Consider the following 72,089-nt stretch of genomic DNA (forward strand, 5'->3'; position numbering starts at 1 on the left):
ATAGTAAACCAAATCTTGCATTCCTAGAATAAATCCCATGATGCATTATCCTTTATATATATATTTATTTATTAAATTTACTAAAATTTTGTTTAGAATTTTTGCATGTATGTTCGTGAGGGATATTGGTCTGCAGGTTTGTTGTAATATCCCGATCTGGTTTTTGTATCAAGATAATTCTGACCTCAAAGAAAGAGTTGGGAAGTACTCCCTCCCTTTAATTTTCTGGAAGAGTTTGTGAGGAATTGGTATTATTTCTTTATGAAATATTTGGTAGAATTCATCAGTAAAGCTATCTGGGCCTGGAGTTTTCTTCTTGGGAACGTTGTTAGCTACAAATTTAAGTTACTAGATATGGGGCTATTCAGATTATCCATTTCTTCATGAGTAAGCTTTGGTAGTTTGTGTCTCTCAAGAAATTTGATGACTTCATCTAAGCTGTCAAAATTGTTGATATAAAGTTGTTTATTATATTCCCTTATTGTTTTAATATCTGAGCTATCTGTAATGAAGTAACTTCTCTGATTTCTGATGTTGGTGATTTGTGTCTCCTTTTTTTTTCTTTCCTGATCAGCCTGGCTAGAGGTTTAGCAATTTTTATAGTCTTCTTAAAGAAACAGCTTTTAATTTTATTTAGTTTCTCTGTTTTCTATTTCTTAGATTTCCACTATGATCTTTTTTATTTCTTTTCATCTAATTACTTTGTATTTAATTTGCTTCACATTTTCCAATTTCTTAAGGTCAAAGCTGAGGTCATTGTTTTAGTCCTTTCATTTTTATCTAATATAGGCATTTAGTGTGATAATTTCCCCCATAAGTATTTCTCAAGTGTTATCCACAAATTTTGATATATATATATATTTTTTAACCTTGCAGTACAAAATACTTTCTAAATTCCCTTTTGATTTCTTCTTTCATTCAAGGGATATTTAGAAGGGTGTTATTTAGTTTTCAAGTATTTGGAGATTTTATAAATATTATTGTTATTTTTATTTAAATAATCAATTTAACAAGATATAAAAACATGAAAAAAACATAGTTAGCCAGGTAATTATCATTTTCAATGCTCTGTCTTCCTTTGTGCAGATGCAGTTTTCCATCTAGTATCACTTTCCTTCTGCTTGAAGGCCGTTCTTTAACATTTTATGCAGTGTGGGTCTAGTGTTGATGAATTCTCTCACTTTTTGCATGTGTAAAGATGTGTTCATTTCACCTTCATTTTTAAAATATATTTTTGCTTGGTATAGAATTCTACAGTGATAGTTTTTTGTTTTTTTTTTTAATGTAAAGCAAATTAAATACATTGCTTTATATATTTTGCTCCTGTTTTCTGCCTTGCATTGTTTTTCACGGGAAATTTGCTGTCCTTCTTATCTTTTGTCTTCTTCTCATAATGTGTCTTTTTTTCTCCTATTGCTTTTAAAATGTTCTCTTTATCACTGATTTTAAGAAATTGGATTATGATATGGTAGGGTGTAGTTTTCTTTGTTTCTTGTGCTTCAAGTCATTGAGTTTCTTAGGTTTATACAGTAAAACTTATGAAAGCTGGAACCTGTGTAAGGTGGAAACCTGTCAGAGAAGGAAACTGCAAATATTTTCCACTAAGACAAGCGATAAAAACTGGTAAAACTTTTATCTGGCTATGCTGTCAAAGGCAGAAAACTTGCGTAGACCTGGAAAAACAAGGCAGTGTGCTGAGTTCTGGATCTCACAGGTTTCACTGTAATTTTCATCAAATTTGAAAATTTTCCATCATTATTTCCTCTTAAATATGTATTTTTTTTTGGTCCTCCTCCCTCCTTTCCTTCAGGGGCTCCATTTACATATATATTAGGTTGTTTGAAACTGTTCTACAGCTTAGTGATGATCTATTTGTTTATTGATTGATTGATGGATTTTCTGTCATTGTTTCATTTTCAATACTTTCTATTGCTGTCTTCAAATTCACTAATCTGTTCTTTAATGTTTAATCTGCAGTTAATCCATCCAGTACATTTTATCTCACATATTTTAGTTTTATCTCTGGTTTTAGTGGAAAATATTTGAAGTTTTCCTTCTCTGACAGGTTTCCACCTTACACAGGTTCCAGCTTTTGCAGGTTTTACAGTAAAAACCCAAGAAACTCAATGACTTGAAGCACAATAAACAAAGAAAACTACACTACTGATTTGTATTTTCTATATCTTCCACAGCACTCCTTACGTTTTTGAACACATATAATACAGTTCTGATAACTATTTTAATGTTCTTCTCTCCCAATTATAACTTCTGTATTAGTTCTGAATCAGTTTCCATTGATTGATTTTTTTTTCCCCTTCTCATTATGGGTTCTATTTTTCTGCTTCATTACATGCCTAGTAATATTTTTTATTACAAGTGATATGTACTAAAAGTTATTCCTTTTTTTAAATCTGAAATTCAAATTTAATGAGGTATCCTGTATTTTATCTGGCCACCCTACATCCTAAGAACTGTAGCCCCGTTGGCATCTCCAGACTCGTCATATCTTTGTCTCCTCAACTAAGAGAATCTTCCAAGTTCTGCCTGAGTTCTCCCTCATTGTGCTGCAACCTGGACATTCTCTCTAGGCAATAAGCTTGTGCAAGTGTAGGGCTTATCTTTGTTTTCTGTCTCTCAGGGATCACTGTCCTTTGTTGTCTGATGTTCATTATCTTGAAGCTCCTCCCTCCCTTTTTTCCATACATTTTGTCCATTTTTTGTTGTTTGTTTCACAAAGCAGGTTAAATCTGGCCACTGTTACTCAATCTTGGTTGGAAGTAGAAGTCCTCCATGAAGTTATTGTTTTTATGCAGGGACTAGAACATGGTGCTAATGGGGAACAAGACTGTGTGTTCAATCCCTTCACAGGAGAGATAATTTTTTTTTGACTTTGTTTCACAGTTTCATGCAATCAGCTACCTAGAAAAAAAGAGTTTTGTAGGTCAGAGGGAGTGTCTGGTGAGTATGAGGATGACTCACCACTGTTTGGAAATTGATCAGAAGTTATATTGCATTACCTGTCAGAGCTTGGACCAAAAGATAGGCTTGATTGAGGGTCAGGGCTTGGAGGCATGAATGGGTTATAAGTTTGGAGGCAAGGCCAGGAAGAAAAATCTGATAGAGTCAGGGTGGTGAAACTGGGATCATAGAGGGACTTCCAAACCTGAAAACTAAACCTGTTGCCATTGAGTCAATTCCTACTCATAGCAACCCTATAGGACACAGTAGAACTGCCCCATAGCTTTTCCAAGGAGCACCTGGTAGATTCAAACTGCCGATCTCTTGGTTAACAGCCATAGTTCTTAACTACTATGCCACCAGGTTTTCCATAGAGGGTCTTAGAAAGATTTAAATCTTCTTCCCTGTCCAATAATCAGTGATATTGCTGCAGAAATAAAAATAAAAGCATTCTCTCTCTTTTCTCTTTGGTTTCTCTTGCTCCAGCCGTATGCCGCTATCCTCTGGGCATGTCAGGAGGCCACATTCCAGATGAGGACATCACAGCTTCCAGTCAGTGGTCAGAGTCCACAGCTGCCAAATATGGAAGGTGAGGATGACTACCGCAAGAAATCTGGAGTTCTTGATTGGACAGATTTCCTGGACACAGAGCCCTGACTCAAGGGGCTGGGGAAGAGGGGCGGTACTTGGCAGTAGCAGGTGAGAACAGGGGGAAGCCATCAAGTGGGCCTAATCAGCTCTGTAGGTTTTCAGAGAGAGAATTCAGGGTTTGGCAGCATGTGCTGGGCTGGCGACCCCATCCTAAACACAGAGGTCCTAGAGCCACACCACCCACAAGAAATGGGTTCATTGATATGCAGTGAATTTGTTTTACCTGGCCTCTCACTGTGAGCTGCTGCAGGAGGTGGACCAGAGTGGCAGAGATGGGAAGGTGCAGGTTATAGAGGCCACTGGGAGTTAGGAGATCTGGTCCTCTTCAGTGGGTGACTGTGACACATTGCTCACAGTACAAAGCATCAAGGGCTTAACCAGTCAGTCATTGAGGCTCCCAACAAGTTCCTCCCATCTCTCAAGGATATGTCACACAGGCTATCCTTACCCATAAACAAAGTGGGGTGAGCTCCTTGTGGTATAATTTCAGGGGTTCTCTACAGCAATAAACTCTCTACTCAAAAACTGCTCTGCTGGTTGGGACCTATTTTTCTCCTGGAATCCAATTCTTTTGAAGTAAAGTATTGATTTTGGTTAAAATAAGAAGTAACCTTGGTAATGAAAGCAACCTTGGTGAATATTCTCCATAATTCATATTGTAGTCTGTGAAAGAGTAGAGTGAAGGTTGATGGAGTTGGTAAGGGAGTAACTATGACAGGGAGGCTTCTGGGAGAAGAGAAGGGAGCATTCCAGGGAAGAAGCTTTCCAGAATAAACCTTATTCTGATTTCACAATTTTGCTCAGTGGTAGCTCAGCCTGGAGGGAACACAATGAAACCAGATTATTTGCTACTCCCCTGACTCCCCTCATCCTCATGTTGGGTTTCCAGAGCTTTTTGCTAGGCTTCTGTCGTGGATTGAATTATGTCCCCCAAAAAATGTGTGTATCAGTTTGGCTGGGCCATGATTCCTGGTATTGTGTGATTTTGCAATATGTTGTAAATCCTGCCTCTATGATGTTAATGAGGGAGGGTGGGTGGCAGTTGTGTTAGTAAGTCAGGACTCAGTCTACAGGATTGGATTGTGTCCTGGGGCAATCTCTTGAGGTATAAAAGAGACAAGTGAGCAGAGAGACAGGAGGACCTCATACCATCAAGAAAGTAGTGCCAGGAGCAGAGCGTGTCCTTTGGACTGGGGTCCCTCCGCAGAGAAGCTCCTAGTCCGGGGAACACTGATGAGAAGAAGGCCGACAGAGAAAGAAAGCCTTCCCCTGGAGCTGATGCCCTGAATTTGGACTTTTAGCCTACTTTACTGTGAAGAAATAAATTTCTCTTTGTTAAAGCCATCCACTTGTGGTATTTCTGTTGTAGCAGCACTAGATGACTAAGACAGCTTCCATGCCCATCCTGCTGGTAAAAATTCTACCAAATAGCAGAGCCCACAATGGAGATCCTACTATCCCTCCTCCTCACTCCCAGTGGCTCCATAACGTGGCATCTAAGAAAGGAGTGGCTAGCCTTGTCAAGCTGAGGCTGGAAGTAGGAGGGCAGGGGTGGTGGTAAAATGACTTGGTTAGGGCACGGAAGGTAAAAAGGGTTTCGTTTCCTTTGAGGCCTCTATGGAAATCAGGGTGGGAAATGAAGGCTACATGTGATCTCAAAGCCTCTAGCTCCCTGGTAATGGCTGTCTCTGGGTTTCATGGTGCCCTGGGGAGAGGGAATCGACTACAGGTGGGTACTGTGGTGGGAAAACCCAAAGAGTCAGTCTGGACTGGACTCCCAGTCTGCTGTCTCTCCTTAGGACACGGCAGCTGTGGACTGGTAAACAACTTTGTGATTTCATGGCCCCTCCTCCTCTCCCCAACCCTTGCCCCTGAAGGCTGGACTCAGAAGAAGGGGACGGAGCCTGGTGCCCAGAGATTCCAGTGGAACCTGATGACCTGAAGGAGTTTCTGCAGATTGACTTGCACACCCTGCACTTTATCACTCTGGTAGGAACCCAGGGGCGTCACGCAGGAGGCCATGGCATTGAGTTTGCCCCCATGTACAAGATCAATTACAGTCGGGATGGCACTCGCTGGATCTCTTGGCGGAACCGGCATGGGAAGCAGGTAGGAAGTAGAGACATGCAGACCTATATTCTAAGTTAGGCTAGGAGAGGAACTGCACAGGTTGTCTGTGTGGAAATGTGTGCCTCCAGGCCTGCCATCTCCTTGTAAATGTATGACCCAGGGTGAGGGAACATGTAGAGATGGCACAGAGAGGAACATCACATCTGCTGTGAAAGCTGAGTGGAAGCATTCTGCTCCTGGAATTAAAAGGAGAGGGTTCACTAAATTGTACACTTAAAAATGGTTAAAATGGCAATTTTATGTTACATATATTTGACCACAATAAAATTTTTTGAAAAAAAAATTAAATTAAAAAAAAAAGGAGAGGGGCCATCAAAAGGGTGATGACTCTGGGGGTGAAGAAAAGTCAGCACAGTTTCATAGCATCTCCTCACTCTTTCTTCTGTCTCTCCTCAGGTGCTGGATGGAAATAGTAACCCCTATGACATTTTCCTAAAGGACTTAGAGCCACCCATTGTGGCCAGATTTGTCCGCTTCATCCCAGCCACTGATCACTCCATGAATGTGTGCATGAGAGTGGAACTTTATGGCTGTGTTTGGCTAGGTAGGTGTCTAACAGAAGGAGATGATAGACTTCTTTAAAAACTCCAGCCTCTGGGAAACAAATGCAATCAAATCAGAAGGGATGGCTTCAGGAATCCCTACAGGGCAGTGATTCCCTCTTGGGTAAAGAAAGAAGCACTGTGTAGCCTCCCAGGGCTTGGTGCCCCACACTTGGAATAATGCATTCAGAATCACTCTGCTGACTTGTGCTGAGGAGTGGTCCTCAGTAGTGCTTGTTGTATGCCTGGATTGAGTCCTAGGTGGACATACTGTACCAACTTGCACCCTTGAAGCCTCAGGTAGCTTCCTGAGGTAGTCAGTCTGAGCCACAGGTACATCTCCTTCCCAAAGGCACTGACGCAGTTGTGTTTCCTTTGGCAGATGGCTTGGTGTCTTACAATGCTCCAGCTGGGCAGCAGTTTGTACTCCCTGGAGGCTCCATCATTTATCTGAATGATTCTGTCTATGATGGAGCCGTTGGGTACAGGTAAATTCTAGGATTCTTTGATTATCAGAGTTGGGAAAGGGCCTCTAGGAGAGAATAATACTTTTTCATGGCTTGGGATCAATGGTTGATCTATCAGCCAACTAGTATTTATTTAGTCCCCATACTAGGCATTGTGGGAGAATTTAGATAAAGTAAAATATATGGTCTTCACTCCCAAGGAACTTAGAGACTAGTTTAGGAAGATAGGGTAATCACACAGAAAACAATTTTCACAAAGTAAGACTAAACTTTATGGTAGCCATATTTATTGAACCTCAAAACAGGACATATGGCTTCATGCAAATATTGGCCTGATTCTGAGAACAATGGACCAGAAGAATTGAAGTAATGAGAATAATTAATAACGGACAGGTCAACAAATTCAGGAGGAGTGGATCTATAAATACAAATGCTTTAGAAGTTGTGCAAAGAAGGAAACTAGTAAGGCTTATAATAGACAAGGAAAATTTCTAGGATGAGATGAGAATTGAGCAGAGGAAGTATTGCTAGGTAAAGGGGATTAGTGGAAAGGAAGCAGAGCTGAGGACATGAGTGACCGAACTATAGTGGAAGCTGGAGCTGGAAACAGCAGAAAGGACCAGTGAATAGGCCTGAACTAGACCAATGGAAGGCCATAGTGGAGAAGTTACGATCAGATACAGTAGCAATTTAAGGCTAGTTAAGAGGTGGTCCCATCCATTCCACTTCACTCCAAGCCATACTATTCTTCTTGTAGCCTACTCCATTACTTTTCTTTCTTAGATTGGTCTTTATCTGCAAAGATTAAGCTAGGAGAGAAGTCAGATGATAGGGAAGTCTAGACCAGATAATAAAGATTCCTAGTGGCTGAGAGAGGGAGAGATTTGTGGGCCTGAGAAAGGGGAGTGAGGAATTACAGCATTTCCATTGGCTTAGGTATAGACAACAGAACACTGCCACCTACAACGCCATCCCCTAAGTGAAGACTTCTATTTCTAGTCACTTTCTTTCCATCTACTTAGTCACTGTTATTCTGCATTTGCTTAAACTGTCTTGGTATCATTTCACTCAGCCACACCTCAACCAACACATAGTCAAGGCAATGGAGAAACTGGAGAGCAATTGAATTTGGCTTAGTTTAGTAAACCTGTGCTAATCACCTGTTATTACGTGCAAAGAATTTAGCTAGGCATAGCAGGTATTCAAAGATAAAGAAGTCATTAATTCTACCTTTAGGAGCTTATAGTTGGGAATGGGTGAAAAACAGAATACAAATTACTATGATACGAGCAAGAGATGTACTATCAGTTCTCCGGAGTTCAAAGGAGAAGGTAAACTATAGTAGGAAAGCACAGCATTGGAAGTGAGAAGACCTAGATTCATGTAACCTATGAATTACAAAATTTCTATGATAATAATTATTACTTCTGATTTCTATGAGACACAAGTAATAAAAATCTGTAAGAAAAGCATTTTGTAAAGGTAAAATATTAAACACATGTGAGTTATTATCTGATCAAAGGACCACTGAAGGCATGATGAAATCTGTCTGAAATGGGCCCAAAGAATGGGTAGAATTTTCACAAATAGAAAATCTTGGAATGGCATTGTAGGCTGAGGGAATAGTATCAGGAAAAAATAATCAAGATTATAAAGTTTAGGGGAATGTCCAGGAAATAGCAACAGTTCAGTTAACCATGGACCATGTTTATGTAGCAAAGTAGTAGATGAGAAGTCTAACAAGGCTGACTATGTCATATTTTGGAGTAACTTGAATGTCAGGGGCAAGAGTTTTCTTCTTTTTCTCCTCTACTGCTGTCCCTTCTTCCTCCTCCTCTTCTTTCTTCTTCTTCTTCTTATCATCCTCCTCATAAGTCATTGAAGATTTTTTTAAGCTTGGGAATGACTTGATTGAAGCTATGCTTTCAGCAGATAATCAAGCAGCATGGAAAGATTAGACTTGGACGGAGAGAGGAGGTAATGAGGGACATTACTTCACTCCAAATCCTGTCAGATGGAAATAATTATGGACCAGGGCCAATGGCGGCTGTGGATATGAGAACGAGAAGAGACATTCATTTAGGGGACATTTGCAATCTGATTCGATGTAGGGGACAAGATAGTAGTATGAGAAAAAGTTAGATAATGCATGCCAATCTAGGTGACTAAAGCAATGGGGATGTCATTTAGTCATTGAATAAACATATGTAGAGTGCCTACTATGCATGAGAGGAACCCTGGTGGCACAATGGTTAAGCGCTCTGCTGCTAACCCAAAGGTTGGTGGTTTGAATCCACCCAGCGGCTTCTCAGGAGAAAGACCTAATGATCAGCTTCCGTAAACATTACAGCCTAGAAAACCCCATGGGGCATGTTCTGCTTGACAGCACCCAACAACAACAACAACTATGCATGAGGTATTTTCAGTGAGTATGTAGAGAGCCCTGGTGGCTAAGTGGTTAAGAGCTTGGCTGCCAACCAAAAAGGTCAGTGGTTCTAATCCACCAGCTGCTCCTTAGAAACTCTATGGGACAGTCCTACTCTGTCCTGTAGGGTCGACAGGAGTCGGAATTGACTCGATGGCAACGCATTTGGATTCTCTGGTTTATGATAGAGAAGAAGGAACCCGGGTGGCGCAGTGATTAAAGTGCTTGGCTGCTAACCAAAAGGTCGGTGATTCGAACTTACCAGCTTCTCTGTGGGAGAAAGATGTGGCAGCCCGCTTCCATAAAGATTTACAGCCCTGGAAACCCTATGGGGCAGTTCTACTCTGTCCTATAGTATTGCTATGAGTCAGAATCGACTTGACAGCAATGGAATTGGATTGGATTGATGATTGAGAAGCATAATTGAAAGAAACGGGAAACTTTAGCTGACAAACCTAGTTTAACAGGGCATGATGATGGATTTAGTTTAGGATATATAAGCATAGCACAGCCAAATGGAGAGATAAGGCAAGTAGCTTTGAACATGGCTCTGGATCCCAGAGGAAATATCAAAATTAATTATAGAGATTTAGGCATAATCAGCTTCCACTTAATAATTGAGATAACAAGGTATCAGGCTGGGCTATAGCTGACTGATGTGATCCAAGCTACCTAGTTCAGGGTCTCAGTAGATGACTAGTTATAGTAGGAAAAGTTACTTTTTTCATTTAAAAAATTACAAGAGTAATATATACTTAAAATAATTTCAAACATTCTAAAGTGTATAAAATAAACAGGGAAAGTTTTTTTCCTTATTTCTTCTGCACTTGATTTAATTTTGACCAAGGAGAAACTGAATAAGCATTCCTTTTAATTTGTGTTGCTTTTTCATTAAGACTTTTGTGGGAATTTATTTTTCTGAGGACAAAATGGGAAATAATATTTATTGCAAGTAAACTTATGTTCTCCTAGCCTTCTGATCTGTAGAGAGAAGAAAAACATGGCAAAACCTTAGAAGGGAAATCCAAGCTCTGTTCACTGTAGATAAGGCCAGTCAAACTTTATAATTTGCCAAGCACTTTTCAATGAATAAATATATTTAAAAATGTATGTAAGGCTGGCATAATCACCCAATTTTTTTTTTTTTTTTTTTTTTTTTGCATTTCACAAATATTACATATCATTAGTTCTGGCTGTAAATAAACCTCAAGGGTTGCATGGTTTGTCTCTGAGTGTGAATATCTCAATCTCTTCGTTTGGGAGACTTCTGAGATATAGAACTTGAGGAGAGAAGAATTCCACATGATGGGTTCTTGCTCTATCCCTCCAATAAAAGAAGGAAAGAGGCCTCTTTATGTCCTTCAAGTAGTCAAATTAATGTAAGTACACCTACATCCCATTCAACAGTCAGGGTTCCAGCAAACTCGACCATTCAAAGCAGAGCCTCATACTTAGAAGTGGAAACGGCTGCTAAGCTAGAAAAACAAAAGTAAATCCAATACCTGAGACTCTCGTGAAACCCATGTATTTTACTCTATCAGTCTAGCAGTCTACAAATTTAATTTTAAAATTAAATATAAATTAGTATTTAATGTTGGCAAAGATTATATATTATATATGAAAGATTATATATAATATATACATATATGTTTATATATGTTAGATAGATAGATAGATATTCCCTTTAGTTTGATATCATATTGGGTAGGAGATGTGGGGTAGAGATGGCGTGATTGATTTCTCTGAAGCTGGTTAAATGACCAATGATAACATACAGTCAAAAGAGACTGAGAAAAATACCTCATATGCTCTGGGATCATTTATTTAGTGATGGGGCAAGTGCAGCTATATACTGTAGTGTTCATTCCATACATTCATTCATTCACTTGTTAATGCATTGATTTATAAAATACATTATATAAAAACTTCATTATATTCAGTATATAAGAATAGTCAAGGATACAATAGATAACGGAAAGCTTTTTTTATAACATAATAAAAAAATGTGTTTTTTTTTTTTTTTTTTGCTAGTAAAGGGGTAAGCATCAAATATTTTGTAAAATTCATTTATGTGAAATTCCTAGTTCTCCACTGATACAGGATAAATGAGTCAATACTATAAAATACATCTTATTTTTCATAATCCTTCAACCTCCAAGATCAGCTCTTACAACACTGGGGTGAGGAATCTGGGCAAAAGCTCTTCCATTAATGTGTGATTAACTCCAGATTCCCCTCTCCCTTTTCCTTCTCCTTCTCCTCTCCTGGCCCGAGCAGCATGACTGAAGGGCTGGGCCAGCTGACAGATGGGGTGTCTGGCCTGGATGACTTCACCCAGACCCATGAATACCATGTGTGGCCTGGCTACGACTACGTGGGCTGGCGGAACGAGAGCGCCACCAATGGCTACATCGAGATCATGTTTGAATTTGACCGCATCAGGAATTTCACTACCATGAAGGTCAGTGGACTCAGGTGCGGTGGAATTTCTTCAAGGAGGCCAAAACCAGTGGTAGAGAAAAGACTGGCTAGAAAGAACCCTGGGCTAACACTGGCAGACCAGGATTCAAATCCATATTCTGCTACTCACTACCTCGATGCATTGTACAAGTCAATTATCTCTCTGGGCTTATTTTTTCATTTGTTGACAAGAGGGTTAGACTAGGTTATTGGTTCTCAATTTGTTATCGTTGTTGTTGTTATTCCAACACCAGAGTTGACTTATGCATTAGACATAGTAGGCACAGTGCCTGGGGCCCACAATACTTCCGAGGCCAATAAAATATTTCTTTTCTTTGAAAATCAGAAGAAAATTGACTTTCAGTATCAAAGAACATATTCATTTTTTTACCAATACAGTAGTAAATAGGATTTTTTATTTTATTTTTTTATAGAGGAAGGGGCCCATAAAGGCAAAGATGCCGAGGGTCCACCAAAGTCATAATATGGCCCTGCCCAACACACCAAGGAATGTGATACACTGGTGGCACATTGCAGCTCTGATTCTCAATGGAGGAAGAGGGAGGCTTTGTGTTTTTAACCACTCTTCGTTAATGAAGGAGCCCTGGTGGCGCAAATGTTAAACACTCGGCTGCTAACAGAAAGGTTGGTGGTTCAAATCCACCCAGAAGCTCTGTGAGAGAAAGACCTAGTAATCTGCTCATGTAACGATTACAGCCTAGAAAACGCTATGGGGCAGGTCCACTCTGTCACACGGGATCACTATGAGTCGAAAATCAACTAGACTGCACTTAACACCACCACCAGCTCCGCTAGTGGTTTGGGTCCTCACCCCTCCCTCGCTGAGAAATCATCAAATTCCAAACTTGCGTTCCCAGCGCTCTTTGTTTCTTACCTATTGTAGCAACGCATTTGTTGTCACTTACCTCAGTACGTATCTGACTCTCTTATTAGACCTCAAGCTTCTCCAAGGTAGTGACGCTGCTTTATGATCTCTGTACTGGTGCTTAGTATAAGCTGGCTGAATAAATGTTTGTGAATGAGCAAATGATACCCTTTACTGGCTGCTCTAACCATTTATAGTTTGAAATATCTCTGCCACCTTGGGTAGAAGGAGGAGGAGGTATGACGGACAAGAGTAGGACATTGGCATATAGTGCTTTCCTCACTGTAAACAGCAACTTGAAGCAGAGACTGGGGCCAGGCAGGAGGAAGTGGTGTTACTCTCCGCTTGGTCAGCATCTGGACTCTGGACCTCAGTCCCACGGTCTCAGTCTGACATCTTTATGGCATCTGGGTGACTCTTTTTGCCCAGTCACAGGAGTTGGTTACCCACTAAGTGAAATTTAAGCCTGCTATAAGGCCTAAAATGTAAATTTTAGTTCTGTTTGTTTGTTTTTGATTAAATACTCTCTCTCAAAAGCCTGTTTTAAAATTCAAGTATTTTACCTAGGAGAGAGTAAAACATTTAGAAAGTAATGTTTAATGCAATAGTAGAAATTATTTTACCAATTTATTATCACAGATCAGTTAAGAAAGAGTGATGGATGTTGTTGAGTGGTTGGATGGAAGCAGAAGTCTTGGAAAGGTCCAAAGACTGGGCGGATGCTGGAACATGGTAAAGACAGAGAAGAGCTGGGGAGGGTCTTAAGGCCTGATTTCCCTTTCCTCATGGAAGAACCACGCCTTGATGTAAGGGTTGAGGACGTCTCTATTAATAAAGTGGTGGATTTCCCGGTACCTAGATCAAATGATTGTTTTCCTTTTACCTTATCCAATCCCAAGTATGTTTCAGAGAGAAAGACATGGAAGGGAAGAAATATCTATGCATAAAGTGACCAGACTGAATGTCAAACCTGATTTCTAAGCTTGAAGGAAACTAGGGACCTACGGGTAGAGAGAAATGTCCTTTTGCTGGATGTAACCAAGAGACTCTAGGAGCTTACGTGGTTGGCATTTAACTTTTACTGCTTTATGAAGGAGCATGAGGGGACTTCATATATAAGCCTCAAGAGAGAGAGAGTAGGCAAGTGAATCTGACCGCATACACAGGTCCCTGTTTATCTGTTCTTTCTCCCCATTAATAGTTGCGAGCAGAATATTAATGGCCAGCAAACTGGTAGTGCTACCTCTATTTATGCTCCATCCTCAGCTTCAATATTTGCATTCTAAATTCATCCATCCTTCTATCTATCTCCCTTTTAAACAATTTACGAACAGGATTTAGAGCATAAATAGCTGTATGCTAGGTTCTGCAGGTACACAGATGAATAAGATATAGTCCCTACCTTGGGACAAATTGCAGTTCAGTGGGGCGGGCACCATTTACTTGCAAAAGGAGATATGCATGATGATATGGGGAACTAGAAGAAGAAAACCCTTCTTCTAGTTATCACTGAGTTCCTATTAAGTCAAAATTTGTCGTTCTTTACACAAGCCTACGAGTCAAGATGAAAATGTATGTCTGTTGTGTAATTCCCTGAGGTTAACGTGATAATATTTCCTAACTGGATTAATAGCTGTTAGTTAAATGAACAAACACTTAAGATGAGAACAGAAGGATCAACACATGCCTCATTTATTGTTCCAGAACAGTCTCCTTTGGCAGTTATAAAAGCCAGGTGTGCACAATTTTTTGTAATATATTTTTCTTCAGCAATTTTCCCGGCATGGGGGGGGTGAATGAGCTTTCAGAGAATATTTATTTGTATTGCTGAATAATGTCTATGTCCATAGGTACCTATGAGTATTATATATCAATTCACAAATATATACTATTGGGAGAATTTCTAGTTTCACGAATATTATATTTTAAACTCCCCATAAAGTTATAATATTTATTCAATAGACTTTGGTTTGCCTGAGTCCCCAGCAATCCCCAGCAGCTCCTGTTTAACCCATTTATCACCGGTCAAAATTATTCAAAGCATGTTTTGCAATGAGAAGGTGCCAGAAACTTTTAAGGAATGGACTCATGTCCATTGCCAAAAAGGTCTCCAGCATATCTTAATTTTTAATGAAACAAATAAAAAGTAAAAGATGTATTCCAGAGATTAACTTTTGCCTCCTAGGCAAATCACTGCTGATTTTTTCCTAATAAATAGTTAAACTGTAACATGAAAATAAACATATTTTAAAAATGTATTGTATTCGTTCAATAAATATGTAAGTCCACATGGGAATGAAATCCTATACTATTTATTTGCATTCCAGAAGAATTCCCAAAACATCTGTGGGAAAGATTATTACCTTCCCCACAGGCCACTTACCCAACACTTTGCAGATTTTAAAACATCTGAAAAATCTATTAAAGCTGTAGATGGTATTTCTTTGATTTTTTTTTAAGTCTTGTTCCATTGACTTGTGTTCAGTAAACTGGAACAGTTAATTCATCCCAAGGAAGGTATTAACACATGTTTTTGTCATTAAAACATTTAGGCGAAAATTCGAATGGAAAAGTTAAGGCGATTTGCTCCACTCCTGTGTGGCATGATCTGTGAAACAGCACTGGACTAAGAGTCTAGGGTTCTGGACCCAGTCCTGCTGTTGACTGACCTTGAGCAAGTCATAACTTCTCTGAGCCCCAGTTTCTTCACTAGTAAGGAGAGGGTTGGACCAGATGATTTTAAAGGTCTCCACTAGCTCTAATATTCTATGAATCCTATTTTTTTAGATTATCTCTGGCCTGTTTCTCTAGTCATTACATTTCTATAACCCTGCTGTTTTCTTCGTCAGCTGAAAATAAATTCTGAATGCCAGTTCCATATCAGCTCTCCAGAAACCAGAGGAGGGTATTGAAGGCAGTCAAAGGGTTAACAATTCAAGGGCCTAAGCAAAACTTTAAAAACAAGAAATGTATTCCTGGAATGACAATACTGCTTTTCCAGTCTCTGAAGTCTTTACATTCAGGGAATGTTGTTGTTGTGTGCCAGGGACCAACAAAGCTGTGTCTTTCACATAGGTCTGAACCAGGGTAAGTGTTACTAAGCTACCTTGAGGGACTTTGAATATTCCACTTGTTGAGGCTTGTTGAACACAGCAAGGTGCTACAGAGAAAAACAATTATGGAATCTTTGTTCCTGATGACGCTGAAAAGCCATACGCATATCCTGGTGAAGTAGCCGTGGCAGCAAGCTAGCAAGCTAGGGGACATCAGCTAACCTCTAGCAGACCTTCTTTTCTCATCTCATGAAATGTCTATGAGGAAGATTTGATGCCCTCATCAGATGGCTTTATCTAAGCTGAACTTAACTGAGGGAAACGGTTAAGGGCTGTGCCACCGGATAAAAAATGCTAAGACATGGCATTTGAAATGAGATTTCTAAAAAGAAAGCTGAAATTGTGTTGGCTAACCCAGGTTTGATTCCCGGCCCATGCACCTCATGCACAGCCACCACTCGTCTGTCAATGGAGGCTTGCGTGATGTTATGATGCTGAACAGGTTTCAGCAGAGCTGCCAGACTAAGATGGGCTAGGAAGAAAGACCTGGTGATCTACTTCTGAAAATCAGCCAATGAAAACCCTATGGACCACAATGGGTTTGTGAAAACCCTATGGATCACCCTGTGGATCACCATGGGGATGATGCAGAACTGGGGAGGGTTTTGTTCCATTGTGCGTGGGGTCACCATGAGTCAGGACCAACTCCACAGTGGCTAACAACAATAATATTATTTCAGGTTTCTCACCTAACCTTGTTGAAAAGGAATGGACTGGCATTGGAATGTACTTAGAAGGAAGTACTATGGTGATCTTCCTCTTAGTTCAAGATAGCTCAATTCCAATCAGACAACAAGTGTGGTTGAAAGGATTATATACTCAAGACTGTTAAGAGTAAGGGATGACCTAAGAGGATGCTGATCCAGTCCTCATTTAACAGATGGGGAAACTGCGGTCCTACAACTTGAAGTGAGGTGGCCAGGGGCACACAGTTGCATGGAGGTCAGTGGGGTTGCAACTCAAGTTTATAAGGCTTGAACAACACATCACTGCCACTGTAAAGTCCTTAGAAGGGAAAATCCAGAAGATTGCAGAGCACCAACTATTCACTAAGGAAGGTGCACAGAGAAATGTGCAGGGTTGGGATCTTACTAGGTAAGCTAGCATTGTGTCCCCATGCCACCTGGAAGTATTAACCTGTCACTAACATACCTCTTTCTCTGCCAGGTCCACTGCAACAATATGTTTGCTAAAGGTGTGAAGATCTTTAAGGAAGTACAGTGTTACTTCCGCTCTGAAGCCAGTGAGTGGGAACCTAATGCTGTCTCCTTCCCCCTTGTCCTGGATGACGTCAACCCCAGTGCTCGATTCGTCACGGTGCCCCTGCACCACCGCATGGCCAGTGCCATCAAGTGCCAGTACCATTTTGCTGACACCTGGCTGATGTTCAGTGAGATCACCTTCCAATCAGGTAGAGAGCATGGTGTCCTTTTGGGAAGTGGGAGCAGGGTGATGGAGGAGGAAGGCACATGTCCAGAGCTTCTCACTGGCAGATCTCCAAGAGGAGTAAGGTTGAACAGGTGGCTTCCAATTGTTGGGTAGAGGAAACCCTTTGGGTGACTAGTTTTAATTGTGGGAAAATGGAAGTTGGTAGAATATTTACCTGGTTCTTCTTTCTCACATATTGTTCCAGAAGAGATGTGAGATAAAGGATTAAGAAAGAGACAGTACAATGTGTTAAAAACTTTATATAAGTTAAGGCAGTTAATAGGAAGTACACCTAAGTGCTAATAAAATATTTAAATGAAAACCTGCAAAGATACACATCCATCCATCAATAAGTTTTTTTTTTTTTTTAATAATATTTTATGGAGTTTTTGGTGAAACTTTACACAGCAAGTTTGGTTCCCATTTGACTATTTCTATACAAATTGTTCAGTAACATTAGTTACATTTATCACAATGTGTCAACATTCCCTTTAATTGTGTTCTGTATGTTCCATTTCCAGTACCCTAGTTTCCCTGCCCCCTTATCTTCTCATCTTTGTTTTTGAGTAATTGTTGACTTTTTGGTCTCATATAGATGGTTTTTAAGTAGAGCACCAATGTTATGGGTAATATCCTTTATTTTGTGTGCCACTCTGCTATTTCACGAAAAGGTGATCTCAAGGGGTAAGCTTGGTTCTGGGTTTAAAGAGTATCTCAGGGTGATAGTCTCAGGGAGTCCTCTGTTTTCTACTGTTACTGTTTGTCTGGCTGTTTTTTTTTTTTTTTAACCAAGAATTTGAGTTCTGTTTCCCATGTTTCTCCCAATCTATCTGGGACCATCTATTGTGACCCTGGTAGAACAGTCAGTGGCGGTAGCCGGGCACCATCTAGTTCTTCCAGTCTCAGGGTAGATGAGGTAGTGGCTTGTGTAGACTTGTTTCTTCTATGAGCTTTTGGTTACCTTCTTACTGTTTTGCTCCTCGTGGGTAGAGACCAGTAGTCATACCTTAGATGGCTACTTGCAAGCTTCTAAGGCCCCAGACACTACTCACTTCCCTAGGATGTAGATCATGATTTTTGTGAACTATATTATGTCACAGTGTCACAGTGGCTGCAACAATGGCTCAAGCATAGCAACAATGTGACGATGGTGCAGGACTGGGCAGTGTTTCGTTCTGTTGTACATAGGGTCACTATGGTTCGGAACCAACTTGATGGCACCTAACAACAACAACGTTATGCCAATTGACTGAGTTGTCCTATAAGACTGTGGTCGTAAGCTTTCAAACCCAGAAAACCATTCTTGGAAGGTGTTTGGTTATGTCTGAGGAGTATCCGTATGTGTGTCTTCAATGAATATATGAGCCTACACCCACATATTTTTATTTACATATACCTATAAATGCCTCTATCTGTTCTCACCTATGTATACACTTATACATACTCATATTCCAATATGCCTATACCTATCCATATGTGCTTAAACACTTGTATTTACTTTGGTTGTGTGTGTTCACTACACTCACATTTGGTGTTACTTTCCCTATCATCAAAAGTAACAAATCTAAAGTTTGCTTTCCCTTTCCCTCCTCCTCTCCTTGGTAACTACCAATGAACAGTGGTCTCTGTCTATATATCTATTCTTGTCTGCTTATGAAAGAGGGATCATACAACATTTGTCCTTATGCTTGACTTATTTCACTTAGCACCGTGCCCTCCAGGTCCACTCATGTTATATGTTCATGGGCTCACCATTGTTCTTTATGGTTGCAGTATTCCCTTGTATGCATGTATTACAGTTTGCTTATCCATTCATCTGTTGATGGGCACTTCCGTTGTTTCCATTTACTTGCCATTGTGAATAAAGCAGCAATGAACATAGGTGTGCATATGCCTTTTCTGTCATTATTTTTAGGTCTCTAGGGTATATACCTAGGAGTGAGATTGCTGGATCATAGGGTAGTTCTATATCTGATTTTTGAGAAAGCACCATACCGTTTTCTTTAGTGGTTGTATCATTCTATAGTCCTACCAGCAATGGATAAGGGTTCCAATCTCCCCACATCCTTGCCAACATTTGTTGTTATCTGGTTTTTTTCTTTTCACTGCCATTTTAGCTAGGGTAAGATGGTATCTAATTGTAGTTTTGATTTGCATCTCTTTAATGGCTAGTGATTGAGAACATCTTTCCATATGTTTGCTGACTGCTTTGATGTCTTCTTCGGTAAAGGTTCTGTTTGTGTCCTTTTTGCATTTTGTGATTGGGATGTTTGTCTTTCTGTTGTTGAATTGTTGCAGTTTTCTATATATTTTAGAGATTAGACCTTTATCAGAGAAGTTGTTTCTGAAGATTCTTCCCGGTCTCTAGGGCCTCTATTTTGATGAGCATAGGTTTTTAATTTTTTTGAGGTCCTATTTATCTATTTTGTCTTCTATTCATGCATTTGGTATGTTTGTTATCCTGTTTTTACCCCCCACATGATTATGTCCCATAGTTTTCTCCCTGAATTTTATGGTTTTATGTTTCACATTTAGGTCTTTGATCCATTTTGAGTTAGTTTTTATGTACAATGTGAGGTATGGCTCCTGTTTCATTTTTCTGCAGGTGGCTATCGAGCTTTGCCAGCACCATTTATTAAAAGACTGTTTCTGCCCCACTGAATGGATTTTGACCCCTTGTTGAAAAACAGTTGCCCACAGATGGCTGAGTTTAATTCTGAGTTCTCAATTCTATTCCACTGATCTATGTCTCTATCATTGAACCAATAACAGGTTGTTTTGATTACAGTGGCTGTATAGTATGTTTTGATATAGGGGACTGTGAGGCCTCCTGCTTTGTTATTTTTCTTCAATATTGCTTTAGCTATTCAGGGTTTCTTTCCTTTCCATATGAAACTGGTCATTAGTTTTTCCATTTCAGTAAAGAATGTTGTTGGGATTAGTATGGAATTGCATTGAATCTGTAGGTCACAGTAGGTTGTATTGACATTTTCACTATAGTAGGCCTTCTTATCCATGAGCACGGGATGTCTTTCCATTTTTATATGTCTCTTGTAGCAGTGTTTTTTAATTCTCTTTGTATAAGTCTTTTATGTCCCTGGTTAGGTTAATTTCTAGGTATTTTATCAATTTGGGGGCTATTGTAAATGGTATTTTTTTCTTGATTTCTTTTTTGGAGTACTGTTCGTTAGTGTAGAGGAACCCAGCTGATTTTTGTGTGTTGATCTTATATCCTGCAACACTACCAAACTCTATTAGTTTTAGCAGTTTTCTTGTAGACTCTTTAGGGTCTTCTATGTATAGGATCAAGTCATCTGCAAATATAGCTGTACTTCTTCCTTTCTGATCTGGATACATTTTATTTCTCTTTCTTGTCTTACTTCTTTAACTAGGACTTCCAGTACAATGTTGAATAAGAGTAGTGATAATGGGCATCCTAGTCTTGTTCCTGTTCTCAAAGGGAAGGCTCTCAGCCTTTCTCCATTGAGTACAATGTTGGCTGTTGGTTTTGCATGTATGCTCCTAATTATGTTGAGAAATTTCCCTTCTATTCCTATTTTGCTGAGAGTTTTTAACAGGAAAAGGTGTTGAATTTTATCAAATGCCTTTTCTGCATCAATTGATACGATCATATAGTTCTTTTCCTTTGTTTTATTTATGTGGTGGATTATAGTGATTGACTTTCTAATGTTGATCCACTTTGTATGAATCCCACTTGATCATGGTGTATGATTTTTTCTTTTTTTCTTTTTGATATGTTGCTGTAGTCTATTGGCTAGAATTTTGGAAAATTTTTGCATCTGTGTTTATAAAACATATTGGTCTGTAATTTTCTTTTTTGTTGTGTCTTTGCCTGATTTAGGTATCAGGGTTATGTTGGCTTCACAGAGTTTGGTAGTGTTCCTTCTTTTGTTTTTAAAGAGATTGAGTAGGACTGGTGTCAACTCTTTTCTGAATGTTTGGTAGAATTCTCAAGTGCAGCCATCTAGCCCTGGGTTTTGTTGTTGTTGTTGGCAGTTTTTTGATGACAACTTCAATCTCTTCTTTTGTAATAGGCCTGTTTAAATTTTCTACCTCTGTTTGTGTTAGTTTAGGTAGGTAGTGTGTATCTAGGAATTTGCCCATTTTATCTAGGTTTTCAAATATGTTGCAGTACAATTTTTCAGAATAATCTGTTATGATCTTCCTTATCTCTGTTGGATCAGTTGTCACCAATTTCATTTCTTAATTTGGTTATTTGCCTCTTCTGGTTTTTTTCTTTCATCAATCTAGGCAGTGGTTTGTCTATTGTATTGATCCTTTCAAAGAACCCAACTTCTGGTTTTGTTAATTCTTTCTATTGTTTTTCTATTTTGTTTATTTCTGGCTTGATTTTTATTATTTCCTTTTTTCTGGTAGCTTTGCTTTCTTCTTCTATTTGTTCAAGTCATCAGTTTAAGTTAATGATTTTGGATCTTTCTATTTTTTAATGTAGGTATTTATTGCTATGAATTTCCCTCTGAGTTCTGGCTTTTGCTGTGTCCCAAAGGTTTTTATATGTTGTGTTTCATTTTTGTTTGATTCTAAGAATTTTTTAATTTCACTTTTGATTTCTCCTATGACCCAATAGTTTTTTAATAGTAGATTATTTCGCTTCCGTGTATTTTTTTTTTTTTTGTTATTTTTCCTGCTGTTGATTTCTCGCTTCACACTGTTATGGTCAGAGAAGATGCTTTGTATGATTTCAATCTTTTTAAATTTGTTGAGATTTGTTTTATGTCCTAGCATATGGTCTATTCTGGAAAATGATCCATGTGAGCTAGAGAAGAATGTGTATTGTTCTGATGCTGGGTGGAGGGTTCTGTATATGTCCGTTAGGTCCAATTGGCTTATGGTTTAAGTTCTCAATGTCCTTAGTGATCTTCTTTTTACATGTTCTGTCTATAATTGAAAGTGGTGTGTTGAAGTCCCCTACTATTATTGTGGAGTTGTCTGTTTCTCCTTTCATGTAAGTCAGTATTTGTTTCATGTATTTTGGAGCATTTCTGTTAGGTGCATAGATATTTATAATTGTTATGTCTTCTTGCTAGATTAACCCTTTATTATTATGTAATGTCCTTCTTTGGAAACCCTGGTGGTATAGTGGTTAAGTGCTATGCCCTCTAACCAAAAGGTTGGCAGTGCAAATCCACGAGGTGCTCCTTGGAAACTCTATGGGGCAGTTCTACTCTGTCCTATAGGGTTGCTGTGAGTTGGAATCAACTCAATGGCAATGGAAACGTCCTTCTTTATCTCTTGTAATAGATTTTGATTTAAAGTCTATTTTCTCTGATATCAATATGGCCTCCCCTGCTCTTTTTTGTTTACTAGTTGCATGGAATATTTTTCTCCATCCTTTTACTTTCAGTCTGTTTGTGTCCTTATGTCTAAGGTGTGTTTCTTGTAGACAGCAAAAGGACAGATCATGGATTTTTAAAAAATCCATTCTGCCACTCTCTGACTTTGGCATGGGGTATTTAGACCATTTACATTTAAGGTTATTACTGAAAATGAAGTGTCTACCTCACTCATTTAGCTATTTGTTTTTTGAGTGTTTTGTATCTTGTTTTTTTTATTCTGATTTTTCTGTTTTTGTTTATATTTGACTGTTTTCTTGTGATGAGCCATTCTGCTTTCATCCTCTTTTCTTATGAATGTTTTTCTTGGTGATTTCTTAGTTACACAACTTACATTATGCAATTTACAATTGCAACACTGTTTAACATATGAACAACAGTTAACTTACAACCTTAACATAATATATCTATTCCTGATATGATCCTCCCTCCCCCATTTCTGTTGGTGTGTCTCCATTAACATCAATATACAACCTATATTCAAAAAGTTCACTTTGTACTTCACAAACTTGATGTTGTATTGTTTGTGGGATTTAATTATTGAGTTTATTCCCTAAAAATATCATACACTTGGTCTTTATGATTGCACAAGTTGTTGCATTTTTTTGAGATCTAATTTTTTAAAGGTTTTTTTTTTCCTTTGTATAGATTTGAGTATTTATTTAATGCTCTTGCCTTTCTATTTGGAGTACTCCCTTGAGTAATACTTTCAAAGCTGGTCTGATAGTGGCAAATTCCCAGAGCTTCTGTTTGTTTGGGAATGTCTCGGTTACCCCCTCATTTTTGAAAGACAGCTTTGCTGGCAAAGAATTCTTGGTTGGCAGTTGTTTTCATTCAGTATTTTATATATGTCCCTCCATTATCTCTGGCCTCTAGAGTTTCTGGGAGAAATCCACATGGATTCTTATGAAAGACCCTTGCTATGCTATATTGCATTTTTCTCTTGCTGCTTTCGAAATTCTTTCCTTGTCTTTGGTTTTCAAGAATTTTATTAGAATATGTCACGGAGTTTATCTTTTTGTGTTTCTTCTGATTGGGGTTTGGGTAGCTTCCTGTATTTGCAGGCTTGATTCTCTGTTCAGGTCTGGGAAATTCTGATTATCTCTTGGAAAATTGTTTCTAATACCTTTATTGTTGTTATGGTGCTCTGGGATTCCAATAATTCTAATGTTAGATTTCTTAATTGCATCTTATATTTCCATTTGGTTTTGTTTGTGTTTCTTTTTCTTTTTTCTCTTGAGACTTGATAAGTTCAATAATTTTGTCTTCTAGTTCATTTATTCTATCTTCTGTTTGATTCTATTGTTGAGTGTTTCTCTTGCTTTTTCTAATTCACTTGCTTTATTCTTCAGTTCCAGTGGTTCGCTTTATTTTTATGCTTTCAATTTCCTTGTTGAGTCTCTCATTTTGTTCCTCCTGTTTGTTTCCTGATCTCTGCTAGTTTGTTTTCTGTGTGTTCTTCACTTTCTCTAAATATATTTAGTACCATAGTCTGAAATTTTTCAATTCATTCCATTAGTCTGGCCTCCAAAGAAGATATTTCCTCTTTTTCATGTTTTGCTTTTGCTTGGTCCTTCTTCTCTTGTGATTTTGTGTGTTTTACCATGTTTTGTTGAACTTGGTCCATTTTGTTATTTATTTATTTACTTAAATTTGATTTCATACTTGGACTTCCTGTTTTTGTTAAATATTGTGTTCCCTAACAATGTTAACAGCATTTGCTTTATTCTCTTATTCAAAATAACAGTGCTAATGTCATTACTAGCAACATGGCTACTTAATGAATGTCTTAGTTATCTAGTGCTGCTATAACAGAAATACCACAAGTCGATGGCTTTAACAAAGAGAAATTTATTCTCTCACAGAGTAGGAAGCTATAATTCTGAATTCAGGGTGCCAACTCCAGGGGAAGGCTTTCTCTTTTTGTCAGATCTGGGGAAAGGTCCTTGTCATCAACCTTCCCCTGGTCTAGGAGCTTCTCAGGCACAGGGACCCCAGATCCAAAGGACACACTTTGCTCCTGGCACTGCTTTCTTGGTAGTATGAGGTCCCCATGTATCTCTGCTTGCTTATCTCTTTTATATCTCAAAAGAGATTGACTTAAGACACAACCTAATCTTGTATATTGAGTCCTACCTCATTAACATAACTGCCACTAATCCCACCTTATTAACATCATAGAGGTAGGATTTACAACACATAGGAACATCACATCGGATGACAAAATGGTGGACAATCATACAATATTGGGAATCATGGCCTAGCCAAGTTGACACACATTTTGGGGGGGACACAGTTCAATCACTAACAATAACCTTCTTTGCAATTCTGTTGTCCTTAGAATATATCCTACTGAGGATGTGCAATCAAAATACTGTGTTCTGAAGTCAGTTGGAATAATGATAAAATAATTCTTTCATCTGTGTAGTTATGTCACCAACATGATATACAGTTAGGTTTTTTTTTTTTCTTTCAGTTTGTTTTCAACTTTTAGGGACTTATTTTAAATTATAAGCCCTATTCTTAATTGAATAACAACAGCAAATAGATATTGAGCTTACAAGGTACCAGGCACTGTACTGAGTCTTCAAAAGTTAAAAGGGCATTTAGGACATTGACCATGCCATCAAAATTTAGATGGGAAACAGGACCTATACAATGATTTTTCAAAACATGTTCAGATTGGTACCAGCAGTAAGTAGTCAGAAGGAGAGGAGTCACTAAAGACTGTTTGTGATGTTGTTGTTGTTGTGTGACATTGAGTCGATTCTGACTGATGAATAGCATCAAAGGACTGAGACTTGTAGTGGGCGTGGAAGTACAGTACAGGCTTAAGATAATATAAGAAAAACCAAAAAACAAAACAAAACAAAACAAAAAAACAAACCAAACCTATTGTCTATTGTGTTGATTCTGACTCAGAGAGACCCTATAAGACAGAGTAGAACTGCCCCATAGAGTTTCCAAGGAGTGCCTGGTGGATTTGAACTACTGACCCTTTGGTTAGCAGCCGAGCTCTTAACCACTATGCCATCAGGGTTCCTGAGTGTAAGAAAAAAAGGAAAAGCTAATTTAAAGATTAACCAGAAGACTCCATCATTCTGATTTGATTTTTTTTAAATTTTATTTTTGGTGAAAATACACGTAACAAAACACACACACATTCAACATTTTCTACATGTACAGTTCAATGACATTGCTTATATTCTTCACATTGTATCACCATTCTTGCTATCTCTACCCATATTATTTCACCACCAATAACTTAGACTCTCCATCTCCTAAACTTCTCCTCTGTGTTTTAGAGTTACTTTTGCCAATTTGATCTTGTAAAGATAATTCTTTACAAGAGTGCACTGCTCAAAACAAACATTCTTTACTAGTTTAGATAAACAGTTGTTTAAAGATGACATCATGGGATAGTTTTGGCTCAAGACTGAAAGATTATCTCTGGGCAATAGATTCTGGGGTTCCCCCAGTCCCACTGGGTCCAGAAAGTCTTGTTTCTACAATAATTTGGAGTTCTGTTCCACATTTTTCCTCTTTTTGATCAAGATCCATCACTGGGTCCTTGACATTTCCGATTCTATTTTTAAAGGAAGAAAATTTCAATATGGTTTGCTAATTAAGGTGTACTGGTAAGGAAACAGCGCATATGTTTAGAAAACCAGGTTTGGTGCCTAAATATCTTTTTGTGCTAAAGATTTGATCTAAAGGTAAAAGTACAGATCATTTTATATGAAGCGTCTAATGAGAGCAGAAATTTAAATGATCAAAAGTGGTGCCAATTACATTGTGTTAACTGGTGGTGGGGGGCAATGGACTCCCATCCATCCTCAGGGATCCTCTCAGCGGAGTAATTATCTTGTGATAGCTAATTATAGCTGTGGACTAGAGTTATTGACTCCTGGGATCTCTTAAGTGTCAAATCCAATGCCACAATAATCTTCGTTCTCACTGGAGACTGAGGACCCAATTCACAAAAGTACACATAGATGCCTGATACCTTCTGTTATGGATTGAATTGTGTCCCTTAAAAATATGTGTTGTAAATCCTAACCTCTATGCCTGTGGTTATAATCCCATTTGGGAATGGGTTGTCTTTGTTATGTTAATGAGGCATGGTTAGTGTAGGGTATGTCTTGAGTCAATCTCTTTTGAGATATAAAGGAGATTAAATACAAACTAGCAAGCAGAGATCGGGGAAGAGAGATACCAGGCCACATGATGATCACCCAGGAGAAGAAGCTCAAAAAGACAAGGACCATCCTCCAGAGCCAACAGAGAGACAAAGCCTTCCCCTAGAGCTGGCACCCTGAATTTGGACTTCTAGCCTCCTAAACTATGAGAAAATAAATTTCTGCTTGCTAAAGCCCTCCACTTGTGGTATTTCTGTTATAGCAGCACTAGATAACTAAGATGCCTTCCCATTTACATAATATGTTATGAAGAAAAAAAATTAGGATTTTTGGAAGAAATATGTTTTAGAAGGGAAATGCTTGTTTTAATTTTTAACTTCTTTGATTAGACAAATTAGAGGGAAAAAACTGTTGCCAACATCAGTCTGGCAGATACACTTCTAGGACCCAGTCTTAGAAGCTGCAGTATCACAGTAAAGGGCACTCCAAGGGCTGAGGCAATGAGGTATAGTGGAAATCCTTAAAACAGTGAAATTTCCTTGAAAAACAAGCATGCATCCTAGCATTATGTCCCATACCTGCTTACTCATTGCATTCTCTCCACATTTTGCTGAATTTGGGTTCTACTTCCTATGTATGTCTTATGCTGTGTGGTTACAGCCCTCAGACCACTGTTTCTCAATTTTTTTTTTTTTTTACTTTGACACACAGTATAAAATATTTAACACAAAAGTTTTACAAAAGAAAACTTGCCTTTTCTATATAGATGAATGGTGATATTGTGTTATTTAATATATTATTTTGTTTCATTTTGAAAAAAGGCTGGTTATAACTCACTACATTGATTTCAAAACGTGCTAGGTCACAACCTACAGTCAGAGAAATTCTTACCTAGCTGACTTCTCCTCTGCTCTGACTCACCTTGTTTTGTACCAGATGCTGCAATGTACAACAACTCTGGAGCCCTGCCCACCTCTCCTGTGGCACCCACAACCTATGGTAGGTATGATTCCTGGTTATAAAAATTAAGTTCAAGGCACCCCCTGGAAGATTAACAGTGGAGATTTGCAAAAGGCCTGTCTGTGTAGGAGTCTTGGTACCAGGTGGCTTTGGATGAAGAGTAGCCTTGAGTTTAGGCCCAAACTCACTCTTCGCTGCTGGTTCTTGTGATTCTTCAGCTGAGGCAGAAGCTAGGATTGTTCCAGTTGCTCTATGAAAGTTTGGGAAATTTGAGGCAGAAACAAACAAAAAAGAATATTTCTAGGTAAGACCCATAGTGGAGATCTCAATAAATGGATGGAAGTCTATGAAACAAAATGCTGGGCTCTTTAACTGGAGATAAATACGCTAGCGTGTATTCATTGCTTCAGACAGTTACTAGCAATACAAGCCAGTGGTCTGGGAAACATGCATGAGTGTTTCCATAGAGCACTCTAAACTACCTCTGGTATGTCTCGAAGAGTGCAAAGAGTAGAACTGGGTCCTCATCTTTTTTTAACGAGATGTTACTAGAGGCCTGTAGACCCAGGCTGTGGTAATATATGGAAAAAAATTTGGGAAGAATGGAGAGGCTCTCCATTACCCAATCTGAGACACAGGCGGAGGAATGCTACTGTCTCATGAAGGAGGACTGTAGGATATAGGAGCAAATGAATAAAAGAGTAGCAAGACCAAGGATAAGTAGAAGTATAAAGGTGATGTCTTCTGAAATTATCCTAAAGGGACAGGTTCTACCTTTCTGCCCCTAGTCCAGTCTCTCATGCTTTTTCTCGTCCCATGAGTTGATCATATATCCTATCTTTCTCTTCCTGGCCACAGATCCAATGCTTAAAGTTGATGACAGCAACACACGGATTCTGATTGGCTGCTTGGTGGCCATCATCTTCATCCTCCTGGCCATCATTGTCATCATCCTCTGGAGGCAGTTCTGGCAGAAAATGCTGGAGAAGGTGAGGAAATGCAGAAGGTGTGAGACAGGAAGCTGCTCCCCCTTTTCCGGAGCCTCTGTCTCCCCAGAACTGAATGGCAAATTAAAAGAATTTATAAATGGCTAGAGAGTTAACCAGGGTTACCAAGAAGCATAGGAATGGAGAAGCTTGCTGCTGAAATTAGCTATAAAAGGATAATCTAAGTCCATTTTCTGATTTTTGGAGGGGAGATTTTGGAACCTCTCAAGAATTTTCGGAAACCCTGGTGATGTAGTGGTTAAGAGCTACGGCTGTTCAAATCCACCAGGCGCTCCTTGGAAACTGTACGGGGCAGTTCTGCTCTGTCCTACAGGGTTGCTATGAGTCAGAATTGACTCAACGGCAATGGGTTGTTGTTTATTTTTTTCTAGAATATTCAGAAAACTCTTCCTAGCACATTGAATCTCTCCTTAGGCATCATTTTGATTACCTAGGTTCAGGGATGTGGGGTGGGTTTAGTACAGACATCTGTATTAAAAAAAAGAAATTAACGAGTGATTCTGATGCACAACCAAGGTTGAGAAGCACTCTACTCACACCTAGCCAAAATTCTGATAATGCATTGAAGTTCCTTTTCTTCTTTTTCTGTTTGTTTATTTTGGATGTGTTTGTGTGTGTGTGTGTGTGTGTAGAAAAACATCCAGCATCATTAATATCCAAGCTAAGTTTCTCACAATTCTATTCCTACTTCTTTGTTTACTTGAAGGTTATGATTATGTATCCCTCGTCAAAATCTACTTTTCCAGACCAAATAATCTGAATAATTTGTTTTACATTTGTCTAGCACTTTACAGTCTACAAAGATTTTTTTTTTTACATATATTATTTGATTTGAACCTCACTGAGTAATCAGGGGGTGGGCATAGTAGCTATATTTAACTTTTTCTGATGAGAAATTATAATGTCCCCAAGGGCATACCCCACCACTCATCTGTCAATGTGTTGTACTGTGGTGGCTTCCATGTTGCTGTGTTGCTTGAAGCTCTACCACCAGTATTTCAAATACCAACAGGATCACTGTCTTCGGCTGAGTTCTCTAGAGAAGCAAAATCAGTAAAGCATATAAATACATATATATATATAGAAATTTATATCAAGGAAATGGCTCAAATGGTTGTAGAGACTGGAACGTCCCAAGTTGGTAGATCAGGATAGAGGCTTCTCCTGATTCACGTAGCTGCAGGGGCTGGTGAACCCAAGATCGGTAGGTCAGAGAGCAGGGCTCTTGCTTAAAGGCTTCAAAGATCGAAAAATCCCAAGATTGGCAGGCAAGATCACAAGTAAGCTGCTAGTTCAAGTGCCAAGAACCAGAGGTCAGACGAACAGGAGCCAGCTACAGGATCCAGAAGGAGCAAAAGCCCTAGAGCCTTGCCAGAATGCTTATATTCGGATGCAGGCCACATGCCCAAGGAAACTCCCTTTCAACTGATTAGCTACTCGCAGCAGATCCCATCATTGGGGTGATACATATCAAATCTCAAAAGGAAAGTGATCACAATGTTATACGACTGCCAAAACACTGAGAATCATGGCCCAGCCAAGTTGACACACAATCTTAAACATCACAATCATCCATGGGTGGACAGGTTTCAGTGGAGCTGAAAGTACCACTAAAAAAAAACAACACACACACAAGCCATCACAGTATGACAAACTGACAGACATGTGGTCGAGGACAGAAAGAAGGGGCTGAAACCAAAGAAGTAAGAGGAGTGACCCAGAGAAGTAGTTTGAATTTCTTTCTGACCTACTCCACACTGAAAGATTCCTGGGATGGCTGAGGTTTATGTCAAGGTTTTTAGGCAAGGATATTTCACAGAGGAGCTCTCCATGCTTCCCCCAAGTATTTTATCATCATTCTGAACACCTTCACTAAATTGAAGCTTCCAATTCACAAATAATGGCTGATAACTGAAAGGCAGAATCCACAGAGAGCTTGTCCATTGGCATGAATGTGTTTCAAGGTATTAATGAGGCAATAGCAATCCTTTCCTCTTTTAGAATGCTTGAACACACTGGCTTTTCTAAATGAGGTGTTCCATGGTGAAGGATAGCAAAGAGTAGGAGAGAGGGAGGCTGGAAGACTGAAAGTTCATTGAGCAGCTTGAAGCTGATATGTCATTATTGAGTTGTCTGCTATGACTACGTTTTTGTTGGGATGGGGTGGAGGTTATGTTCTCCAATATGAGCTATTTTTCTCTTTATTTGAGCTTGAATTTAGCATCCTTCCCTGGGTCTTTCTTCTGAGATTTGTTGGAATATATTCATTGGCTGGGATACACATGGTGGATTGGAGACTCTCAAGGAAAGGGCAACAATTTTGCCCTTGAATATTTAACTTGATCCTTCCAGGGATTCTTTCTTTCCTGAGTAAGATACACCCAGGTGCTCTGGAATGACACCCAGGATTTCTTTCAGGGGACAGAACTTTTTGTGAAAAGCCCTCAAGCACACACATACATTCCAAGAAGCATTATCTAACATACCTTTAGACTGTAGCATTATTTGCAGGATACTCTTGATGGTATCTTCAGCATTCTTTCTTTGAGAGATTCAACCCACACTTATAGAGTACCTACTACGTGCTAGGCTCCATGCTCCACATTGGGGTACTACTGCGACCAAAGATCTTTCATTCTAGTGGGTGAAACAAACACCTAGGTTTTTCCATTGAGTACTCAAATGGAAAAGTCTGTTTGTTGGAATGGAACATTTTATGTTTAAATCCAAACAGTCACATACGTACAGATGCTGGTATTGCTCGTTTGAAGGAGCATGTAGGTCACGTTAGGTTGTTATTGTTGTTAGCTGCAGTCAAGTCAGCTCCAACTCATGGGGACCCCATGAACAACAGAATGAAATGTTGCCCAGTCTTGTGCCATCTTCATGATTGTTACTATGCCTAATTTCACTGGCACAGTGGTTATGCACTCAGCTGCTAACTGAAAGGTTATAGGTTTGAATCTACCAGTTGCTCTGTGGAAAAAAGATGTGGCAGTCTGCTTCCATAAAGAGTTACAGGTTTGGAAACCCTATGACAGCAATTCTACTGTGTCCTATGGGGTTGCTAGGAGTTGAAATCCATTCAATAGCGATGGTTTTTGTTTTTGTTTTATATATTTTGAGTGCCTTCCAACTTAGGAGGCTCATCTACCAGTACTATATCATGTAATATTCTGTTGTGATCCACAGGCTAATTTCACTGGCTAATTTTAGGAAGTAGATCACCAGGCCTTTCTTCATAGTCTCTCTTAGTCTGGAAGCTCTACTGAAACCTGCCCACCATAGGTGACCCTGTGGGTGTTTGAAGTACCAGTGGCATAGATTTCAACATCATAGCAACACGCAAGCCACCACAGTATGACAAATTGACAGAGAGGAGGTGGACATTAGGTAGGATGCCAAAACAATTAGTTGCTTTACTTTTCTTATTCCCATATTAGGTGTAATTCACCACAAGATCCCCTGACACTTAGGGCTTTTCTTTCCCATTGTGCAGCCATCTTATGTTTTTATTAGTAAATAATGAGGAGTTATCAGGTGAAGAATGACTGATTCATAATGTTACAACACACTTGTTAATGAGCATTTTAATTCATGTCTATATCAAATCAAAGCAGTTAAAGGAAAATTTAGCAAAACTCTCTAATTATAGAAAACAGTAATATTTAAGGGATCTTTGGCTGCTGATAAATTCTTACAGTGTCACATAAATAATGCTTATAAATGCTTCAATGAATGTTAATGAATGTTGGTAGCACAGAGATTAGGAGGTAAAATTCTGCCTTGTAGAAACGAAGGATCAGCCTACGTTCCCATAACGCAGGCATTTGTGGAACCAGACTGCATCCCTGTCACTTGCAGAGTTTCTGGAGTTCAATAGTGGTATGGGATTATTTCACCTGAGTGGAAAAGCTAGGTTTAAGAAAGTAAGGAAGTGATGATGTCCTTTTTGTCAACATACATGCATTAAAGGACAAAGTGGGTAAATCCCACCTTTGTCACCAACTGTGTGGTAAGGATCAGCATGAATCCAATCCCCCAAATGTGGAGATGGATCCATTCCACATCTTTCCACTTCTCCATCCTACTTCTCCCACCCAAGCATCACTCTCTCCAACCCTCATCACCAGGAACTCGGTCAGAGCTCACAAGTTAGACAGTCACTGTCTTCAGACCAGCTGCCCATGCAGCCCTTCTCTGACCCTAGCCACTGGAGCTAAGTCAGAGCTCACAAGTTAAAAGGATATAGACCTTCAGACTGCCAAATAGGCAGACACTAGCCCTTGCTGGCTCTCACTGCCCCTTTGGGTTCGATAAGTCACTGGAATGTCTTATAGAATTCACAGAGAGTATACCATACTTGGAGTCCTGGTGGCGCAGTGGTTAAGAACTCAGCTGCTAACCAAAAGGTCAGCAGTTTGAATCCACCAGTCAATCCTTGGAAACCCTATGGGGCAGTTCTACTCTGTCCTATAGGGTCGCTATGAGTTGGAATAGACTCGAAGGCAAGGTTTTGTTTTTTTTGCTTGTTTGTTTTACACCGCACTTCAACTACAGATTACAACAAAAAAGGATACATATGAAGAGACACATAGGGTGAGGTCTGGGAAGGGTACCAGTGCAAATCTTCCATGTCCCAAGGGAACATGCTACCTTCCTGAGAACAGATGTTCTCACCAACCAGGAATCCAATCTGAGCCTTAGGGTTCCATGCTCTTATCAGCCTCCCCATGTGGTCATGATATATTACATCATGCCTCCTGAGACGAGTCAACATTGGAGCCCTAGGTGGTCTCTTGTCATCCCCCACTCATTAGGCTCAGGTGTGGTCAGGCTGTCAGAAACCCAGACAAGGGCCAAATTTCTTTCTGTACCTCACAATGCTCTTTGCCCTCGTTCTTCCTGCCAGGCTTCCCGGAGGATGCTGGATGATGAAATGACAGTCAGCCTTTCCCTGCCAAGCGAGTCCAGCATGTTCAACAATAACCGCTCCTCATCACCCAGTGAACAGGAGTCCAACTCAACTTATGATCGCATCTTTCCCCTTCGGCCTGACTACCAGGAGCCATCCAGGCTGATACGGAAACTCCCAGAATTTGCTCCAGGGGAGGAGGAGTCAGGTGAGGATGAAGGTGGGCAGGAAATTGAGGGAGAAGTCTTGACACATGTTGTAAAGATATGACACTATTGCTCCTAGTCAACCAAATCTATTTTTAGTCTGTGCTAACTTCCTGAGATGTCAACATTCTCTTTCTGGATTTGGTCTGCTCCTGCTTCTAGCCTAATCTGAGCACCCCTTCCCTATTATTGAACATAGCAGATGTTTGGAGGAGCCCAAATATTGGAAGAGAAAGAAAAAAATAAAAGGTGTTACTAGGGAGTTAATGTCAGAGGAACATAAGCTAGTCCGTCCTCCTCCTTTTACATGTGAGGTACAGATAGGATACTCACCCAACACCAAAAATTATTAGGGATAGATTCAGGACTAGAATTTCACCTGGAAAAAAGTAAATGATGCTAAAAATTTTCTGGAATTCCCATTTTTGTAGCCATCTAGATAACTGATTTATCTACCTTTTATTGGTTTCTCTTTGATAAACATTCATTAAAATAACACACGATTTTATTATGATTAAATATTTCTTGCCTTTTCTCAATAAAGGCATTGCTTTGGTAAGACAGTGCCAGTTGATCTAAACCCCAAATGTCCTTTAAAAAGTTCTGCAGAGTGACATCAGAAAGGGATGCTGGAGTCATCACTGAAGCTTGGAGCAGCTTGGCCATAAGGTCAGCAACCTAAGAGTGACCCAAATCAGTAGAAGATGATTTTGTGATGTTCAGGAGGAACTCAGCCTGAGCTAGCTGTAAAAGCAGATAGGACCCAATATGAGACCACAGGCTTTTCAGAGACGGAGCTAGCCTAAAGGGGGACTCTTAGAAGGAGGAAAGGAAACTAACATGCATTTATCACTCAGTGGGTAGCAAATATTGAAGGAGCACATTGAACTCAGGAGATTTCACAGGGACAGTAAGAATAAAGGATACAAACTAATTTATTTCCTAGGCTAAACCAAAGTAATTCATCTATTCTCTGGAGTCCAAAACATCCCCTTACCCCCGTATTTTAACATTTCGAAAGTTAGGGTATATCCTAAACCAGATTATGTACAGTTGATATTAAAGCTTTTTTAAAAATAGACTTTATGTTTTAGAGTAGTTTTAGGTTTAGAGAAAAATTATGTAGAAAGTACAAAGAGTTCCCATACCCCTCGATCACCTGCATATTGTTTCTCTTATCATTAACGTCTTGCATCCCATGGTACATTGCTTACAATTAATCCCAATACTGATGCATTATTATTAATTAGAGTCCACAGTTTACATTAGGGGGTTATCCTTTGTGTTATACGGGCTTACGAGTTTTGACAAGTGCATAATGTCATGTGTCCACCATTACAGTATCATGCAGCATAGTTTCACTGCCCTAAAAATGCCCTGTGCGCCATCTGTTTGTTCCTTCCACCCTTGCCCTGAACCTCTAGTAACCACTGATCTTTTTACTGTCTTTTGTTTTGCCTTTTCCAGAATTTCATATAGTTGGAATTATGCATTTTTTAATCTGCAATCCAATTTTCTCATCTGTAAAGGGCAATGTAAGATTTCTAAATCTTTCAGTTCAATTATGCTAATCACCGTCCCATCCAGTGCCCCCATACCCACATTCACTTTCACAGATAAATCTTGAATCACTGTGGTCTGCACGCTAATCCTTACCCCCACCCCATACACTCTAAGATAGCCTCCTCCCTCCTCTCATTTTAGCCAAATACCATCCTTCTTCAAGGCCATCATGTACATTTAATATGAAAGATTTTTCATCCCTAAATAGATTATTAAGTCAATGATAGTGTCTTAAAATTTAGGCTATGTGGCATTAAACCTTTAATTCTCCCACCCTTACGCAGCATAAACTTCCGATAGCTTCACCAAGTATAGTAGAGTGGTTTACAATTCTGCCATCTTAGGCACGGAGGTGGTAAATGATCATGTATTTTGAGGAGAAAAATGGGAGACGAAGGGGTGGTCTGCTTTCTGAAGGCCACAAGGAAGAGTCTCCTGAGGAGGTAAAACCGTTCTCCAAGAAAGAAAGTCATGAAGTGAGTTAGACTGTTTTAAGGGTATGCTCTAGCCCTCCTGTCAGAATTTCTTCCTTGAAGAAAGATGCCCCTTGGAACGAGACTTACTGACCTCATCCTCCCAGGCTGCAGTGGCATTGTGAAGCCTACCCAGACAAATGGACCTGAGGGGGTGCCCCACTACGCAGAGGCAGACATTGTCAACCTCCAGGGAGTGACGGGAGGCAACACCTACTCCGTGCCTGCCGTTACCATGGACCTGCTCTCAGGAAAAGACGTGGCTGTGGAAGAGTTTCCCAGGAAACTCTTAGTCTTCAAGGAGAAGCTAGGAGAAGGCCAGTTTGGGGAGGTAAGTTGACCCTTTGAGTGCTGCCTTGTCTTTAGTAGCTCTTCCACAAGTGGACTCACAACCGACAAGCTCTTCCACTTGTCCCTCTTTGCATTGTCCATAGTATTGGTCAACCTCGTCTTTGTCAAACAGCTGTAGAGTTCCTGGGACTTCTGATTTCTATATAGGAGTTTTTAAAGCAGGCAAATCACTAGACTTCAGATACTCTGAAAAATATTCATTATTTTCAAAATTTGGTAATAAGTTGTAAAGGGTGGAGTCCCACAGATGTGATCATCCTTCATGAACTGTCCAGGAACACCCTGCTGCTTGAAGCCACTTTGTTTTTCTCTCACTAATGAGAATTATATGTAAAATGGTCAAAAACAACCTCATCCCTGCCTTTTGTCCCTGAATCAGACACCAGGGAATGAATTAACTAAGATAAGGGAGAACACTCTTCTCAGCTGACCTCAGGAGGATGCATGTGGTCATTAGAGTTTCACTCTTACATCAGTCACATGAACTTTCTAAGAACTCAAGGCAATGAGTTAAGTGCCATGGGAACTCTTCAACACTGCCGTCTAAACTCCAAATATAACTCTTAGTTTTATAAGAACAGTGGTATTGGTTCCCAACATGGGTGGGATGCCCTTTGTGTACGTTTGGTGTTGAAGGAGGTAAAGGGGCTCATGGTATTGCTCTGTGGTGCTATACGTACTAATTCTGACCCCCTGAGTTGAAAAATCAGGCTTAATATACTGTTACTGATACATAGGAGTCACCTAAAATTCTGATTCATATGAAGGGATTAATCTTATAGGGGAAGTTGCTTTATGCTTAGTATAATCCAGTAACTATAAACTTCCTTGAATCAAAGATGAAACATCTATACTGAATGTTATTTTATAGTGGGCTATGCTGTAATAAAATACTGTGTTAGGTTCATTCATTCACTTATTCATCCTCTAATCAATGTGTATTTGTTTTATAAGGCAGTAACATCATATTAGCTGGGTGCTTTATGACTGTTTTTATCAATTATTTGAATCAATGATATGTTACACATATCTTCTTATTGGTCTTCTGATTGTTTTGTCTGAAGTTATAAGAGTTAGTTTATCTCCAGGAAATGCCCAGCAAGAGTACTGATACATCTTCAGCAGAAATGATGATGCTGAGGCTAGATGACTTTTATCTAGGTTCATCTCTGTGAAGTGGAGGGAATGGAAAAATTCAAAGATGAAGATTTTGCCCTAGATGTCAGTGCCAACGAGCCTGTCCTGGTTGCTGTGAAAATGCTCCGAGCAGATGCCAACAAGAATGCCAGGTCTGTGGTCTTCATTTTGAATTTTCCTTTGTGCATTTCATCTTTAACACCAAGACTACTGCTGGACACTTCTGAACAATTTTTTCTTTTGAGATGGTAAGGTGTGGGAGCTTGCCTGGTGTTTCTGGTGTTATGTTTTATTTTTCTGATGGAATCTGCAGTCCCCATCTTTGTTCTCCACCTCTCTCAAACACATATGTGTATTTTCCATTTGTTCTCCCTCTGTCTCAAACACATATGTATATTTTCCATTTGTTCTCCATCTTTCTCAAACATGTATGTATATTTTCCATTTGTTCTCCATCTCTCTCAAACACGTATGTATATTTCTCATTCTATTTCCTACTTATTTATGGTACTTCCTAATCTCCTTTGTATAGCACCACACTTCCCAACATACACAATAGTCTAGATATTTCTTCAACCATTATATATAGACATACTCCTGAATGTCATTACCTCCTTCTGACAAACTTTTTGCAATCACACACATCTTTCTTGCTAAGCCTCTTCCATTCTTTTTACTTTTCTATTTACTTTCTCATCTTTTTTTTTTTTCTCTTTATGCTCCTTTTCCTCTATGTCCAGCAACCCCCAAAATGAGAAGCTATCTCTACTTGGATAACTACCCATGGAGCTCAAAGCAAAAGGATCCACAGTCCTTTAGCAGTTTTTTCCAACTGGCTAATAATCTCTTGGATCCTTTACTACATAAATTGCAGTTCCCAACCATACTCCGTTGTCTGACAGCCTTTTCATTACAGTAATGGTGAGTTAATCCTCACCCAGAGAGGCATGCTGGTTGAAAGCTGGTTGTATGTGTCTCAGAGAAATCTGCACAAATGGGTAACATAAGCATTTTCCCATTCGTATTGGCTCGATTTGTCTCACTGATATTCAAAGTGGGAGAAAGTTTATTATTGCTATTCCCCAAAAGATCATAAATTCCAAAAAATGGTAATAGAGTTTCATTAGAGGTATTGCAAGTGGCAGAATATGGAACAAAGAAGGGAGAGAGGAGAGGAAATGGAATTACGGAGGTTTTAGAATTTTAACTGCGGGAATTTCAAGCTTCAGGATATTCGTATGAATGAAAAGTGACACACCCTCTGGGTCCCATAGACAGATGGAGTATTCCTAATATTAATCTTGGCTCATTATTGGAGAAAGTGTCAAAGAGAAACAAACTAGTATCTGATAAAGCCTTTACCCATGGTTTTGGCTGGTGAGGGTTGGTGTGCCTGCACCTGTGTGTTCTTCCCCGCTCTTGATTCTAACTCTGGCAACCTCTGGGTTTATTTATGCTGTGTCCTCCAAAGGAATGATTTTCTTAAGGAGATAAAGATCATGTCCCGGCTCAAGGACCCAAACATCATCCGCCTCTTAGCTGTGTGCATCACCGATGACCCCCTCTGCATGATCACTGAGTACATGGAGAATGGAGACCTCAATCAGTTTCTCTCCCGCCACGAGCCCCCCAATTCTTCCTATGGCAACGTACCCACTGTCAGGTAAATAAACTAGGTCTTCTATCTCTTCCCTATGTTCATGAGACTAGCCTGGGCTAGTCTCTGAACATGGGGAGCAGTAAACCTGAAAGTCTATCAATGTTCTGGGACAATGAGGGCGGACCGAGGGTCAGAGAAAATGGAGCAGCTACCCTTTGAAGGAATGCAAAGAGATTCATTACAACTAGAAAGGGGGTATTGAAGTTTTAGGATGTGTACCTTTCATGGCTTTGTTTCCATAGTCTACTTTGTTTTTACTTTTATATTTCCTTAGTTACACAAACCTCAAGTTTATGGCTACCCAGATTGCTTCTGGCATGAAATACCTTTCCTCTCTTAATTTTGTCCATCGAGATCTGGCCACGCGAAACTGTTTAGTGGGTAAAAACTATACCATCAAGATAGCTGACTTCGGAATGAGCAGGAACCTGTACAGTGGTGATTACTACCGGATCCAGGGCCGGGCAGTGCTCCCTATTCGCTGGATGTCTTGGGAGAGCATCTTGCTGGTGAGTTCCAAGCATTTTCAAGCCATAATCTAGTGCCCAACATGTAGGCAGGCAGGCAGGCACACATAGCATATAGGGACAAACCTAAGATGGCGGAAGACAAACTCAACGGACCTTGATGCTTGCTCTGCCTTGAGAGGATTTTCTTAGTGTATTATTATTATTATTATTGTCTCTAATACTTGCTTAATTTTGCTGATAAAAGGTAACACACTCAATGTAGAAAATATAGGGAAGAAAGTTTAAAAAGTACATCCATAATGATAAGGAATTTAGTATTTTTTTCCCTCTACCCTTTCCACCTACTCATTGTTCTTAATTAATTTAAGGTATTAAAATTCTTATCATTTAAAGAAATGTTATACACACAAATACTTGTCTCCTGTATTAATTTAATAACCATGTTTCTAATTATTTAGATTGATCTCTATATTTTGCCACTATTTCATTTTTTTTTGTTATAAGTTCATCATCCTTATAATTTTTATTCAATTCTTGATGTTCTGGACCCTGATGGAATAATTTTTTCCAAATGGCTCCCTCAGAGATATATTTATAACCATGCATACCTGAGACTTTAAAAAAATCTGTTTTTTTTCTGTTGTTGAAAATACACATAGCAGAACATTTACCAATTCAATAATTTCCACATGTACAATCCAGTAACATTGATTACATTCTTCAGGTTGTGCAACCATGCTCACCCTCCTTTTCCAAATTGTTCCTCCCCTATTACCGTAAACTCACTGCCCCCTAAGCTTTCTGTCTAACCTTTCAAGTTGCTGTTGTCAATTTCGTACAGTTCTTTAAAAGAGCACAATGTTCAAGGCAGACATTCTTTACTAATCAAGCTAAACTACTGTTCAGTTTTAAAAAGAATTTAGGGGACATTTTTGCTTTAAGGTTTAAAGACTATCTCAGGGCAATAGTTTTGGGAGTGGGAGGAATTCATTCAGCCTCAATAGCTCCAGAAGTTCTGGATTCCATGAAAATTTGAAATTCTGTTCCACATTTTACCCTGATTTGATCAGGATTCTTCTATAGAATCGTTGATCAAAATGTTATCTGAGACTTTTTACTGTTGATTTTACAACCATTTAGCTGATTTATAGAATTATTAGACTATAAATTTCTACTTCCAATAATTCTATATACATGTAATGTTTTGCATTTTGTCATTTACTGTTGCAGAGAAAAGCTGAGACCAATCCAGTCTTGTTCATTTGTGGTTAATGGCTTTATTTCCTGTGCTCCTGTTCTTATAGAATTCATGAATTAATTATGAAATTAAAAAAAAAAAAGAATAGTCACTCCATTTCTTATCCAAGATAACCACTGTTAATATTTTGGTACATTTTCCTTGAGGGTTTGTGTGTGTGTGTACACCTTCTCCACACTTATCGACTGTCTCGTTATCACCTTCTCCACACTTATTGACTCTCTCATTATCCAACATTTTGCATTTATAACAACAGTAAAAAAATCTATCTGACTGTTCTGCACACTAATGATGTATTTCTGGCAGTAAGAAACACCGAGATGTGAGGCAAGAGTAATGCTGGCTTTGATGGTTAAGGTTATGTGTTAACTTGGCTGGGCCATGATTCTCAGTGGTTTGGCAGTTATGTAAGGATGTAGTCACCCTCCATTTTTGCATAACACCGATTTCACATTACCATCTGGTCTTTGGAACCTAACCATGTCGACAAGTGAGAAGGTGTATTTCTGTATATATATTATTTATATTACATAATTGGGATAATACTATGCACATAAAATTATCTATTTTTTACTAGAATTTTATCATTAGCATTTTCTAGGTCATTAAACATTCTTTAAAAGCATGATTTTAGTGGCTGCACAATATTCCATTGTGTGGATGTGTCTTATAATTTAATAATGTCTCCGTACTTGATGTTTAAGTACTTTCCAATTTCTTCCTATTACAAATGACACTGTGATATACACCAGTTTATGTAAATCCTTATAAAGATATTTATCATGACTATATACATGAATTGTATATTTTACCATTTATAATGGGATAACTAGGCATTGCTCCCTCTTAAGGTATTACATGGTGTTAAAAAAAGACTTAGATTCAGAGGATCTTGCTTTGAATACTAGTTTTTCCATTACTAATGGACTTATAATCCAGGAAAATTTAGTAAACTTTCCCTGTCTCACTTTTCTAATCTGAACAATATGAATAAATAATATCATCTACCTCACAGGGTTGCTAAGTTGATTCAATAAAAATGCAGAAAATGAGAGGTGGTCCAAGATGGCAGAGGAGTCAGACGATTCATAAGGCCCAAAAAAACAAGTGAATCAGATATAGACGAAAACTTAGGAACCCTAAGCATCAAAGAAAAGACTGAAGAATCAGACTGACCAGCAAGAGGAAGGAAAGACAATACAAAAACAGCAGAAATGGAGAATTTTGGATCACTGGCACCCTGCTAGCCTAACCTGAACAGCACAGACATACTGAGACAAAGCAAGCAGCGTTCCTAGCTGAAACCCCCATTATCTGGTACAGCCAAGCAGGAGCAACTCTGCACTCATGTCCAGAGCCAGAAGAAGTGCTTCCTGCCCTGTGAAAATCAAGTGCATGCACACCACTCACCATATTCAACCCAGCCCCCCATGCTGGAGGTATGTGAGCTTGTGGGGTGCCCCCACTCTCCTCACTTATCCCCCCTCCATGCTTGTGGGTGCAGTCTATTGGCTCTCACCACCACCCTGCCACCCAAGCCAGGGGCCTATGGTCTGGAGGTGCCCACCCCTTCACTCAGCCACTCATGTTGGAGGCTCATGGTCCTGAACTGCCTTCTGCTCCCTCCAATTACCTGCACAGGTGCCCTGCTAACTGAGCCTGCACAGCACGGCCATAATGAGACAAACAAGCAGCATTCCCAGCTGACAGACCCATGACCTGGTGCAGCCAACCAGGAGTAACACGGTACTCACAGCCAGAGCCAGGCAGAAGTGCTTCTTGCTCTGCAAAAAATCAGGTGCACGCGCCCCACTCACCGCGCCCACCCCAACCACTGTGTTAGAGGTATGTGGGTTTATGGAGTGCCTCCACCCTCCTCGCCCATCCTCCCTCCCCACTCAAGAGCACAGGCCAGCATAACCCTGATACCAAAGCCAGGCAAAGACACCACAAAAAAGAAAACTACAGACCAATATCCCTCATGAATATGGACACAAAAATTATCAACAAAACTCTAGCCAATAGAATTCAACAGCATATCAAAAAATATAATACATCATGACCAAGCGGGATTTATACGAGGTATGCAAGGAGGGTTCCACATTAGAAAATCAATCAGCGTAATCCACCACATAAATAAAACAAAAGAATCACATGATCATCTCAATCGACGCAGAAAAGGCATTTGATAAAGTCCAAGGCCCATTCCTGATAAAAGTTCTCAGTAAAATAGGAATAGAAGGGAAATTCCTCAACATAATAAAAGACATTTATACAAACCCAACAGCCAACATTATTCTCAATGGAGAGAGACTGAAAGCATACCTCTTGTAAATGAGTACCTGACAAGGATGCCGTTTATCACCACTCCTATTCAACATGGTGTTAGAAGTTCTATCTAAAGCAATAAGGCAAGAAAAAGAAATAAAGGGCATACAAATTGTTAAGGAAGTAGTAAAATTTTCCCTATTTGCAGATGATATGATCCTATACATAGAAAACCCCAAAGAGTCCACAAGAAACCTACTGGAACTAATAGAAGGATTCAGCAAAGTCTCACAATACAGGATCAAACATACAAAAATCTATTGGATTCCTCTACATCAACAAAGAGAACTTCGAAAAGGAAATCAGGAAAACAATAGCAATTACAATAGCCCCGCAAAAGATAAAATACTTAGGAATAAATCTAACCAGGGATGTAGACCTAGACAGAGAAAACTACAAAACACTACTGCAAGAAACCAAAAGAGACCTACATAAATGGAAAAACATACCATGCTTATGGATAGGAAGACTCAACATTGTGAAAAGGTCAATACTACCCAAAGCAATCTACAGATATAAAGCAATCCTGATCCAAATTTCAACAGCATTCTTTAACAAGATGGAAAAACTAATCACCAACTTTATATGGAAAGGAAAGAGACCCTGGATAAGTAAAGCACTACTGAAGAAGAACAAAGTAGGAGGCTTCACACTACTGGATCTTAGAACATACTATATAGCCACAGTAGTCAAAATGGCCTGGTATTGGTACAACGACAGACACATAGACCAATGGAACAAAACTGAGAACTCAGATGTAAAACCATCCACCTATGGGTAGCTGATGGCCATTAAATGGGGAAAAGTCAGTCTCTTTAACAAATAGTGCTGGCAAAACTGGATATCCATCTGTAAAAAAATGAAAACAGGCCCCATTCCTCACACTGTACAAAAAAAAACTAACTCAAAATGGATCAAATACCTAAACATAAAACCTAAAACTATAAAGATCATGGAAGAAAAAATAAGGACAACTCTAAGGCACTAATATATGGTATAAATAGAATACCAAACATAACTAAAAATGCACAAGCAGTAGAAGATGAACTAGATAACTGAGACCTTCTAAAAATTAAACACTTATGCTCTTCAAAAGTCTTCTCCAAAAGAGTAAAAAGAGAATTTAGAGACTGAGAAAAAAAATTTTGGCTACAACATACCCAACAAAGGTCTAATCTCTAAAATCTATAGAAAACATCAACACCTCAACAACAAAAAGACAAACAACCCAATTAAAAAATGGGCAAAGGATATGAACAGACATTTCACCAAAGAAAACATCCAGACTGCTAACAAACACATTAAGAAATCCTCGTGATCATTAGACATTAGAGAGTTGTAAATCAAAACTATAATGAGATACCATCTCACCCAGATGTTACTGGCAGTAATCAAAACAAACAGAAACTAACAAATGTTGGAGAGGTTGTGGAGAGATTAGAACTATTATACACTGCTGGTGGGAATGTAAAGTGATACAACCACTTTAGAAAATGGTATGGTGCTTCCTCAAAAAGCTAGAAATAGAAATACCATATGACTCAGCAATACCACTTGTAAGTATATACCCTAAGGCAATAAGAGCCTTGACAAGAATAGATATATGCACAGCCAGTTTCACTGCAGTGTTATTCACAATAGCAAGAAGATGGAAACAACCTAAGTGCCCATAACAGATGAATGCGTCAACAAACTGGTACATACACACAATGGAACACTATATGATAAAGAATAATGACAAATATGTGAAAAATCTCACAATGTGGATGAATTTGGAGGACATTATGCTGAGTGAAAGAAGTCAATCACAAAAGGACAAATATTGTATGAGACCACTATTATAAAGAAACAAGAAAAGATTTACACATGGGAAAAAAACAAACTTTCTTTGGTGGTTACCAGGGATAGATAGAAGACACGTTAATTTTGGTGAAGGAAAAGGTAATACATAATATGAAGGAAGTCAGGAAAACATGACCAAGGCATGGAAGGACGCTGAGAGGAATGCAAGAACAAAGGGCAACAACAGTAATTACTATAGCATAGATAATCCTGCAACAATAGTATTAACAAACACTAATTTCCAAATGGATATATAGCTAGATAGATATGAAAAGAGGTGTAGGAGGGTATAAACGAACACACTTATCTGCAGATATAGGTCTGGTGGTGGATATTTCTACATATGTAACTGTAGGTGATGCTTATGTATCAATATAGACAGTACAGCACACAAGGGCCACAGTCAGAGTAACTTCTTAGACATAACCAAATGCCTCGTGGGATGAAATTCCTAGGCTTGAAGGTGAAGGACCATAGAGTTGGGGGATATCTACATCAATTGGTACAACATAGTTTATAAAGACAAAGTCCCGCATCCTACTCTGGTAAGTAGCGTCTGGGGTCTTAAAAGCTTGCGACTGGCCATCTAAGATACAACTATTGGTCTCTTACTATCTGGAGCAAAAGAGAATTGAGACAACCAAAGACCCAAAGGAGCAATTAGCCCAAAGGACAAATGGACCACATGAACCACAGCCTACACAATCCCAAGATCAGAAGAACTAGATGGTACCTGGATACCACTACTGACCGCTCTGACTGGGATCACAACAGAGGGTACCGGACAAAGTGGGGGAAAATTGCAAATTTTCAAATTCACAGAAAAGACCAGACTTATTGGTCTGATAGAGACTGGAGGAACTCCCGAGACTATGGCCTAAGACACACTTCCGAGCTGGAACTGAAGCCATTACTGGAGACCACCCATCATCCAAACCATGGACAGGCCCATAAAATAAACAATACCTGAGAGGAACGTGTTCCTTAGAACAATCTATTATATGAGATCAAAAGGGCAACATTTGCCCAAAAGCAAAGACGAGAAGGCAGGAAGGGGTAGCAATTCAGGACGAAAAGAAACAGGGAACCTAGGATAAAAACGGGAGGAGGTTAGGCACGTTGTGGGGAATGGAACCAATGTCATGGAGCACTTTGTGTACAAAATATTGAATGGGAAACTAACTTGCTATGTAAGCTTTCACCCACTACACAATAAAAAATTTAAAAGATGCAGAAAATACTTAATGCGTGTTAATTACATCTGAATCTCATTGCTGGTTGTTAAAGTCCACTCTTCAAGACTGTAACTGTCACTCAACAGGGAAGTGAGAGTCCTGGATTTACCAAGGGATTTATTCTAGGCACTTAAACCAGATTACATTATCTCTAACATAAAGGCATTCTAATTCTGCTTTTCCCTGGGGCATTTTCCCAAGGCTACTCTGGAGCCTAGAGACTGACCTTCTAACACTAAATTGGAGAGTCAGGTACCTTATGGCTGTTTCACTTTCAGCCCTTGGATCTCATCTTCCAGAGAAGGACCTATATTGAGATGATGGGGATGAGAGAATGGACTGTTCTTGGTGCCAAAACATCGTGTTGTAGTTTCTAGATCTTCTATGCATATCTTCGCAGTTTCAGGGGGATATCTTGGTCAGGGGAAGGGGGATAACTCCAGATTATGAAAATCTAACCTAGTCTTGTGCACAGGTCACTCTCATTTTCCCTTATTTTCCTTACTTAAATAGGGCAAATTCACTACAGCAAGTGATGTGTGGGCCTTCGGGGTAACGCTGTGGGAGACTTTCACCTTTTGCCAGGAGCAGCCCTATTCCCAGCTGTCAGATGAACAGGTCATCGAGAATACTGGAGAGTTCTTCAGAGACCAAGGGAGGCAGGTAGGAACTGTTGAGAATGGATGGATGTGGGCTTGGGTGCTCTTGGGGGAAAAAGAAGGAGAAATTCTGATTTAGCAGGATCAGCCTGAACTGGAAGATGGGCTACTTGGATGGTAGTCATTTGTCACTAATTATTTGAATCATGTGAATGACCTAGGTCCCCCTAGGGGCTCATCAGACCCCCTCCTGCCCCCCAGATCAAAGTTAGTAGGAAATAAAATCCTTGAGCTCATATTTTGTCTATTTCTTGATCTAGACTGTGTGGTTTGTCTTCCTAGTTCAAAATACATTTAAATATATATATATATATATGTGAACAAAAATATAACCTAAAAAAGTGTCTAAGGGGTTTATTAGCATTAGTTAAAAATGGTACCTTAATATAAGATACAGTGTTGACTTGGACTGTGTAGCAATGTTGCTAGACTTGTAAATCCAAAGGTGGTTTGGTGCATCCTGGATAAACTGCTCCTGAAAGGCACTGCTGGCCCAGCTTACTTGGCCTCTCAGGACTCAGGGAAAGCTGGTTTTCCAGGCTGACAAAGAGTGTCAATTCCCAGCCAAGATACTCCAAGGTTTCTCTGGGTGGCTCAATTTTTAAAGTTCCTGTGAGGTCTGGGATTTAAAGCTTGCTAGTGGCTGGGGCTCTAAACTTCCCCAGACTGGCCTGGTTGCAGCACGCCCTTGAAGTGTGGCCTCTCAAGTAGGTAAATGATAACAAGTGGGGAGAGGGGAGAAAGCTCTTGCAGAAAATAAAAAGTGGATCTCTGGTGGCTTTAATAAGTCCAAGCAAGCAAAAGACAAGGAAGTAGTGGGAGATAATGCAATATCCAGATTAAAATAAGAGGAGGGTCCTGGAACTTAATTCTATCTTAATATTTTACCATGGGTATTTTGGTAGCAGGTGGTTTAAATTATCTATCTTGGTTATGAGGTAACTACTTTCTTACTGAGGCAAAGGGCAAATTTATTCCAGTGTGCATGAAATAAGAGAGTGGACCAAGGAAAAATGTTTATTTTATGTTGGTTTTTTCCCTAGACTAATACATCCCGGCTCAGGGCCACCCATAAAAAAACCCATGGCCAATAGAAAATAGAAAATGTAATCTTATTCACCATAATAATGGCCCCAATTTGAGTATATTCTGGAACTGTAGGCAAAGGGGGGAATATTACAAGCCTTTTAGTATCCCTCAACTTATTATTTAGTGACTGAAACCCTACAGGGAAAAAAATGGTTACATAAGGCAAAATTAGACTACCAAACATTCAGCATATCTTTTTTTCCCACTTTATGTCCACGGTCTGCTTTGCATTAAAAATATTATTGATATGCCTTTTTACGTAGCACAAAAAGTTACATACTAATTATTCAAATATTACGCTATTCAATTCCACAAGAAAAGAGGTTGTAACATTCTAGTGGAAGTTTTATTTTTGTTTAAATAATCAGTTTAAAATGGTCTACCATTTTCACCTTCACTAAATATACATTTTGATCGACTACCGTATCGTTGAGTACTGAAGTCAAATACTTCACTAAAGCCAAGGTCAAAGCTAAATATTATTATACGCTGAAGAAACTTCTCACCCATAAGTATAAATTTTTATCAACAAAATTAGTAAATTCAATGCATTAACTTATTAAACACAACATGAAATTTACTATTACATTTTAAATTACTATTAAATTTTATCATTAACATTTCAGTATTCAAGTTTTAAAAGTTTGACATTAGAGTGTGGGAACAGTAATTTCTCAGCACTGTTAGCTTCTAGATTGTGTAGACACTAGACAACACATGTATGATCCAATTCATTTTCAGATTCACAGTTAATGATATTACCAACTTACTGCTCATAGCAGATATAATGCAGAAGAAACTGTCCAATAACATGAGTTCTAGGAGGAATTTCATACTAGGAGTCATAGCTTAGGCAAATCTTAAATTCTTTGTCTTCAATTGAAAGTACCTGGAGGTCTATGGCAACAATTACAATTTTTTAAAAAATGTACTTGACATATTTGCTTTTATCTTCACAAGATGTGAGGAATTCCCCAACACTTTTCGTGAAAGCTTATGACCCAGATGAAATTAAATAACTAAAAATAGTTTTTAAAGCTTATTTTGTTTAATGCTATGAAAAGTAATGAAATTCTACAAGCATAAGATTTATCATGAAATATAATTTCAATTCTTTGCCAAGCTTATAAGATTTTCAAAAAGACAACCTTAATAATTTATTTAACATTTAAATTTTATTGATATCTGTTGGCTCAAAATGGATACATATAATATTCTTTCTAAAGTTACTGAGTGCACACCCCAGGAAGAGTTCACCAGTTTTAAGTTTCACCGGCAGTATATTATTTATTATCCTCTACCATTATTTACATTGGTAATATTTTCTTTTAAATGCTTGGTATCTTATAGCCATACTCACTTGTAACATACTGGGTTAAGGCTTGTCAGATATAATCAGATATTCCAAAAGAAGTCAGAGTTATTTGCCTTTTTAAGAGTTGATAGACAGAAGGAATAAGCAAACTCTGGGAAAAGCCCAGCTCCTATGATGCATAATATAGGCAGGCGTTGGGGTGGGAAAAGGCAGGGCCAGGGGATACTGGTTAATGATTAACCAGCTGCAGATGTTGTACCAACAAAGGCAATAGATGGTTCCGTGGTTCAGAAACCTGTCAATATATCAGGGTATTCAGAAACGTAGGTAAGGAGATAACAGCAATTGATGATAGGCAGCAGGAGTTTTGACCTAGTTCTGCTGACTTGGTTGTCAACAGAATAGCATTTTGCTCGTGGAAGCTCTGAAGGAGCCCTGGTAATGCAGTCGTTAAGTGCTCTGCTGCTAACCAAAAGGTTGGCAGTTGGAACCCACCAGCTATTCTGTGGGAGAATGATGTGGCAGTCTGCTTCTGTGAAGATTACAGCCTTGAAAACCCTATGGGCAGTACTACTCTGTCCTATAGGGTTGCTGAGTTGGAATCGACTTGATGGTACCAGGTTTTGTTTCTGGTTTGGTTGGGAAAGCTCTGTACGTTCATACTATGATCCAGCCAGTAACTGAGGATTTAGGAGTAGAAACAAATATAGCCTTAGACTGGAATTTGGGACAGGGCTATGTTGTTGTTGTTGTTAGGTGCTGTCTAGTTGGTTGTGTCTCATAGTGACCCTATGTATGTATAGCAGAACGAAATGCTGCCCGGTCCTGCTCTGATCGTCACAATTGTTGCTATGTTTGAGCCCATTGTTGCAGCCACTGTGTCAATTCATCTCCTTGATGGGCCTTGCTTTTTTTTGCGGACCCTCTACTTTACCAAGTATGATGTCCTTCTCCAGGGACTGGCCCCTCCTGATAATATATTCAAAGTACATAAGACAAAGTCTTGCCCATCCTCGCTTCTAAGGAGCATTCTAGCTGTACTTCTTCTAAGGCAGCTTTGTTCCTTCTTTCAGCAGTCCATGGTATAGATGGGGTAAATGTACAGATGCTGGTACAGAATGCAAATAGAAATTCAATTTCCTCTAGACAGGGCTAGTACAGAGGAGGGGGGCACAGAGAAAACTACGCTTAAGGACTACATGGGCACATTCCGTAATCCCAGGATCTGCATCTGACTTGAGATTTTATTCCTGTCAAGGAGCTGAGGCAACTAATATACTTTCTGCCATGGCCCTGATTGATTCAGCCAATATAAGCCTCAACATAGATGGGCCATCAGGAAATCCTGCTCTGGAGAACTAGGGAGGAAAAAAACAAAACAAAAAAAAAATCACCAAACCCACTGCCATCGAGTCAATTCTGACTCATAGGGATCCTATAGGGCAGAGTAGAACTGCCCTACAGGGTTTCCAAGGAATGGCTAGTGGACTCGAACTGCTGAGTTTTGGTTATCAGCCTAGAACTTAACCATTGCGCCACCAGAAGACAAAAGAAGGGGAAATAGGAAAGGGATTGATATCATTTAGAATGCTCATGACTAGGGATCATAGATTACACATCCATTTCAGTTTTCAATTTAAGAAAGTGGGGAGGGAGTAAATCAAACCATAATGCAGTGACTCTTCCTTTTTTCTCCTCTTCTTAATACTCTTTTTTTGTTTTTGTTTCCAAAGACTTACCTCCCTCAGCCTGCCATTTGCCCTGACTCTGTGTATAAGCTGATGCTCAGCTGCTGGAGAAGAGAAACCAAACACCGCCCCTCGTTCCAGGAAATCCACCTTCTGCTCCTTCAACAAGGGGATGAGTGAAGCCATCGATGCTGGCAACATTTCGACAGCCCTGGTCCCCCTCACAAGACCTACCACTCACCCACACCTAAGCCACTTCATCTGGACACTTAATGGACCTGAGAGACTGAGGCTTGTTTGCTTTGTGTTCCTTCTGTCCCTTTCCTTCCCCCACTCCACTCTTCCTCTCCCAACACTATATCCTTTTTTTTTACATTAAAGAACTAAAAAAAAAAAAAAAAGGCCTAGGGCAGAGAAAAATCTAGTAAAAGAAATCTTACTTGATATACCAAAATGCTGGATAGCAAAGGCTAGAATATTCAGATAATTTATAAAGGTTAAATATGCTTGTGTTTATAAATGTGCAGATTCTACAATTTTTTTTCCATGTCACTCACTCTTTAAAACATATTTTCAGAGAGAGACACTTGAAGGATACTAATGTCTGGGGAAACATGAGATTAGGCTTAGGGAAAACACTTGGTAGGTGTGGAGGACCTGGGGAAACTGTAGTCAGCAACTAACCACAGGAAGATTCCTAATTTGGTCTTTGGACAAGTCTCTGAACCTCTCTCTGCATTTCCTCAGCTTCTGTGGAATGGATGTTTCATTCATTCATGGGCAGGGGTCCAGGCTGGGGTCCATATATGAAATACAGGGGATGTGGATAGGAAAGAATGTCTGCTATGAGGCTGTATAAAGGAGAATCACCATTTATTAAAAAAAACCACAAAACAATACAACAACAAAAAGTACTTTATGCATGAAAGGGTTCTTGAATAGAGAATGCACATAGGAAAGGAGGTCTACAAAGGCCAGGTAACAGGTATACTAATCATCTGTGATGTCCGCAGAAGGTCCTTCTCTTCGTCTTGCTCAGACATTTTGAAGTGTGTTTTAGTGGGCACCTAATTTTTGAATCAGTAAAGACTGATACGTTGACGTCTTTATCCTAGGCCCTCTGGCTCATCTTCTTCAAATCTTCTGGCTGTTTTAATGGATGAAGGCTTGGTGGGCCTCATGGGCTGAGGGCTGAATTTTTTAGGCATAAATATCTGAAGGCCATGTACGGTAGGGAATAGGTCTGTTCTGAGTGTCCCCAAAGTGTTGATCTAAAAGCAATGGGGAGAAGTTAGAGGGACACTGATTTTCACTCCCTATGAAGGAAAACACAGCCAGAGTCAGAGCATACAAGGATGAATGGGCCATCTCCAGAGATGGGGAGTCCTTTGTCACTGAAGAAGTTCAGATATAGGCTAGAGAACTATGCAAGAAAGATGTAGGTTTTCAAACACAAGCTAGGTTGTTGTATGAGATAATATTTAATGTCCTTCTAACCTGAGAGTCTTTGACTCCAGAGAGGCAAGGAGTGAGAATGATAAGGAAAGTCAGCCACTGGTACTATTTAATATACATATGCTCTTGCCACCTCTTCAGAGATGATTTGACCAACAGAAAAGAGCATGAGGCTCTGGTTGCTTTTCCTCCAGAATGCATGGAAATGGAGACACTGTCAAGTAATAGTGCCCTTAGAATGGATTCTGAGCTTTTACACTCTACATATCCTCAGATTCAGTAGGAAGCAGGAGAAGGGAACCCTCAATTCCTGCTGAGGAGAAACAAGAAAGGATTACAGAATAAACTACCCAAACTGAGAAGAAATAGTCTTGACCCTTATGTCTGCTTCTGTTGCCCTCACCCAGTCTACCTTCTACACAGCCTCTCAGGAACTTGTTTCTCTCTATTCAGCCTTTAGTATTGCCCAGACCACTACAGAAGCATAAATCCCAAGTCCCCAAGATTCATTTTGCAGATCTGCAAATAGCCTTTCCTCATAGTTGTCTTATGACTCTGGGCTTTATTTCTTCCCAGGGGTAACTTTGGAGACACCACTGGTTTGGGAGTTTCGATCCTATTTCTGCCGCAAGCCAAGTGTGTCATCATGGGCAAGTCATGTTGCCTCTCTGGGCTTTTGTTTCCTTATCTATAAAATGTAAAATTAGGTTAGCTGGTCTTGAAGTCTCTTCTAGCTCTGATATGGTTCAATACTACCTGGACAATTGGATTTACAACTGATGTGGATTCAGTTATCTGGTCATCTCCTGCCTTGAAATTTTGGTTATGGGCCAACAAAAGAGATTATTGGGGGAAGTCACTGTAATAGTATCACCTACCATTTATACAGTGCTTTAAAGTTTACCAGGTGCTTTCCTATACATATGTCATTTGATAATGCGCAGGGCCAGGCATGTTCTTATACCTTGGTTCCTGCCACACTCTGCTTTCAAGGTAAGTGTTAAAGTCATTAGAATTAACAGGACTCAAAATCAGCCCCTGTAGCCTATTCTCCTTTATCCATATACTTCTAGTAGGACTACATCCAGACCATGCCATGACTTCTTATGTGGCAAGAGAAAATAATATCATTTCCCCTTCTTGTGCCCACCATCTCCCCACTTGTTTTTTGATTCTGCCTCAATTCACTACGCTGCACGATCCGATATAAAAAAAAAAAAATCATGTTTAAAATGAACTTAATACGTCTGATTTCCCTGGCCTTGAGTTATAGAAGTAATCTGTTTCAGGTGGCTACCAGATATGTATTATCATGTAAACTTACCCTTTTCTGGGATAAGAAAGGCTTCAACTTCTGGCACTGAGATCTTTGTCTTACAGACACAAGATTAACCTGTAGCCTAGTCACACCTATAGTGTTTAGCAGCACAAATCTAAGAGGCCTAACAGAGCTTAGTATGTAGAATTTAAAAGTAGCTCAGAAGTTAAGAATTATTTGGAAAAAAGAGGTAGGAAAAAGGATGCAAAAACTGTGGGGTCTTGTCACCTTTGTAATAAGCCATCCTCTTCATGACATATGTGAAATACTATGTCCAGATTGTGTTTTTGGATTGTCAGATCTAAACTTACACTTTTGCTGGTCAATGAGATTATAGCTAGGTCCAAATCTCAATGAGCTGTTCAGGCACATATGTGAACAGAAAAGATGTGGAATAGAAAGAGGCCCCCAAGGGAAAAATATTAAGTACCTGTGTATTCTAGACTACTTTGAGTGCTGGGGATAATGGTGGTTAAGAAGAAATTAACTCTGCCTGAACTAGCCTTGGTTTTCCAAGTGCTGCTTTGGAAACAAAGACCTAGAAATGGGGAAATCATGGCAGTTCATGAAACTAAGCATTTCCTTCTTTTGCCTCTGTTAATAAATCATCTTCAAGTGTACAAGACTGTATAATGAGGAGCATTGAATGTAAGTGGAGTGAAAAAAATGAATAAACGAATGTGAATACTACTGAATTGGGAGGGGGTAGGGGCTAGAAAAGAGGCTACGTAAAAGAAGTAATGGAGAGTGTACAGGAAAGATGAGGGGAGGCCAAGCAGGTAGAAAAAGGACTAGCCAGAGCTGTTGGGAATTCATTTTGAAGCATGATAGCAGAGATCCAAGAGAGGGTAGAAAAAGTAAGTAGCTTGAGATGAAGGATAAATATGGATGGAGAAAGAAGAAATTCTGGATGATGGATATTACAAAAATATTTACTGAAAAATGTAGTCAGGAATGGTCTATGAAATAGAAGGAAGATTTTCATAGGTTTAAGAAAGGGGAAGTCCTTCGTGGATATAAAAACATATAAGCAACCACGAGGGAATGACCTTTTCACTTGAGTGGAACTGAGTTAGAGAGGCAGGCTGAGCACCTGTGTATTCTAGACTACTTCCAGTGCTGGGGATAATGGTGGTTAAGTATAAATCAACTGTGCCTGAACTGGCCTTGGTTTTCCAAGTGCTGCTTTGGGAACAAGGACCTAGAGATGGGGAATTTATGGAAGTTCAGGAAACTTAGTGTTTCCTTCTTTCGCCTCTGTTCATAAAATCTATTTTCAACAGATTTTTCTGGGCAAATCACTGCTGTGCCCACAATGGCTTCAGGCAAACACTGAAACTACAGGCTTAAGTTAGACAAGGCTAAATCTTGTTGGATATTTGCACAAAGAGGTATGTACTATGTTGGAAACATGTTGTTTTTCTAGTTCCAGCCAGGCTTTCCACACGAAAGCCATGATGTGGGTCTAAACCATGTGTTTTGAGTAAAGGAGAAGAGAAGAGAAAGAATGATTAAAAGAGGGAGAGAGATGAAGATGTTACAAGGAAATATGCTAGAACAGAACAGCATCTGTTTCGGCCAAAACTACAAAAAACGAAGAAAAATACCGTCAGGGCTCAGACTACCCCAATATATGGCTATCAAGTCTTTGATTCTACGTTGAATTCATAGGCCTGGAATTTGACATCTTAGTCTTTTCTTCTCAGTAAGACTTACGACCTCTAGCATTGCACGTGGTAGACCCCTAAATATTTCTGGAAGATATAGATCCTGATCTATGCTGGAAAATCTTGAATTTTAATTTAACATTCTTATAGGGACAGATAAATGTCATTTCCACTTGATAAATGCCTTGAAATACTGAATTGAGAGAAGAGACTGGAATAGCTAATGGTGATTCAATTTTTAGCATTTTGCGTTATCTGCTACAGTTAGCTGCATTGCTTGTAGTGACTAGAGGCAGCCACTTACAGTGGGTAATTGTTTAGTTATTGGGTACTTTTGTTAACTGTGTTATTTGGAAATAATTTAAGACTCCAAAGAAGTTGCAAAAGCAGTAGAGAGTTGCCTGACATTTCAACAAGCTTTCCCCATCAAAAACATCTTACATTAACCACAGTCCAATTTCAAAACCAGAATAGTGATATTGCTACAATACTATTAATGAATCTACAGACATTTGGTTGATGGATACTTTTAATAACCTTGCTGATTTGTAACCTGATCCTGCTTGGATGCAGCAGGAAGGCCCGTATCTAGGCATAATTCTATAAAATTCCAAAGAGAATACATCAAGTTAATCTGTTCCTTTTTCAATAAGCAATATCCTACCTATGCTGTTTCTAAATTTTCTAACTAGCTTGGCTGTTTGGCATCTGAAACAATCCAAGAACAACTTCAGGGACATTAGATTGCACAAAAGATAATAAGACCTGCCCATACCTTTCTGGGTAGAGAACTGGATTTAGAAGAAAATTCTAGATTGTCCTGCAGTTTCTAGAAGTGAGTATGATTTATAGTTGTGATCAGAAGAGGACTTTAGAGTAAGCTAGTATTTAGGTAAAGAGCTAGGTGGCACTTAGTTAATGGCTTCAGGGATAGCTTGTAGAAGGAATCTAGTGCAATGGTATTGACCCCTAATGGGTTGGTGATAACCATTTTCAGAATAGTAGAGAAGTTTAATTTGCCTAAACATCTATTTGTAAGTGGAAAAACATACTATTGGACTAAATTAAATGCAAACACAGCAGTAACCTGGGGAGAAGCCGAAACCCCAGTTTTGTGGCTTACAGCTTTGAGTTTTGTAACGGCAGTTCTAAGCTGCCTTGCTCAAGAGTCACACAGGGTATAACTCCATTCACCACTGCCTACCCCATGTCCTGTAAAGTTCCTGGCACATAGTCAGCACTTGACAAATATTTGCTGAAGCTTGTCTGTTCGTGTCAATGAATCAAAGATGGAAACAAAAACTTGTTATCCAGCATAACTGGGGTGAATTTAGGAAAGGGTGCTTTGTTGTAACATGGAGGGTTTACTTTCAAATCAAGAAAGAAGAAAAAGTGCCCAGACTTGTGCCTGGTGAAGGACATTCTCCATTTGACTATTTTCTGACGCTGACATTGATCTATGAAAATGCTTCATTCTTTGAGGTATTTACATAGCTATACAAGGTGGTTCTTGATAGGGCACCCCATCCAGAGCAGGGACCAGACTCTGGCTCCGAACCCAGCCCGTTCGAAACAAGCTATCTAGTTTCTGCTGCAGACACCTTACCTTGTCAACAACTTCTGGGGCCTCTCCAGGAGAAGAACCAGAGTCTCAAGTTAGCCTGTGTCACACACATTCACAACAGCATGTAGAGGAAGAATCTGCAGAGACTCATGGGAAAACACAATGGGATAAGGTAATCACTTTCAGTGAAAAAGATGTTTTCTTGAAAAGAGGCCTGGAAACAAGTGAAACTTGGGAGAAATTCCTGCAAGCACACCAAGAGTTTGTAATCTAGCCTATCCATTGTATGTCTTTTACTATTCATAATACTCTATTCCTTTCCCGTTGTTTGGCAACTTTTTCTGAGGATTGAATTTCTGATGCAATGTGGTACACCCTTACTGTGATGAGGAAACATCTGGGCCTTATTCTGCAGGCTTCGGTGGACGATGGGTCCCGTCAAGGTTTAAATAGCAAACTGATTTAATTTCTGCTTAAAGCTATCGTAGTCATTCCAAAACAGAACACATACAAATTCTCTGTATTTGAAAAAGAAACGTGATACTAATTGTATATTTTCTTTTCTTTATTTATTCTCTGTAAGTCTGTCAGATGATAAATTGTAAATAACAACGATTAAAGAAACATGCTACTGACGGATGGCTTCTTTCTGCGCAAACAACAGCAGTTCTGGAATTTGTCACCCTGACTTGGCCCCCTTTTAGGAGAAAGGACGGGGCTCAGTTGGGGGTGGGGGGCGTATGCCTGTTTCTTGTGTATATATGTAACAAAGGGTTATTTACATAGGCTTAGAAGCCCTGGAAGGAGCCCTGGTGGCACAATAGTTAACTGTTTGGCTGCTAACCAAAAGGTTGGCAGTTTGAACCCACCCAGTGGCTCCACGGAGAAAGACCTAGCAATCTGCTCCCATAAACACTGTAGCCTAGAAAACCCTATGAGGCAGTCCTACTCTGTCACATGGGGTCACTATGAGTCAAAATCAACTTGATGGCACCTAACCGGTGCCAATAACTCACATATTAGTTTACTGTTTATTAGAAGAAAACCATCTTGGTCTCTGAAATAATCAAATACACTAGAGACTGGGGTTTTATGTCTTTACATTTGTCTAGTTACAGGGAATCTGGTCCAGAGTTAATTGGGGATCCTTTATTATTGTGGCTGTTACTGAGTTGTCTTATTTGATGCACAAATCAAAACATGGTCTGTCTCAGACTGCCCGCATATACACAAAGCAACAAATACTATGATCAACCAGAATACAGAATGTTTTCATAATAGAAATTGGGATTAAAACATATTTCTTACCTGGTCCCTGAAGAATAATTTTGTATTCTTATTTTTCTGAAAAATATGACATAATTTTTTCAGCTATGACCATGATAAGTAAGGGAATAGAAAGATTCTTCCAGAATAGCCAGGGGACTCATGAATGCACACTCTGACCCCATGGTGTGTGGTCTGAATCCAGGACTAAGGGCCAGGGATTCAAGTGGCTATGTGGTGTGAGTGGGGACGGGGGTGCAGGAGGGGCAAAATAAACAAGGAGAGAAGTGACCATAGTCAGACTATGAATGGGGTTATGGGCAGTGGGAGGAGGGCTGGTGATGCAATGGTTAAAGCTCTCGGCTGTTAATAGAAAGGCTGGTGGTTCGAACCTACCAGTGGCACTGCAGAAGAAAAGACTTGGCGATCTCCCTTAAAGATTACAGCCTAAGAAACCCTATGGGGCAGTTCTACTCTATTCTTACAGGAGCACTATGAGTCAGAATGACTCAATGACATACAACAACGATGGGTAGTGGGGGTGTCCCTGGGTGGTACAAACGGTTAAGTGCTCGGCTACTAACTGAAAGATTGGAGGTTGGAGTTGACCCAAACCTGGCAGGCTACTTCTGGAAAACCAGCCATTGAAAATCCTATGGAGTGCAGTTCTATGCAGTTCTACTCTGAAATACATGGGCTTGCCATGAGTTAGAATCCACTCAACTGGCAACCTTTTCTAAAAAATTTTTTTAGAATAGTTGAAAGTGGGATAAAGGTAGGAACTGAATTCCACCCAAATGATAAAACATTTTTGTTTATTTAGGCATCTAATGTTCAAATAAGGAAGCCTGGTGGCACAATAGTTAGGTGCTTGGCTGCTAATCAAAAGGTTGGTGGTTCTGAACCCACCTAGTCGCTCTGCAGGTAAAAGACATGAAGATCAGCTTCGTGAAGATAACAGCCAACAAAACCCTAAGGGGCAGTTCTACTTTGTCACATGGGGTTGCTATGAATAAGAATCGACTCCACAGCACCCAACAACAACAACAATGTTCAAATAATCAGGTTTTATTTATATTTATTTAGAATTTTATTGGTATAAGACAAATCTTACTAAGCTAGTTGGTACCAGATGAATCAAAACCTGTAGGTATACAAAAACTAATTCAAAATGGATCAAAGACCTAAATATAAAGCCAAAAACTACAAAGTTCATAAAAGAAAAAACAGGATCTACACTAGAGGCCCTAATACACGGCATTAACAGGATTCAAACAGTATAAGAAATGAGATGGGTGATATCACAACAGACCCAACTGAAATCAAAAGAATCATAACAGATTACTATGAAAAATTGTACTCTGACAAATTTGAAAACCTAGAGGAAATAGACAAATTTCTAGAAACTCACTACCCACCTAAATTAACACAAACAGAGGTAGAACAACTAAATAAACCCATAACAAAAGAAGACTGAAAAGGTTACTAAAAAACTCCCAACAAAAACAGGATTCAAACCATAACTAACAACACGCAAACTCCAGAAGATAAGATAGATAACTGCCATCTTCTAAAAATTAAACACTTATGCTCATCAAAAGACTTCACCAAAAGAGTAAAAAGAGAACCTACAGACTGGGAAAAAATTTTTGGACATTACAAATCAGACAAAGGTCTAATCTCTAAAATCTACAAGAAAATCCAACACTTCTACAACAAAAACACAAATAATCCAATTTAAAAAATGGGCAAAGGAAATGAACAGACACTTCACCAAAGAAGACATTCAAGCGGCCAACAGACCGGTGAGGAAATGCTCCGGATCAGTAGCCATTAGAGAAATGCAAATCAAAATCACAATGAGATACCATCTCACCTCAGCATTACAGGCACGAATCAAAAAAACTAAAAGTAACAAATGTCGGAGAGGTTGCGGGGAGATCAGAACTCTTATGCACTGCTGGTGGGAATGCAAAATGATACAACCATTTTGGAAAATGATATGGCGCTTCCTTAGAAAGCTAGAAATAGAAATACCATATGATCCAGCAACCTCACTCCTAGAAATATATTCAGAGAAATAAGAGCCGTCACACGAATAGACATATGCACACCCATGTTCATTGCAGCTGTGTTCACAACAGCAACAAGATGGAAACCACCTAGATGCCCATCAACAGATGAATGGATAAACTATGGTACATACACACAATGGAGTATTATGCAAAGATAAAGAACCATGATGAATCTGTGAAGCATCTTATAACATGGATGAATCTGGAGGGCATTATGCTTAGTGAAATAAGTCCATCACAAAAGGACAAATATTGTATGAGACCACTACTGTAAAAACTCATGAAAATATTTACATACAAAAAGAAACAATCTTTGATGGTTATAAGGGAGGGGAGAGGTGGGGGGGGGAATACTAAATAGACAATAGATAAATGATAACTTTGGTGAAGGGTAAGACAGTACACAATACTGGGGAAGCCAGCACAGCTTGTACAAGGAAAGGTCGTGGAAGCTCCACAGACAAATCCAAACTCCCTGAGGGACAGAATTGCTGGGTGGAGGGCTGTGGGGACCATGGTCCCAGGGAACATCTAGCTCAATTGGCATAACATAGTTTATAAAGAAAATGTTCTACGTAACTACCGTGGTGAGTAGCATCTGCGGTCTTAAAAGCCTGTGAGCAGCCATCTAAGATACTCCACTGGTCTCACCACTTCTGGAGCAAGGGACAATGAAGAAAACTAAAGACAGGAGGAAAGACTAGTCCAAAGGACTAATGGCCCACAACTACCAAGGCCTCCACCAGACTGAGTCCAGTACAACTAGATGGTGCTCGGCTACCACCACTGACTGCTCTGACAGGAATCACAACAGAGGGTCCCGGACAGAGCAGGAGAAAAATGTAGAAGAAAATTCTAACTCACACGAAAAAGACTAGACTTACTGGCTTGACAGAGACTGGAGAAACCTAGAGAGTATGGCCCCCGGAAATCCTTTTAGCTCAGTAATGAAGTCACTCCAGAGGTTCACCCTTCAGCCAAAGATTAGACAGCCCCATAAAACAAAACAAGACTAACGGGGCACAACAGCCCAGGGACAAGGACTAGAAGGCAGGAGAGGACAGGAAAGCTAGTAATAGAGAACCCAAGGTCGAGAAGGGAGAGTGTTGACATGTCCTGGGGTTGTTAAGCAATGGCAAGAAACAATATGCGTACTGTTTAATGAAACTATTTGTTCTGTAAACCTTCATCTAAACTACAATTAAAAAAAAACCAAAACAAACCTGTAGGATATTCAAACTTCAGAACAGATTATCTCAGTCTCATATCTTTCAGGGATCACTGTGGTTCATAAATAATTAAAACTTTGGGAGGCCATGAAGTAGACCAAAGCATGTTCACTAGTTTAGTGTATGATGTGCAGTGTTACTCCAAGTGTGGACCCAGATTGGTGATGGTCCTGTTACCAGTCCATGATGAATACAGAACTCTAGAAACATTAGGAACTTTTATAGCAGTTTGACAGAGTAATTTTGTGTCGAATTTAATAATAAAAATTAGGGCTTGTATTTATATGTATTTTGCGTTTTGTTTTTATTTTTCTAGTAATTCATCTTTACTGCATTTTCCAAAAGTACCTGTCTGGAATGGTTTGTAAAGACAAAACGGGTGATTTACCAGAGAGTTTGAGACGCACTGATGTAGGGGGTTAAAGTCCACGACTCATACCGTCCTGTGAAGTTCTGGGATTCTCTGACTCCATGCTGTATTCCAAGTTTTGAAGACTGGTAATTTTTGTATGATTCTTCCTACAATTCTTAATACAATCAATGTTCATCTTCTCAAAGACGATTCTTTAGAGGAGGAAAATGGCACTGTGCCTGGATCCACAAATCCTGAAAGGATGGAAAACTCATCGCAAAACTTTAGTTCCTGAACCCAAACCTTTCCTCTGAAATATGAAGCTTTGGTGCAAATACTCTACTGGCCTTCCTGCAGTGCAGTGCCACCCATAAGCGCCAGGAAATACAACCCGTACTTCCCACGGGTGCCAGACAAGCGCAGGCACCGGCAGTCGGGGGCCCGCCTGGGGCGGGACACTGGCGCTCCGGCGGGGCGGGGAAAGCCGGGATTGGCTAAGGCCGCTGCGTCGCGCGGCTCCGCCTCTCGGCCTATCTCAGCCCACCCCGGCCGGCCCCGCTCGGCAAGCGGTGGCGGAATGCTCATCATGGAGGGCGGGGCGCGGAGTCGGTTGCGCCGGGCAGCGGGGCCTCCCGGATTGGACGACGGAGCGCACGGGCGTGGCCTGGGCCAGCAGCCGGCTTTAAGGCTTCCGAAAACTGAGACTGGTGTCTGCTTGACTGCTTTGAGAGCGAGTGTGCGACCATGCGGAAGGTGGTTTTGGTCACAGGGGCGAGCAGGTGAGTTCTCCCTCGCGATAGCGGAGGCAGCAATGGCTCATGGGTCCGAAGGAGCAGGAGGTACGGGCCAGGGCGACCTGTTACGGACCGACCCCGGGGGCGGCTGCCCTGAGCTTGCCTCTGTGGGAACTCGAACCGAGACCCTGCCCCGCACTTCTCTGGGAACTCCACTGCGCGAGGTACGCGGCGTGGCGGCCCTTTGAGATGCTCAGTAACTGGTGATTTGGATTAAACATGACAATTGAAAGGAAAACTGGAGCGCCAGTACGCCAGGAGCGTCGCGGTGATGACCTTTGGTTATCCAGGGAAAAGGGAACTTGCCAGGTAGAACCCTGCCCCCTCCCACCTTTGACATCTTCTTAAGTATTTCCCTTTAGGGCCATCAGTTCAGTACAGACCTTTAGGGCCAAGTCTTGCATTCCAAGTGTTTTGTCTGTGTAGGATTCTCACCCGCAGCCAGAGTTCAACATCCTTGAACATTAAGACAACGGATGGGGAGATGAAAACAAATACCTCATTGCATCTAGCACAAAGCTAGACACCTAGCATATGCTCTTTAGAAACCCAGAGAAAAGTAACTTTTCCTGTTAAGGCAGGGTACGGTTTGCAACCAGCTCATTGCCAGCTCATTCTAGGGTTGATTATTTGGACACTCGGCCTCTTCTTTTGGCTGTTTTACTTCTTACTTGCGCTTCCATGAAAAATGTGTGGAGGACGAAACTGACCAAACCATTTTTCTACTTGTTACATTTGGAGTTTGCCAGGAGTTAAGACAGGATATGTGAAAAGTCATTTAGAAATTGCTCCACTTTCCAATATCTGTTGATGTTATTGCTGTTCTGAGTTGCCAGAGAGTAGATTCTGACTTATGGCGACCCCATGTGTGCAGAGCAGAACTGCTCCATAGGGTTTTCAAGGCTGTGACCTTTCAGAAGCAGATCGCCAGGCCTGTCTTCTGCCCTAACTGCGTCTGTATTAATTAAGCCAGTGTGATAGTTGTCTGCAGTTGGCAGTGTGTTGAGTGTGTCCTCTTAGGAGCGACTTTGACAACTGATGTAGTAGCTTCCTGTGTAGTAGGTGTTTAAATAAGTCAGGATTGATTTTGCGTATTTCTTTTACGTATACTGTGAAGTGTGCAATTGTATATTTATATCAAAGGGCTACTATTCTCAAGGGAGGATGAACAAAACATACATATATTTGGTGCTCTGTTGGTAGGGCGGAGCCCTGGTGGTGCAGTGGTTAAGAGTGCAACTGCTAACCAAAATGTTGGCAGTTTGAATCCACCAGCTGCTCCTTGGACACCTTACAGGACAGTTCTACTGCCCTATAGGGTCCCTATGAGTTGGAATCAACTCGATGACAATGGGTTTTTTTTTTGGTTGGCAGGGCCAACTGCCTAAGTGTGGAAGGAGGCAATCTGAATGTGTAGGCTGCTGCCTTTCACTGCGACCTACAAATGAACCTTGTGCTTAGTAGGACCAGATGTGTTAGCTTGGTTTTGGCTGGGATACGAATATGTGCTGACTTCTTTTACTGGGGCATCCCAGCTTTTATCATGGCATCCTTCCCCTTTTTCCTGAGCGCATGTCAACATTTTCAGAAACTGCTTAGCTAAGTATGTGCGGTATACGGCACCTGGCCAGCCCGACTGCTTTATCTATTTCCAGACGAGAGGGAATAGGGTCTGCCTGCAACACAAGAAGGGTGCGTGCAGGCCATCTCCATGTGTTGGCTGCAAAGCGAGACCCAGTGGCCAGGGGAACCAGTGCCCACTATTGAAGCTGATTTTGTTCTGTCCTTTCTCCATATGAGCGTTTTTCCATCCAATGCCCATGTGACTCGTGTCTTTCTTGGAGACCTTGACACCTGCCAACCACGGAGTGGGTTGACATCCCAGGGCTGCTGCTCCTGATGGCATTATTATGCTCTTTGCTATCCTCCATGTGGTGGACCTCCTCCCCTGGAGGTGGTCACAGGTATCACTTGCTCAACACCAAGGTATCTACCTAGCTCATCTTTGGATTACTGATAGTGCCAGGCTCTTTTGGGGTTGCTATCTCTTTGTCTGGAATCAGCTGCAATCTTGGATGAGAACATCTTACTCAGACTTTCATTGCTATCAGCCAAGCTGGTCTGACTGTCCCCAGCTACCATGTAGTTTCACAATCCTTTTTCTGAAGTAGTTTGTCTTTGAGCAGTGTGTTCCTTGATCTCATATTTCCTCTGTTCCTTCTATCTACTTAATCATGTTGAGTTCTTTCTCATCTTATTGGTTATTTGATCATAGAGTTGAGAGGGACTTGTACCTCCTGCCATGTTACTGATGCCTCTTCCTGAAAGATTCAACCATCCCCTTATCAGGGATCTCTGGTGGCCATGATATCAACAGGTGAAAGACACCGGCCCTTGAGGAACCTAGCAGCAAAGTAAAACATGCACACAGGAAACAGCTGGTAAGATGCTCTCTTCGGCACTTGCTGGTGATGGTATTGAGTCACTTTCATGGGTGACATAAGTGCAAAATGAAAACCAATGGCAGGATAAGCTCTGTATTAATAGAAATGATAAAGGACAACTCTTATCTGCAGTCCGGTTATTGTGTCTCTGAGCTTTTGCAGAATGAGAGAAACACAAACTGGACAGTGTCCTGAGCAAGTGGCTGTTAGAGTGTGGGGCGCCTCCTGCCTTAAATAATTTTTGAATCTTTTCTGTCTGCCTGGACTCCTGATTAGAACTAAAAGTGGCAGAATTAGTTTTCAGATCCAGAGAGAAATGCTTCTGACACTGTCCCTAATCACGCGTTTCCTGTGCTTGAACTGCCCTTTTCAGTGGCATTGGCCTGACCCTCTGCAAGCGGCTACTAGCGGAGGACGATGAGCTTCACCTGTGTTTGGCATGTAGGAACGTGGGCAAAGCGGAAGCTGTCCGAGCCGATCTACTGGCCTCTCACCCTACAGCCGAGGTCACCATTGTGCAGGTGGATGTTAGCAACCTGCAGTCGGTGTTCCGGGCCTCCAAGGAGCTCAGACAAAGGTATGCCTCTTGTTGGTGGGTTTTCTCTCATGTAATTGTCTAAAAAAACGTTTAATAAGAAAGGACTGGAAATCCTAAAAAGGAATAGGCATAGTGTAAGAAGTTATGCTAAGGAAATCTGTACAGAGTGAACCTCTTTCTTCTCAGTACCACATTCTTGCTCAGGATCATGATTATTTCTCAAATTTCTCTGGTATTTCTGAGTACACCCTGAAGTGACACTAATGTAATTCCTTTGATATCTTAATGCGGTTTTTAACATCTCTTCTCCACATAACAACTTCATTAAGTAAGTTTAACAGGTACTGAAATTTATCAAGTGGAGAACCTGAGACTGAGATACAGAAATTTGCCTAAGAAGGCCACCCAACTTTGTATTGATTGGGTTGGACTTTGTATGGATTGGGTTGGACTTTGTATTGACTGCGTTGTCCTAGAGCCCAGGTCTTCTTCCCACATCTTCAGGGATTTTCCTGTAGGTCAGTAGAGATTTGTTTACATCACACAGTAATTGGCATATAATAGGCATTTGATAAATATTTGGTGTATGAAAGAATAGAATCTTTGACTGTATAAACCCCTTGAAAATGTACACAGAATTGCATATAGATGTGCAATGCATTTTTCTGGGGAGAGAGGACATGTATGTTTTAAATTTTCAGAGGAATTTGTGATCAGAAAAAGTTAAGAACCCTGTACTAGTCCATGCTGAACCCTAGGGCTATCTGGAACAATTAATGTTCAAGTGTTTTTGTAGTTGGAGCCCCTAAGAAACAAGAAGCTACTTTATTTTCTTGGAGAGTAAAATGTAGCACAGTAGAAACAAATAAGATCCTATATCTTGCTAAAGACATTTTCTGAAGAATGCATTTTATTTATGTTAAGTAATATAGTCATTTGCATCTCCCTGTTCCGAATGCACAGGTTATAAAGCAAAGGCAAAAGCTGGCTTTTTTTTATCCCAACTCCTCTTGTTGTGGCCTTAGCCCTCTGGAGTGTGGTTTCTATCTCCTCTACTCCTGAGCTCCTAGAGTTTTCTGCCACATCATCCTTCTAAAAAACTCAGGAGATTTTCTAGGTTCCTGTTTCGTATAAACTGTGATATGTTCCACATTCCCTACTCCACTGTAAATTATAGTTTCCAAGCTTGTGGAACTGCTCAGAAAATGTCATAACAGAGTTAAGAACTATAGGGTCAAAAGAGAAGTTATGAGTTTCAAATCATATTTGCTGATGTTCTTTCCCCAAATTGTCTTAGCTAGCTGGGCGTCTTACCTGTATTGTATAGATTTAGTCATATTTTCTTATTGAAAGGATAGAATTTTCATTCTCAGTTAATAATAGCCCATTCCAATACGGTTGACTTTTGAGATTTTACGTTTTAACATTTGTACTATTGACTACTCTCAAAGGTTCAATATAGTAAATTATCATTTTTATGTAGCATGGATTTAAGCTAGTGAGACTGATGGATAGAAGGGAGCACTAAGATATTAAGTGAGTTGTCCCAGCTACCTGTCATTCATATTTTAGTGAAGCTTTGATGTATTTATTTAATCCTCAAAACAGCTTTCTTTGAGATGGGTGGTATTATCCAAATTTAGGTGATGATGACTGTAGTGATATTCACAAGTTTGGGAATATGTGAATGTGTCCAGATAGATCCCTTGCTTATGTCAAGGATCTATTGCACTTAATAGCCCAAATGGATATCTTTGGGCTGGGAGGTAAATTAGGGCTGGGGTAGAGCTTCCAGGTGCCCAGAGCAGCGCCCTCCCTGACACATGGTCTGTCTGTCTATCTGTGTACTCTGTTCCATTAAAAAATCAGACTAGTTGCCATCGAGTCGACTGACTCATGGTGACCCCATGTGTGTCAGAGTCGAATTGTGCTCCACAGGGATTTCAGTGGTTAATTCTTCAGAAGTAGATCACCAGGCCTTTTCTTCCATGCACCTCTGGGTGAACTCAAATCGCCAGCCTTTTGGTTAGCAGCTGAGCGTGTTAACCATTTGTACCACCTAGGGACTCCTCTAAGTTCTGTTAACCCACTGCCGTTAAGTCAGTTCCTTCTGTTCTATTAGATATGTGCAAATGAAGACTAATAAGAAGCAATGATTCTGTTTTATCCAAAATGGAGCAACTGTGTCAAGCATTTAATCTTTGAGAGTAGTTAAGTATGTTATTTTACTGAAGCCAGACCTTGATTTGGTGTTCTGGTGTAGTTTCCACTCTTTGCTAAGCATATCCTAGCAAAATATGTTAAAATTCTTTTTTTCCCCCTAAACTTTATTTATTTTGTGGTTGTTGTTGAGAATATATGCAGCAAAACACATACCAGTTCAACAGTTTCTACATGTACAATTTAGTGACATTGATTACATTCTTCGAGTTCTACAGCCATTCTCACCCTCCTTTTCTGAGTTGTTCCTCCCTCATTAACATCAACTCACTGCCCCCCTAAGGTTCCTGTCTAATCTTTCAAGTTGCTCTTGTCAATTGATCCCTTAAAGATGGTTCTTAAAAGAGCATAATGCTCAATCAAGACGGGCCTTTTTTATTAATTAAGCTAAACTGTTGTTCAGTTTTAAGATGACTTTGAAATATGTAAATATTCTTAAATGAATGTTTGCAAATTAGGTAATGGGACAGCCAACAGTGGATGGACCCACAGTGTCTTTGTGGCATTGACGTAGATGACCTGATGGTATCAATATCAGCATTTTAAACACTGTATTTAGTAATTAGAGTCATCTGGCTACAAATTATGTATCAGATGGTCAAGAAATATGTGTCAGTGATCTGTATTAGTAACTATGTATGTATTTCAAGGTGCCTGATTAGTAGCTATTGTCCCTGTTATCCTGGGTGATACAGAGGACACAGACACCCATGTGGTACATAAAATTCTGGGAGATGTTCTGAATAATTATGGTGTCTGAGAGTATCATTAGAACAGGCTTTCCCTGTCTTGAACCTAGTTTAAAAGGGTACACATAGATTAAGGCTTATATAGGTTTGAAAATGAAAAACCTTTCAAGTCAGCAGTTCACAGTTCTCCCCATGACAAGTGACCTGAAGGAAGCCTACCAAGAGTACCTTACCCATATTCAGCTTTTGAATCTCATTGTTTGCTTGTGAATTTTCTTCATCACCTGCCCATGAGCACTGAGGGTTTCCATATAGAACTCCTGCTTTAGTAGATCTCTTGGTGTTCAGGTTCCAGCATGATAAGATGAGACCAGATAAATGCCAATATTACACAAACTTTATTTTCAGCTAGGGGAGGACATAAATTAAAAAAAAAAAAAGAAGTAAAAAACTTGCTAGGACTACAAGAGAGCAAGTTTAATAGGCATAAAATTGTGATAGTACCTGTCTTAGTCATCTAGTGTTGCTATAACAGAAGTACCACAGGTGGATGGCTTTAACAAAGAGAAATGTATTTTCTCACAATCTAGTAGGCTAGAAGTCCAAATTCAGGGTGTCAGCTGTAGGGGAAGGCTTTCTGTCTCCATCAGCTTTGGAGGAAGGTCCTTCTTGTTAACCTTCTCCTGGACCAGGAGCTTCTCCATGCAGGAACCCTGGGTCCAAAGGACGCGTTCTGCTCCTGGTGCTTCTTCATTGATAGTATGAGGTCCCCAACTCTCTGCTTGCTTCCCTTTCCTTTTATCTCTTGTAAGATAAAAGGTGGTGCATGCCACACTCCAGGGAAACTCCCTTTACATTGGATCAGGCATCCCACCTGAGTTCCTCTTTAACCACCGGCAGAGACTATGATTTATAGCACATAGGAAAATCACAAAATGGAGGATAGCCACACAGTACTGGCCTAACCAAGTTGATGCATATTTTGGGGGGACACAATTCAATCCATGACACTCTACCTTTTGGCCCCCCAAAATTTATATCCTTGCCAATGTAAAACACGTTCACCTCATCATATCATAGCAGAAGTCTTAAATCAGCTCCAAGTCCAGAATCTAAAAACTCCTCTTCATCTGTGAAATCTAGAATACAAGTTATCTGCTTCCAAAGTACAATGGTAGAACAGGCACAAGCTAGACATTTCCATTACAAATGAGAGAAATTGCAGGGAAAAAAGGGATAACAGACACCAAGCAAGTCAGCAGAACATATTGCATTAGCCTTCAAGGCTTGAAAATAATCTTCTGTTCTCTGAGACCATTCACACAATGGCCCTGCCCTCTAGACTCTAGGTATTGCCCACACTCTCCAGATTCTGAGCGGAGGCCCCTCACCTCTGGGCTTCAACTCTGCCTTCCAGGCCCACTGGGACAGCAACTCTGCCCCCTCAGCTTCAGGCGCACCATTCTCCTAGTCCATCTGAGTGGCAGCTCCACCCTTAGAAACACCAGAGGCCATGGCTCCACCTTTGAAACCCCAGAGGTCGAGGCCATACCTTTTGAGACTGAGGCAGCTCAGCTTTTTGTGTTCCTTGTCTCTTCAGGTTCTGCTTCCTGGTTCCTTGGCCTCTTGGCCTCTCAGACCTCAACGCCCATATCTGCCCTGCTGGGCAAGTGTTCCAAAGCTCTGTAGCTCTACCAGTAAGTGCCTGGAGGCACCCTACTCTGCCACGAAGCCTCCTGTACAAAGGCGCTCAGCTCTTTCACTCCATGGGTCGGCTCCAGTGCTTGCTGGTACTGGTCTCCTGGTTCTCCTGCTGCCAGTCCTCTATCCATTTACAGTTTCAAAACTGCTTCCACATTTTCGGTATCTGTTAGAGCAGCACTCCACTCCCAGTACCAAATTCTGTCTTAGCATCTAGTGCTGCTATAACAGAAATACCACAAGTGGATGACTTTAACAAAGAGAAATTTATTTTCTCACAGTCTGGTAGGCTAGAAGTCCAACTTCAGGGCCTCAGCTCCAGGGGAAGGCTTTCTGTCTCTGTTGGCTCTGGAGGAAGGTCCTTCTTGTCAATCTTCTCCTGGACTAGGAGCTTCTCCGTGCAGGAGCTCCAGGTCCAGAGGATGTGCTCTGCTCCCAGTGCTTCTTCCATGGTGGTATGAGATCTCCAACTCTCTGCTTGCTTCCCTTTCCTATTATCTCTTGTAAGATAGAAGATGGTGCACACCATACTCCAGGGAAACTCCCTTTACATTGAATCAGGAATGTGATCTGAGCAAGGGTGTTACATCCCACCCTAATCCTCTTTAACCCCAGGCAGAGATTATGATTTATAACACATAGGAAAATCAAAAAATGGCGGACAACCACACAATGCTGGGAGTCATGGCCTAACTAAGTTGACACATATTTTTAGGGAATACAATTCAATCCATGACAGTACCTAGTATAGAGGACAGAACTGGAAGAAGCATTGACCAGAGAGGGCTTGACTTCAGAGCTCATTACCTGTTGCCGTCGATTTGATTCTTACTCATAGCACCCCTATAGGACAGAGTAGAACTGCTCCATAGGGTTTCCAAGGAGCAGCTGATGGATTCAAACTGTTGACCTGACCTCTTAACCACTGTGCCACCAGGACTCCATTAAGGTACCCCAAATTCTGTTTGAAGCCACCCTTAAAAAAAGAATACTCAAATATTTACCCTAACTAAAGAAAAACTGTTGAGAAAGAAGTAGTGTAACCCTGATGTGTTATATATTATATTCCCTTTAGCTTGCTGTGGCCATCTTTTTGTTTCTGGAAGTATTTTCTGTCCTTGCATAGACCTTCTTTATTCTACTCCTTCTAAAGATACAATCTTGTCTTGGTGTTTACTTGCAGGTTTCAGAGATTGGACTATGTATATCTAAATGCTGGAATCATGCCTAATCCACATCTGAGTATCAGAGGACTTTTTTCTGGCCTCTTTTCAAGGTAACTTCCATTTTCTAGATGGATTGATTGGAGGGAAGGTCTTCAGTTTTCTTGCTAGTTTTGCCCTTGGTATGTTATGTTTAGGGGATGAAAGGTGAGGATGTTGAGAAGGATGAGGACATAGAAGGGGGTGTTGCTGTCATGTCATGAAAGAAAAGCATCTTTTGTGGGGAATTCTACAAGTCATGGCTCTTATGATGTTCTGGGTCTTTGGGACATTCCAAGAAAAACCAAACCTGTTGCTGTTGAGTTGATTCCAACTCATAGTGTCCCTATAGGACAGAGTAGAACTGCCCCATAGGGTTTCCAAGGAGCAGCTGGTGGATTCAAACTGCTGACTTTCCAAGTGGTTGGATTTTTCAGAAGGTCGGTTTTTGGCCTGCCTGAATGTGTCCATTAGCAAGAATGTTTCAGAATTAGGCAGTTCTCAGTGAGACCCCAGTACCCAGAAAGGCTACTTCTGACAGCATTTCCCAGCTGTATGTCAGGCGCTCTGACCAGTAGGCTGGGGATATACAGAGAACTAAATATCTTCCTGGGAGATTCTCAATACACACTAGTATAGTGGCTTTCAAAAAGTGTTAACCACAACCCACGGTAAGAAATAAATTTTATTTTACAACCCAGTACACTTACTCATAAATAGATATTCTGACTCTTGTTGTATGCTGCTTATTACACTGCTACTTTTGCTTTACTTCTCTCCCATTAAAACAAAACAAAAAGAACCCAGTGGTCTCAACCTACCTAGTTGATCTGACAACAAAATAT

General features: G+C 40.1%; 2 protein-coding genes across 2 annotated transcripts in view; both read left to right on the forward strand.

Moving 5' to 3' along the window:
- The first annotated feature begins 3,446 nt into the window (after window positions 1-3,446).
- On the forward strand, window positions 3,447-50,910 carry DDR2 (discoidin domain receptor tyrosine kinase 2). Its single transcript, XM_004385755.1, has 15 exons — window positions 3,447-3,547; window positions 5,487-5,718; window positions 6,136-6,283; window positions 6,664-6,769; window positions 11,451-11,634; window positions 16,800-17,043; window positions 27,511-27,573; window positions 28,393-28,523; window positions 33,454-33,664; window positions 35,806-36,029; window positions 37,211-37,338; window positions 38,658-38,849; window positions 39,121-39,355; window positions 46,493-46,642; window positions 50,776-50,910. Exons 1-15 carry the CDS (start codon window positions 3,468-3,470, stop codon window positions 50,908-50,910), a joined length of 2,463 nt encoding a protein of 820 aa, XP_004385812.1. The 5' UTR covers window positions 3,447-3,467.
- Window positions 50,911-62,375: 11,465 nt separating this feature from the next.
- Window positions 62,376-72,089, forward strand: part of LOC101361296 (3-keto-steroid reductase) — a 10,839-nt gene continuing 1,125 nt past the window's right edge. The window contains exons 1-3 of the mRNA XM_012558207.2: window positions 62,376-62,435; window positions 65,268-65,471; window positions 71,226-71,318. Of these exons, the coding sequence (XP_012413661.1) occupies window positions 62,401-62,435; window positions 65,268-65,471; window positions 71,226-71,318 (332 nt within the window). The 5' untranslated portion in view covers window positions 62,376-62,400. The remainder of the gene's footprint in view (window positions 62,436-65,267; window positions 65,472-71,225; window positions 71,319-72,089) is intronic.

This window comes from Trichechus manatus, unplaced genomic scaffold (assembly GCF_000243295.1).
Source record: "Trichechus manatus latirostris isolate Lorelei unplaced genomic scaffold, TriManLat1.0 scaffold00145, whole genome shotgun sequence".
In the NCBI taxonomy this organism is placed as follows: Eukaryota; Metazoa; Chordata; class Mammalia; order Sirenia; family Trichechidae; genus Trichechus; species Trichechus manatus.

What these genes read in the sequence shown, in the direction of transcription:
- DDR2 (XM_004385755.1), top strand. Translation starts at nt 3,468, where the DNA reads ATGTCAGGAGGCCACATTCCAGATGAGGACATCACAGCTTCCAGTCAG. An exon ending in GGCAGAAAATGCTGGAGAAG is followed by an intron (nt 28,524 to 33,453) that starts GTGAGGAAATGC and finishes TCTTCCTGCCAG; the next exon opens with GCTTCCCGGAGGATGCTGGA. An exon ending in TCCAGGGGAGGAGGAGTCAG is followed by an intron (nt 33,665 to 35,805) that starts GTGAGGATGAAG and finishes TCATCCTCCCAG; the next exon opens with GCTGCAGTGGCATTGTGAAG.